This window comes from Xenopus laevis, chromosome 7S (genome assembly GCF_017654675.1).
Source record: "Xenopus laevis strain J_2021 chromosome 7S, Xenopus_laevis_v10.1, whole genome shotgun sequence".
In the NCBI taxonomy this organism is placed as follows: domain Eukaryota; kingdom Metazoa; phylum Chordata; class Amphibia; order Anura; family Pipidae; genus Xenopus; species Xenopus laevis.
In genome coordinates, this window is record NC_054384.1 from 104599435 (window position 1) to 104665195 (window position 65761).

The following is a 65761-nucleotide window of genomic DNA, read 5'->3' on the forward strand; positions in this document are numbered from 1 at the left end:
TCCACTGTTACTATAGGCACCATCTCTCCCTACTATACCTGCTATCCCACAGTCACACTCCCTTCCCAGAGACTATTATCCCACTGTTACTATAGGCACCATCTCTCCCTACTATACCTGCTATCCCACAGTCACACTCCCTTCCCAGAGACTATTATCCACTGTTACTATAGACACCATCTCTCCCTACTATACCTGCTATCCCACAGTCACACTCCCTTCCCAGAGACTATTATCCACTGTTACTATAGGCACCATCTCTCCCTACTATACCTGCTATCCCACAGTCACACTCCCTTCCCAGAGACTATTATCCCACTGTTACTATAGACACCATCTCTCCCTACTATACCTGCTATCCCACAGTCACACTCCCTTCCCAGAGACTATTATCCCACTGTTACTATAGGCATCATCTCTCCCTACTATACCTGCTATCCCACAGTCACACTCCCTTCCCAGAGACTATTATCCACTGTTACTATAGACACCATCTCTCCCTACTATACCTGCTATCCCACAGTCACACTCCCTTCCCAGAGACTATTATCCACTGTTACTATAGGCACCATCTCTCCCTACTATACCTGCTATCCCACAGTCACACTCCTTTCCCGGAGACTATTATCCACTGTTACTATAGGCACCATCTCTCCCTACTATACCTCCTATCCCACAGTCACACTCCTTTCCCGGAGACTATTATCCACTGTTACTATAGGCACCATCTCTCCCTACTATACCTGCTATCCCACAGTCACACTCCCTTCCCAGAGACTATTATCCACTGTTACTATAGGCACCATCTCTCCCTACTATACCTGCTATCCCACAGTCACACTGCAAAATCCAGCAAAAAAGCATGTTATCCTTCAAAAAACATTTGAAAGCAGGCATAATAATGTTTGAGGTAACAAAATTGCAGCTTTTGTTTGAACACCAACTTGCCCTTTTCTTTTTTTTTCAATATTCAGTTTAAATGAAACAATATGCTTAACATTGCCACGCATGAGACATTGTTAACAGTTCTCAAATAAATATCATTTATACATTTCCGATGCAACTTGCCCTTTTCTTACAACTCAGCACCCAAAGTAAATACAGAAAAAAACAATGTCCAATGTTCCCACTGTTTTGAGAGCAACGCTGAGAAATGCAAGAGTACGACAATGATGCAATGCACCGGCGATGAGAACAAATGCTTCACCTACTCCTACTCAATTAAAAACAGTAAGTACCTTAATGTGATTAAGTACCTTTAAAGCAGGTGTACAGTACAGGGCTCCTTTGCACCTCTGTGGATAGGATACATATACAGGTATGGCATCTGTTAAGATGAAACCCGTTACCTAGAAAGCTCTGAATTATGGAAAGGCCATCTCTAGACTCCATTTTATCCAAATAATCCAAATATTTTTTTAATAATGATTTCCATTTTTTATGTACTAATAAAACAGTACCTTGTAGTTGATTCCAACTAAGATATAATTAATCCTTATTGGAAGCAAAACCAGCCCATTGGGTTTATTTAATGTTTACAAGATTTTCTACTAGACTAAAGGTAGCCATACATGGGCCAATATAAGCTGCCCACAGATTAAGGGGTATATTTGTCAAAAAGTGAAGTTAGAGATCACCACAGTCCTCTAGAGTGAAATTCCGCCTCTCTCCATTCATTTCTATGGGATTTTTTAAAGGCGTATTTACCAAATGGTGAACTTTCACCCTTTGATATACAGTATACACCTTTAAAAATCCCATAGAAATTAATAGAGAGAGGGTTTTCTCTTTAGAGGACAGTGGTGATCTCTAACTTCACTCTTTGATAAATATACCCCTAAGTCGGAAGCTTATTGGGCAGTGTATGGGATCCTCCGATGGGCTTCCCTGATTGATATATGACCGAAAGTCGGCCAGATGTCAATCAGGTGGGTTTAAAAAAAAACATCAGATCAGGGACCACGTCTGTTCATTGATGCACTCCTCGATCCGGCCGCCCGTATACTTCTCGTTGTGATCCGATTGTTGGGCCATAGGGCCCACTATCTGGTCAACATATCGCCCATCTCAAGGTGGTAGGGATGCCACCTTTTAAAAAAATATTCACCGGCAGGTGGAGGGGGCGGGGTTAAAAGGGCGGGTTGTGCCACTAAAGGGGTAGCCATGATGCGCTATTGGCTGGGTGGGATATGACGTCAAAGGGGGCAGAGCCAATTGCGTTGGCAAGAAGTCCAGGAAAAAAGGTTAGTTTTGAGGAGGCTGGGGGCAGGCCACAGGCTTTTTTTCATTTGTATTACAAATTTACCGGCAGCTACATTGCCGGTAAATTTGTACTACCGGCCACAGCTCTGGCTGGTGTTTTACCGGCTAGGCCGGTAAAATACCGGCCGGGTGGCAACACTAGAAGATGGTCATACACTGAGAGATCCACTCGTTTGGTGACATGTCACCAAAACGAGCAGATCTCTCAGTGTATGGCCACCTTTACGTTGCGAAAACCAATTACAGAAAGATCCATTAACAGGTCCCCATACAATACATTGTATATAGTAATTGATGGTGAAGCATTTTATTGCCATATCATTTCTTTGTATTGTTTGTCTTTTCTAACAGTCGCCTACGCAGCTCAAGGCTGTATGCAGACCAGTATGTGTGACAGCAGCAATGATGTTATAATTCCTGGAATCCCTAATTACACCAAGAAATCACTTGAATGCAGCCGCGCACCCTCTGTCCTCCCACATGTGCTTGGCCCAGTAACCTACGGCTTGCTGTTGCTCAAACTCATCTCCTAAACTGAGTGCGAGGAAGCAGTGTGGAGATTTCAGACGAGCCGGACTCTGGCAGAGGGGCCCCGCGGTGCATTGCAGAGCAAGGTGTACCAACACACAGTATACAAGCAGAGCAATGCATGCCTATACACTGTGTATATTTGCAGAGGCATGTATAGCTATATATCTGGGCAGACGTATTTATATTCATGTTATGTATGTGCACAGCATACCTATATACAGAAACTCAAGCAGAGCAACATATGTTACATACAGAGACGCAGGGAACTCATTTCAGTTATATGATCTGTGTGCAGAGCATTGCATGGCTTTGTTATTGACAAACAGCTACTTCCTGTTCCTGGCATCCCACAAGGCTTTGCAAACAGGGCATGGCAGTCAGAGCAGGAAATGAAGGGGCACTGGGTGGAGCTAAAGGAGAATCACTGTGAATTCCCCCAATCAGGTGACCCCCGCTTTTAAGAACGCAAATGTTTAAGGACAATGCGTTGTCTGTAACTCCAACAAGAAAGATAAAGCATGGATTTACTAAAATAGGGCTTAGCGCTATTTATTGAACATTGCCCTTTGCTCCGTGTTTCGTGTTCCCTCTATTTTGTGGCCGTTACTGCATTCAGCTGGTTTTTCTCTCCACTGTAAAAAATCGAGGTCAATAAAAACATTTTTTGTAATAAAAAAAAACCATGATTTAAGGGTCCTTGTGTTTAGTGATGATGATGATTGGTTAAGAAATGGAAGCAACTTTTGAATTGGTCTTCATTATTTATTCTTTTTTAATTACAGTCATATGAAAAAGTTTGGGAACCCCTCTGAATCCTTTGGAGTTTTGTTTATCACAGGCTGAGCTTTCAAAGTAGCAACTTTTAATATATAACATGCCATATGGAAACAGTAGTATTTCAGCAGTGACATAAAGTTTATTTGATTAACAGAAAATATACAATATGCATCATAACAAAATTAGACAGGTGCATAAATTTGGGCACCCCAACAGAGATATTACATCAATACTTAGTTGAGCTCCTTTTGCAAATGTAACAGCCTCTAGACCTCTAGACCCTCCTATAGCCTTAGATGAGGGTCTGGATTCTGAATGGAGGTATTTTTGACCATTCGTCCATACAAAATCTCTCCGGTTCAGTTCAATTTGATGGCTGCCGAGCATGGACAGTCTGCTTCAAATCATCTCATAGATTTTCCATGATATTCAAGTCGGGGGACTGTGACGGCAATTCCAGAATATTGTACTTGTCCCTCTGCATAAATGTCTTTGTAGATTTCCAAGTGAGTTTAGGGTCATTGTCTTGTTGGAATATCCAACCCCTGCAGCGTAACTTCAACTTTGTGACTGATGCTTGAACATTATCCTGAAGAATTTGTTGATACTGGGTTGAATTCATCCGACCCTCGATTTTAACAAGGGCCCCAGTCCCTGAACTAACCACACAGCCCCACCAAATATGACAGTAGGTAACAGGTGTTCTTCTTGGAATGCGGTGTTCCGCCATGCAAAGCGCTTTTTGTTATGACCAAATAACTAAATTTTTGTCTCATCAGTCCAAAGCAATATGTTCCAAAATGACTGTGTCTTGTCTAAATGAGCTTTTGCATACAACAAGCGACTGTTTGTGTTTGTGTGAGTGCAGAAAGGGCTTCTTTTTCATCCCCCTGCCATACAGATGTTTTTTGCGCAAATTGCGCTGAATTGTAGAACAATATACAGATACACCATCTGCAGCAAAATGTTGTTGCAGGTCTTTGAAGGTGATCTTTGGGTTGTCTTTAACCATTCTCACAATGGGCAGGCAGGTACAAGTATATAAATAAGTACCAGACGCCGGAACCGGAGGAGACAAAGCGGCTAGGATGGTGCCATAGAGTAGGGTTGCCACCTTTCAGTGGCCCACGATCCAAGAAGGGGGTGGAGTCATAATATGCAAGGGGCGGACCAATGAATTGTAGAACAATATACAGATACACCATCTGCAGCAAAATGTTGTTGCAGGTCTTTGAAGGTGATCTTTGGGTTGTCTTTAACCATTCTCACAATGGGCAGGCAGGTACAAGTATATAAATAAGTACCAGACGCCGGAACCGGAGGAGACAAAGCGGCTAGGATGGTGCCATAGAGTAGGGTTGCCACCTTTCAGTGGCCCACGATCCAAGAAGGGGGTGGAGTCATAATATGCAAGGGGCGGACCAATGAAATTCTGAAAACCGGCCTGTCTGGGTCAAACATTGAAAGGTGGAAACTCTACTATAGAGACAATGAGGATTCCGGTTCCTAAGCTGCCCTGAAGTGGGTCCTGTGATGCCCCCCCCCTTCTTCCCATCTTCCATCAGAGTGGTTTCAGGTGGAGGGGGGGCAAGCATCACTAGTGCAGAGAGTGCAATTGAGCTCTTAGCCACTAGAAGAGCTGATTTTCTGGTTTAATGGAGACATATAGGATAAATGAAAAAACCCTAATTTTGTAGGCAATTATGAGTAATATATGGTGTTGCTTTCACATGGTGCTAAGAATTAATATTATGTTTTAAAATAGCCCCTTTATTAGAGCTCCCTATAGGTGTTCACTGGTCCCTGTTTCAAATTAGAGGTGGGTATGTCAAAAGCACAGTAGGAGGGGGACAGCCAATCACAACCTTGCAGTCACACAAGCACAGACAGGCTTCAGTTCCCCATCAGGTCCTGCTAGCTGTTGATTGGTTCCTGTACTACAGTGCAGTGAGCTGAGTGCTGCCGGCTCCCCTGCACAGCCTGAGAATTCAGGGAGCAGGAAGTGGAAGAAAAGGGACTGATTATTTTTGCAGAAATATTCAATAAATCAGCCTGAAACACTACTTTTTTTAAGCACAATTCTTCTATATCTAAATGAGTATAACGCACTTAACGTTCTTATTTTTTACACAAAATGTCTCTTTTAAAACCCGAAAATTATGCACTTAAAGTTACCAGGAGCGTAATGTGAGTAAAAATGCCGCCTAAGACAAGGCGAACATGGCTGGTGCCCCCTACAAAGAAATAATTTAGCCTGTCACCTGCAAGGAAAGCCCTGCGTCAACCCAAACCCTCCTGGCCTGTGGCTATTGAGCCGACCCATGTAACACTATTGCCTAGCAACCGTAAGTGAATGTAAAATTGATGAGGGGTTATTTTAAGCACTTTTGCCATTTACATACATTTTTTATTCATCAGTCTGACCACCAAGTAGTCAAGGAAGTTGTCAGGAGAAAGAAAGAGGCTGCTCTGATGTTCTTCTGCTTAGGAAAGATGTGAGAAAGGTTTATAATTTTTTCCTAACCAGAAGAACATCAGAGCAGCCTCTTTCTTTCTCCTGACAACTTCCTTGACTACTTGGTGGTCAGACTGGTGGGAAACTGACCAGCAGGTGGCGCTGTTGGAATAAAATTCATTCCTATTAACAGTACTTGTATCCCTTAATATCTTGGAATAAAAAAAGAATAAACAATTAATGTAAATTACAAAAGTGCTTAGAATAACACTCTCATCAATATTACATTCACTTATTTAAAAGGTTTACTTATCCTTTAACATTTATGGCTCAGCGGTTTGATAGCGCACATCTGATTGGTTGCCACCTTTTCTGTAAAAAATAAAATACTCAATTTCATATATTTCATATATTTTTAGCATTCCTCCCCTTCAATAAAATTGGGTTCAAGCATAAGTTAGGTCCTTCAATACCAGTTAAAGGGGTGGTTCATCTTTGAGTTAACTTTTAGTATGTTATAGAATTCTAAGCAACTTTTCAATTGGTCTTCTATATTTATTTTTTATTGTTTTTGAATTATTTGCCTTCTTCTTCTGAAGTTTTCCAGCTTTCAAATGGGGGTCACTGACCCCATCTAAAAACAAATGCTCCGTAAGGCTAAAAATGCTCTGTTCAGGCCTCTCCTATTCATATTCCAGTCTCTTATTCAAATCAGTGCATGGTTGCTAGGGGAATTTGGACCCTAGCAACCATATTGCTGAAACTGCAAACTGGAGAGCTGCTGAATAAAAAGCTTCATAACTCAACTCAAAAACCAATTGCAAATTGTCTCAGAATATCACTATCTACATCATACTAACAGGTAATTTAAAGGCGAACAACCCTTTAATTGTAAACACTAAAAAAAAAAGGGATTGAGAGAGTTTGTCCCTCAGAGCCAACCCTGACTGACACACAAACTGGCCAAACGTGGCCACTGGCAGTTTCCCCCAGCAACCAATCACCAATCAGAACTGCAGAACAAAAGCAGAATTTAATCGGTAGGTTGCTATGGGTTACATCACTCGCTGAGATTGGTTCCGTATCTGTAAAGATAGCCCAAACTCTGCAAACAATGCAATTGCTTTCAACTGCAGAAACTGAAGGTAGCGCGCAATTTAAAGGCAGGTCCATATTTACTCCACCGCTGTATCAGTGCATCCCTCATTGATTAGCAGCGGGCTTCCGGGTGTAGAAAGATGGCCACCGACCGGAAGTTGTCGCAGTTGAAACAGCTTCCGGCGTGGGAGAAGAGTGCGCGGCTTGTTTTGCGGTCCATTTATTTGTGTTATACAACTGGAACTGGTACGTTGGGGGAAATGTTTAGTTGTAATTGTATGCATGGATTCCGGCTGGCAGGGAGCGTGTTGGGCTAAGGGTGTGGCCTGCAGTCAGCGTGCTGAGGATGTTGTGTGTCTACTGTGTGTGTCTCTATGTGACATGGGCTCTGTGACTATATAGACTCTGTGTGTGTGTCTCTGTGTCTCTGTCTCTCTGTCTCTCTGTGTGTCTCTCTGTGTGTGTCTCTGTGTGACTCTATAGACTTATGTAGGAGCCATGGATGGCCTGTAAATCCCATAAACAAGTGCTCAGTGGTGTCATTTCACACGACTGACTGAAACTTGTGTCTTATTATTAATAAATACCCCCAGTTGTAAAATATAAGACTATCAGGAGTCGCCTGGGTGTTTCATGCCTTGTATTTCATGTGGTGAAGGAGCTTAGTGTGACCTCCTACTGGTAACTGGTTTAATACACGACAGGGCCGACAATCCAATTTTATTTACTATGTAATTGTCAGTCAATATGTAAAGCCGACTTGTTGTCCCCCTTACTTAGCGCTAATCTAACCAGTTTTGCCCCCTATTCCCCAAGCCTCCCCAATACCTCCTTTAACTCCCTCTCAACCAATTCTGCCCCCATTGTGTCATTGCCCAGTCTCTTCTCTGTCCTGGTCTCGCTCCCACCACTTGTTCACCTTCCAACACTTCAGGTCAGTTGGCTTCAGACAGATCACCAGAATTAAATACTTTTTCCAATGACTTTCTATTTTCTATATGTCACTGTTTTTCTAATATCGAAGTGTAAAATGTAATTTTTCACATTCTAAAGCAGTACTGGGAGGGGGTCGCTGACCCTGTAACCTGCTCTAAATGGATACATTACTTGATACATTTCTTATCTTTGTCCCTGCTGAGCAGAATCTCATTACAGGCAGCTGTTAGAATTGATACAATAGTTGCTTATATTCCAGAGATGCTGCTGAGAAATGGATCAACTAAATGTTGCAAAATTGTAACAGTTCAGAGTCTGCACCTGAATTACTGATCTGTGAGACTCAAACACCAGAGAAACGAACATTCAACTTTAAACTTATTAGGGATGCCCTGAATCCACTATTTTGGACTCAGCAGAACCCCCGAATCCTTTGCGAAAGATTCGGCCGAATACCGAATCAAATCCTAATTTGCATATGCAAATTAGGGGTGGGAAAACATTTTTTACTTGTTTTGTGGCAAAAAGTCGTGTGATTTCCCTCGCCGCCCCTAATTTGCATATGCAAATTAGGATTCGGATTCAGTTAGCCAGGCAAAAGAATTTGGCCGAATCCTGTCCAAGTCCCAAACCGAATCCTGGATTCGGTGCATCCCTAAAACTTACATTTTGCAAAAATGGTAAAAAAAATTTTTAAATGGAATTTAATTGGAAAAATTATTTATTTTGGGGTGAACTATCTAAAAGCAACTGAACTGAGAAAAGTGTTGGAAGATGATACACGGGCGATTAAAAGTTTATTGGCCCATGTGTGGGGCTCTCAGCCGGCTTCCCTGATCGATATCTGGCCGAAAGATGTCAATCGGGCAGGGTAAAAAATCCCGTTGGATCGCGGGCGCATCCCTGTTCGTTGATGCGGTCCCGTGATCCGACCGCCTGTATTGGGAGCATTATGATCCAATCATTGGGCCCATAATCGGATAAGCCAGATATCGTCCACCTCAATGTGGGCATATCATGTGGGCGTATCATGTGGGCGTGTATGGCCATCTTAAGACGTGAGCCAGTAATGGGCCAACCAAAAGGTGGCAACCCTAATGGAAACACTTCAGTGTCTTAATATCCTTATACAGGTATGGGATCCGTTGCCTAGAAATCCATTGTCCAGAAAGTTCCAAATGACTCCTATAGTCTCCATTTCATCCAGATTTTTAAAAATTATTTATTTTTTTCTGTGTAATAATAAAACAGTAGATTGTACTTGATCCCAACTGAGATATAATTAATCCTTATTGGAAGCAAAACCAGCCTATTGGGATTATTTCATGTTTACATGATTTTCTAGTAGACTTAAGGTGGTAGAAACATCTGATTCTATGGGAAAACCCCAGGTCCCGAACATTTTGGATAACTGGTCCCCACACCTGTACTTTACAATAAGGGGGTGCTTTATATTCCTATTCTATATTCCTATCCACCCTATCTCCTTTTATGCTCCACAGTCTGTATATGTGGTGCCCTCACACTCTTCATGCTCTGTCCTGTGTTACTTGCATATGGCGCATGTATATGAGTTTGTATAAAGCAGCCCTTGCCTGTGCAATACAGAGCTGTGAGCAAAGTTTGGACCAATATTTCCATAAGATTCGAATAATGAGACCTTCCTATGAAGTGCAGACTAGACCCAAGCTTGTAATTCCAATGCTCCTTCATGATTCATTATTTTCTTTATCTTTATTATAATGTGTATCACACGCAGCCGCTATCATGTGTCAGTCCATGGAGATGGTCTAAAGCAGAACTCGGCAGTAGTGTTGCTGGTCCCGGGGTCAGACAAAAGGTTTCATTTTCTTCTGTCTGAGCCAATATCGGAGGATAATGCCTGTGATCAAACTGAAGCACGTGGTTTCCTGTAGCAGCGCCGATACAGTAAGAGTCCTTTTATATACAATATATCTCTATTCGGCTCTGTGACTTGTGTGAAGTTTCAATGCATTACACCATGCTCCTCAGGATTGTGGGAAGGTATTCTATGTTCACAACATAATCCTCGTAGGGATGAAGTGCAAGCAGTCTGATGTTAAATAACATACATAATTCATTGTTTAAAAAGCCAGTGTAAACACTGAGCTCCCAGTGCTCTGTTTGACAAACACACAAGGGAATGGTTTGGCAGGTAGAGACACCTTTAACTCTCAACAAACTCCTGTGCTCCTCAGACACACACAGCAGAGAACCTTCTGAAAGCTGACACATACCGCAAATGGAAAGCTGCCCGTCCTGGGGAGAAGCAGATCTCCGTCATTTTGCAGGTATGGACTGTAGAGTTAAAGCATGCTCTCTAAATTAGGGACTATAGAATGAGAGCATGCTCCCTAAATTAGGGACTATAGAGTGAGAGCGTGCTCTCTAAATTAGGGACTGTAGAGTGAGAGCGTGCTCTCTAAATTAGGGACTGTCGAGTGAGAGCGTAACCTCTAAATTAGGGACTGTATAGTGAGAGCCTGCTCTCTAAATTAAGGACTGTAGAGTGAGAGCCTGCTCTTTAAATTAGGGACTGTAGAGTGAGAATGTGCTCTCTAAATTAGGGACTGTAGAGTGAGAGCCTGCTCTTTAAATTAGGGCCTGTAGAGTGAGAGCCTGCTCTTTAAATTAGGGACTGTAGAGTGAGAGCGTGCTCTCTAAATCGGGGCCTGTAGAGTGAGAGTGTGCTCTCTAAATTAGGGCCTGTAGAGTGAGAGCGTGCTCTCTAAATTAGGGCCTGTAGATTGAGAGCGTGCTCTCTAAATTAGGGACAGTAGAGTGAGAGCCTGCTCTTTAAATTAGGGACAGTAGAGTGAGAGCCTGCTCTTTAAATTAGGGACAGTAGAGTGAGAGCTTGCTCTCTAAATCGGGGCCTGTAGAGTGAGAGTGTGCTCTCTAAATTAGGGCCTGTAGATTGAGAGCGTGCTCTCTAAATTAGGGACAGTAGAGTGAGAGCCTGCTCGTTAAATTAGGGACTGTAGAGTGAGAGCGTGCTCTCTAAATTTGGGACTGTAGAGTGAGAGCGTGCTCTCTAAATTGGGGCCTGTAGAGTGAGAGCGTGCTCTCTAAATTAGGGCCTGTAGATTGAGAGCGTGCTCTCTAAATTAGGGCCTGTAGATTGAGAGAGCGCTCTCTAAATTAGGGACTGTAGAGTGAGAGCGTGCTCTCTAAATTGGGGACTGTAGAGTTAGAGCGTGCTCTCTAAATTACTAACACAACGTGATAGTGTTGGTAATGCAGTGAGTATGGGTACTAATTAACCTTAGCTAAATTTGGTTTCCTGCAGTTTGAAAAGGAGGAGCAGATCCACAGCATTGATATCGGCAATGAAGGTTCTGCTTTTGTGGAAGTTCTGGTTGGACGCTCAACTTCAATCAGCGAGCAGGAATATGAGGTAAAGCAGGAGATTACTGTGCCAACTGCATTGCTTGGGACTATTGGTATTAAAGTATTAGACTGTTGCCAATAAAAGTGAGGCAGCAAAAAAAAAAAAAAAAAAAAAACATGCTATACTAGAGACAATTCTATGAATGTGGTTTCCCTATACATTTAGCAAACAGAAGTGACATTTAACTTGGCAATGCTCACAGAGGGAGGATGCTACAATTCTTGGGTACACCCATATCCATGCTCTGGACCAAGATAAATGCATATGTTAGTTTTGTACTTAAAGGATAAGTTCAGTATAAAAATAAAAACTGGGTAAATAGGCTGTGCAAAATAAAAAATGGTTCTAATATAGTTATTTAGGCTGGAGTGACTGGATGTGTAACATAATAGCCAGAACACTACTTCCTGCTTTGCAGCTCTCTTGGTTTCCACTGATTGGTTACCAGGCAGTAACCAATAAGTGACTTGGGCGGGGCACATGGGTCATAACTGTTGCTTTTGAATCTGAGCTGAATGCTGAGGATCAATTACAAACTCACTGAACAGTTATGTCCCATGTGGTCCCCCTTCAAGTCACTGACTAACTCAGAGAGAGCTGAAAAGCAGGAAGTAGTGTTCTGTTCTATGTTAGACCTCCAGTCACTCCAGCCTTTATACATTACATTTTTGGCTAACTAACTGTATTAGAAACATTTTTTTACCCAGTTTTTATATTTTTCACTGAACTGTTCCTTTTAAAGAAGCAGGTTAGTACATTTGTGAGGAATAGGAACATTATGACCACATTCGTATTGTTTTTGTCTCTGAGTAGGTCCTCCTGGGAATGTCATCGTTCATGTCTCCGAGCGAGAGCAAGAATGAAAGCAACCTCAATCGAACGCGAATGTTCGGACCAGACAAGCTTGTGAAAGGAGCAGCTGAAAAGAAATGGGATCGGGTGAAGATCATGTGCACCCAGCCCTACACTAAGGTGCCCAGTCTTAGTTACAGACTCACTGAGTTACTAAACACAAAATACAACTTATGTCTAAGTCTCCATACTTACAATTGCCTATTTTACATCACTCAGTGTCAGCATTATCTGTCCCCTGCCTTATGAAGAGTGGGTTAACAAAGCATCTCTTCATTTCATGTTTTTATGTGAAGCTTGGATTAAATGCTGAAAGTAGAGTCCTGCGCGGGTCAATTTTTTGGAACCCGTGCCCGACCCGTACCCGCAACCTGCGGGTACCTGTCCAGCTGCAGGACTCTAGCTGAAAGCACCAACAGAAGGCTGATGAATGGACCAAGCGTTCATTATGTTTCCTTCTCTTGTATTCACCCAGTGATATACAAGCCACAAGTTTGTACTGTTAATAAGACAGGTCTGGTGACAACAAGTGCTTGATTCTATTGTTTTGGAAGGGTTAAAAAAAAATCATTAGTTTAAATAGCTTGGATTTGTATAAACTATTGCATGTTTTTTCTTTCATTAGAACCTAGCATATGGGATTTCATTCATACGTCTGAACTCTCCCCCAGAGGATGGCTCTCCCACCGCTCCCTCACCGGTATGCTTTCCACCTTTTGTGCATGTAGTTGTGTTACTAAAAAAGCCAAAGGATATTATATTGTGAATAAAGTACCCCCTATTGTAAAATATTAGGGTATTATAAGTCACCGAGGAGTTCCATGACCATTTAATTCGGCCGAGTGCTTTTATACAGGTCATGGAACTCGAAGGTTACTTCTAATATCCTCATATTTTCCAACAAGGGGCACTTTATTTATTATAATACACACATTTAAGTGAGTCATGTGACAGTCATGTGAATCACTACTCACCGTTTATAACTGATGACATCAGAACTCACCGTTTATAAGGATATCATTTACAAGATATTCATGGCTTTTGTGTATTTTATCCATATAATACACAAAAGCCATGAATATCTCGTAAATTATATCCTTATAAACGGTGAGTTCTGATGTCATCAGTTATAAACGGTGAGTTCTGATGTCATTTCTGTCACATGACTCACTAAAACGTGTGTATTATAATAGATAAAGTACCCCCAGTTGCAAAATATGAGGATATAAAAGTTACTTATAATATCCTTATATTTTACAAGAGGGGGTACTTGATTCACTATATAAATATGCAAAGATTGATTATCTATAAAATAAGAAGACAAAGATTTTTTTTCACTGGGACATTCTTGTGCATTTGCTCACAGAACCTTTTACCTAAAAACAAAGGTAACTTTTTATCATTCACCTGCTATAGTTCCAGTAATATCTAGAACTGCAAATATATACTCACCCCAGATCTTGCCTTATTTAGCCTTCAGACAAGCCCTTCAATCTAGTGCTTTAAGAATGTCTGTCTGGAGGGGTCAGACCCACAGTTTAGAAACCTTTGTTCAGCTTTCATTCCATATTTCTCATTGTATGAATTATTATTATTAATCAAACTCGATTTTTGAGATTTATCATACTCTGGCCCATTAAGAACTTGAATTTGACTATTCCCCTACTAAAACCTGCCAAATTGCTTTTTAAAGGATAAGTAAACCTTTAAAACAAATGAATGTAAAATTGATTAGAGTGCTAATCTAAGCGCACTTGCAATTTACATTCATTATTTATTATTTTTTCATTCCAAGATATGAAGGGATACATGTACTGTTAATTTAAATGAATTTTGTTACAACAGCGCCACCTGCTGGTCAGTTTCCCACCAGTCTGACCATCAAATAGTCAAGGAAGTTGTCAGGAGAAAGAAAGAGGCTGCTCTGATGTTCTTCTGCTTAGGAAAAGAATTAGAAACATTTCTCAAATCTTTTCTAAGCAGAAGAACATCAGAGCAGCCTCTTTCTTTCTCCTGACAACTTCCTTGACTATTTGATGGTCAGACTGGTGGGAAACTGACCAGCAGGTGGCGCTGTTGTAACAAAATTCATTTATATTAACTGTACATGTTTCCCTTAATATCTTGGAATGAAAAAAGAATAAATAATGAATGTAAATTACAAAAGTGCTTAGAATAGCACTCTCATCAATTTTAAAATCTCTTATTTTAAAGGTTTACTTATCCTTTAAAGGATAAGTAAACCTTTAAAATAAGTGTAAAATTGATGAAGATGCTATTCTAAGCACTTTTGTCATTTACATTCATTATTCATTATTTGCAAGATATTAAGCGATACAAGTACTGTTAATTTTAATGAATTTTGTTATAACCGCGTCACCTGCTGGTCAGTTTCCCACCAGTCTGACCACCAAGAAGTCAAGGAAATTGTGATGAGAAAGAAAGAGGCTGCTCTGAAGTTCTTCTGCTTAGGAACGATGTTAGAAAGGTTTCTATTTTTTTTCCTAAGCAGAAGAACATCAGAGCAGCCTCTTTCTCCTCACAATTTCCTTGACTACTTGGTGGTCAGACTGGTGGGAAAATGGCCAGCAGGTGGCGCTGTTGAAGCAAAAGTCATTCATATTAATAGTACATGTATCCCTTTAATATCTTGGAAATATTAGAAAACAAATAATGAATGTAAATGACAAATGTGCTTAGAATAGCACCCTCATCAATTTAACATTCACTTATTTTAAAGGTTTACTTATCCTTTAAGTCAATGGGAGAGGTCCAGGGATCAATTCAGAGATGTTTGCAGCCTTTGAGTTTTTAAAATTCCAATCGGATTCGATTCGAGTTTTCTGGTCTATCCTATTTGCCAGAGTTTACATTTTTTTAAATAAATTTCGATTGGTTGAATTTCAAGTTCATGGTTTTTAAAAACTCACATGAATTCGAAATTAGACCCTTGATAAATCTGCCCAAAACTATTACACAGCAAGTCACAGCTCCTGTAACAGTATAACCACACACATTGACTTCTAGTTACTGCTTCTATGTGTAGTTTTAGGCAGGTTTATCATATGTTTTTATTATAAATCTTTACTGTCCTCTTCCACAGAAAGTGACCAAACTTGGCCAGTTTATGGTAAAGGAAGAAGAGAACTCCTCTCCTTCAATGCGTCCCGGGAGTCTGTTTTTCAACCGCACCAGCAAGCCACAGGTTACTCCACCAAAAAGTAAGGATTTCCAACATATCCTGTGCAATTTCCTCTTGGTGCTGTTTTCTGATAATGGGTGAACACCCCTGAAACTTTTATAGAAACTCTGTGCATTACATTAGTCTTACACTATTGGGTAAATTGTGTAGGTAACATGACTCTTAAGCAGGGTTTTGTTTTCTTTATAGGGTTACTTTACTTTATGTTCTGAAAACATTAGAAACCTCGAATAACTTTTTATCACATCTTCCTAAACAGAAGAACATCAGAGCAGCCTCTTTCTTTCTCCTGACAACTTCCTTGACTACTTGGTGGTCAGACTGGTGGGAAACTGACCAGCAGGTGGTGCTGTTGTAACAAAATTCATTTATATTAACAGTAAATGTATCCCTTAATATATTGGAATGAAAACAAAATAAATAATGAATGTACATTGTAAGAGTGCTTAGAATAGTGCTCTCATCAGTTTTACATTCACTTATTTTAACAGTTTACTTATTAGTGATTGGCGAACATGTCCCGGCAAAAAATTTACGAAATACATTGAAAGTCAATTAGCGGTCGAATAATTTTGACGCGTGGCAATTTTTGTCGATGCGCCAATTTTGACACTCAATAGAGTCCTGCGTGGAACCAATTTCCAAGACCCGACCCGCATATTTACCCACTTTGATCCGCTACCCAGACCCACAACCCGCCGACCACCATCAAACAGGAAGTGATGGTGCTGCAAACCGGAAGTGGTGTTATCAAAAGTGGGCAGGGCAGAAACAAGTTTTGTATAACTTTAAAAGGAGTATAATATTGACAATATTACATAAGAAAAGAAATTTAGATGAGACCCGACCTGCAGATCCGCGGGTATACCCGCATCTGAAAAGCCTCCCCTCATCCCGCAGGGTGCCCACTTTTTGTGCGGGTACCCGACCCGCAGCAGGACTCTTAACGCGTGACACATTTTTTTCCATAGCAAATTTTTGCAGCGGGCCGCGAAACGTGAAAATTCGCTGCAAATAAATTTGCCTATCGCTAGTAGTTATGTATGTACAGTATGTGTATTTTTCTCTTGCCTAATTGGGGGACACAGGCACCATGGGATGAAGATCCTGCAGCTGGAGATGGACACTATGTTGCAAAATAAGACTCCTCCTCCTGCTCTGGGCTTCATCCCCTGCCTCCTCCTACAATCCTCAGTTTCTTTTAGTGTCCTCAGAAGGAGAAGACACCGTTTTTTCTGCTAAGTGGCTGGAGCACTGATCAGGGCCCCAGGTCTAAGATCATGCCACACTCAGGGGCCACTGATTTAATCAAGAGCCTCTCCAGCTGCAACATACCTGCCCTTTAGCCTTCCCGCTCTCCGGAGGTCTGCAGGCTTGCTCCTCACCCCCTGCGCTGTTTTCCCGCTCTACGGAGGTCTGCATCAGCGGTATACACCCACCTGGGTGTATAATAGCACTCATATACATATATATTTCACTGCTGTGCATATATATATTTATATGTGTGTCTGTTGTTTACAGGGGTCATTTTCCACAGGGCACGGATCAGCTGGCGTTTGTCCCTAGGTGAGTACCTCATGGTATTTTATTCCCTTGGTCACCCTCTCACATTACGCGCACCCCTCAGCACACACGCATTCTTTTCTCTCTAGGCGCCATTTACTCTGCGCCATTTTCCCTGGTGAAACGCTTATGCGTTCCACACGCCCTTCGCTTCTACTTACGCCTATCCTTCCCTGCACGGCGCCATGGGCACGCGACTTCTCTGGTGACACGCACATGCGTTCCACCTCTCATCCTCCCGCCCTTCGCATCCCCGCCAGACGCAACACTACGCGCAGGCTCTATATTCGGCTCCGTCTTCCAAGACGGCTTCTGAGCAGGTTTGCTACACATCGGATGTTTTTTCTTTCCTTTCGGCTCTTTCAGAACTCTCATAGGAACGACCTGCCCTTACACTACCTACCCTCATGCCTGGGTACTTTTAAAGCTTACAGAAGGGAGAACCCACCCTCCCAGGCTGTTCTATAGCGCCATCAGGCAAGTTATCATACATCTATACACACATAATAAAGATTAGATATATTATGCCTCAGATATCTGGCTAGTTTGGTACCAGAACATCTTGTTCAATGACTGTACATACTGCATGTTATGTGTACTGCATTTTAGGGTACATGGACCCACAGGGCTGCCATCATACCTATGCTTGTTATCTCCGCAGGCTCACCTTCGCCAAGGAGATTTCCTCACGGCTATAACATTGCTTAGGCTTACAGCAGGCCGACTCCCCTGCCTCATAAAAAAAAAAAAAAAAAAAAAAAAAAAAAAAAGGGTTTTTCTGTCTAACCTTCCTACCATTTTCTCTGATAAGGAGCACAATGGCTAACAAGGCAGAAGGGCCCAGGACCAACAAGTCCTCAGCTCAAACTCACACACAGGTTTCCTTCTAGCCTGTTCAAATTATAAACCCAAATTTACTTCAGCCTCGGCTGATTCATTCTGTGGGGCCTGCAGAAAATCCGATTTACTGCCACTACCTACAGCTACTACTTCGGATCCTGAACTCCTTAGGCCCATATCCCTCTCACTTGCAGGCTCCAACATTTGGCCCGCATCCCAGAGACCTTTGACAAGGTTCTTGAGCATTTATCTCAACCTTCACAGTCTCATCACCGCACAGGGTCGTCAAAACGTCTCGCACCCTCTCCTCCGGACTCCCCTGGGGAAATCCTCTCTCCCTCCTATGAGGAAGGTCAAGTCCTATCAGCTGACGACTCCGATCAGGACCACCCTGATCCTGACATAGACACTCCCAGAACTCAAGGGGAAGTAGAGGGCCTTATTCAAGCTGTACTCAGCGCATTGAACATAGAGTACTCTTCTCCCTCGGGCGAACCAGCTAAGAACGTCTTCAAGAGACACAAGAAGAGCTCTTGCTTTTTCCCAGCTTACGAACAGCTCGACGAAAATATCAAGTCGCAATGGAAAAACCCTGCTCACAGGGTACAGCTTAACAAAAGATTCACCCGGACTTATCCCTTTCCTAAAGAATGCATTGAACTCTGGTCTTCACTTCCAGCAGTCGATCCTCCGGTTTCCAGATTATCCAGGAATACCACCATTCCGGTTGCCGACGCGGCTGCATTCAAAGACCCCATAGACAATCGTCTAGAAGGTTTCTGCAAATCCTCCTTCACCGCGTCTGTGTCAGCCTTCTGACCCATCTTTGCTATCGCCTGGGTGTCAAAGGCTATGGAGGTCTGGGTGGAACAGGTGGCACAACTCATCGGATCTGAAGACCCAACTACTGACGATATGCTCTCCCAAATAGCAGTCGCCACTACATACATTGGTGACGCAGCACTAGACGCAGCTCTGATGGTTGCTCAAGCTTCAGCTCAATCTGTAGCCGCTCACCGATTTTTATGGTTAAAGTCATGGTCCGCCGACCTAACATCCAAACGTTCCCCAGTCAGCATACCCTTCCAAGGTTAACTACTTTTTGGGGCTGAACTGGATAAGATCATCTCTCAGGCTACTGGGGGCAAGAGCACCCTTCTCCCACAAACACGACCCAAGCGACCTCCCTTCAGAAGGAGACCCTTTTTTCGACCTTTCAGGCAAGGACGAAGGTCAAAGACGCAATCCGACAAGTCCACCTCTAACTTCGCTCCCGCTTTCAGGGCAAACAAAGACAGCCCTGGTCTTCCTCCAAGTCTTCCTCCCAGTCTTCCTCCAAGCCCTCACAAGACAAACCCCACACAGCATGAAGGTGTGCCCCCTCCCGAAGGGATACCCTTAGGAGGCCGACTCAAATCCTTTCGAGAGGTTTGACACAACAAAATTCGGGATCAGTGGGTCCTTCGGGTGGTCTCCCAAGGACTTTTGATAGACTTTTCTCACACGCCCCCTCACAGATTTTTCGTATCCAGACTGCCGGCCAAGGCTCCCGACAGAACCAAATTCCTTTCCATTATACAAGACCTGGCCGCGGAGGGCACCATTCAACCTGTCCCACCACACTCCGGAGGAAGGGGTTACTATTCCAACCTCTTCATGGTTCCCAAAAAAGACGGCTCTCTCAGACCTGTCCTAGACCTGAAGGATCTCAACCCGTTCGTCTAACGGTGCCATTTCAAAATGGAGTCAATACCATCAGTACTTGCCTCCATGGAAGAGAACGATTTCATGACAGTCATAGACATCAAGGACGCATATCTTCATATACCTATGCACCCAGCTCATCACAGCTTCCTCAGATTCTTTGTGGACGGCAATCATTGGCAGTTCGTGGCTCTGCCATTCGGCCTCTCGTCAGCTCCACGCACCTTCTCCGAAGTCATGGCGGCAGCATTGGAGGAACTCAGACTCAAAGGCATCACCGTTATTCCCTATTTAGACGATCTACTCGTCAAGGGTCAGTCCGCCTCTCTGGCTCGTCTGCACACAGCTCAAGTTCTCCAGACCCTGACATCTCTGGGCTGGACGATCAACTTCAACAAGTCGAACCTCCACCCGACTCAATCAATACAGTACCTCGGCCTGATACTGGACTCCAGATAGGGGAGAGCATTTCTACCGCAGGACAAGGTCCGGACCCTCCAGACTCGGATCAGATCTCTCATGGGATCCAACAAGGTTACCCTTCGATCAGCGATGCAGACTTTGGGCACGATGGTGGCATCCTTCCCGGCCATCCCGTATGCTCAATCCCACACCAGACCACTTCAACACACCATCCTTCTGCACCAGCGCAGGGACCGAGGCAACCTTGATCGCAAGATCTCCATTCCAAGTCGAGTACTTCTCTCTCTCCATGGTGGCTTCAACCACTTCGGACGATGGGGGGAAAACCCTTTCCCCCCCATCACTGGAAGGTTCTCACCACAGATGCCAGTCTTCGCGGGTGGGGAGGCGTCATAGACCAAACCACTGTACAAGGTCTATGGACTCTGGAGGAACAGAGGCTACCCATCAACCTTCTGGAGCTCAGAGCGATACGCTACTCCATGGAACACACGGCGACAGTACTCCAGGGTCACCCCGTGAGAATCCAGTCCGACAACGTGACGGCCGTAGCCTCCATAAACCATCAAGGCGGCACCAGAAGTCTCGCGGCCCTCAGGGAAGCTCAGGAGATTCTAACTTGGGCAGAGAACAAAGTCCCCGCCATCTCAGCGGTCCACGTACCCGGGGTGGACAATTGGTTGGCAGACTACCTGAGCAGAGAAACGATCGATCACGGGGAATGGAGCCTCCACCACGACGTGTTCCGACTCATTGTGGCAAGGTGGGGCCTGCCAGACATCGACCTCATGGCCGTCCAGGACCAACCGGCAGGTTCCGTCCTTCGTCTCCGGGTGCCTCGACCCCCTGGCTCACGCGGTAGACGCCCTAGTGATTCCGTGGAGCTTCTCCAGAGTTTACATCTTCCCCCCTCTGGCACTCCTCCCAAAGGTGATCAAAAAGATAAAAAGTGAGGGAACCCAGACCATCTTGGTGGCACCCTTCTGGCCCCGCAGGGCCTGGTTTGCAGATCTCATCGCCATGGCCGCGGACGGACCCTTCCATCTTCCTCAACGGACAGACCTCCTCACTCAGGGTCCGGTTGTCCACCCGAGTTCTCATCTCTGGGCTTTAACGGTGTGGCTCTTGAGGCCTTGATTCTACGGGATTCGGGAGCACCCCCAGAGGCGATTCCCACCATGCTGCGAGCACGACAGCCTGTCTCAGCTAAAATCTACCACCGGGTATGGTGAACCTTCATATCTTGATGTGAGCACGGAGCTGTTAATCCTCAAAAGGCGAGCGTCAAGGAGGTCCTCTCCTTCTTGCAGGAAGGTCTTTCGAAAGGCTTAGCCCTCAGCTCCCTCAAGGTGCTGGTTTCGGCCTTGTCTATTCTCCTGCAATGCAAGCTGGCCCTTAACCCAAAAATCCAAACTTTTCTACAAGGGGCGACTCGTATCATCCCTCCGTATCGTTGCCCGGTGCCCCCGTGGGACCTCAATTTGGTGCTCTCAGCCTTGCAAGAGGAACCCTTCGAACCACTTGCACAGCTCCCTCTATCCACACTCACCGAGACGGTGTTGTTTCTGCTGGCAATCACGTCCGCTAGGAGAGTTTCTGAGCTTGCGGCTCTCTCCTGCAAATCGCCCTTCACCGTTGTTCACATGGACAAGGTAGTGCTTCGACCTACTCCAGACTTTTACCTAAGGTGGTATCTGCATTCCACTTGAACCAGGACATTGTTGTCCCTTCATTGTGTCCGAATCCCAAAGGCCCGATTGAGCACAAGCTCCACACTCTGGACGTTGTTCGAGCTGTTTCATTCTATCTGACAGCCACAGAGCATGTTCGACGGACAGATGCGCTCTTCATTCTCCCTGATGGCCCCAAAAGGGGCACCAAGGCCGCCAAGACGACCTTAGCCAAGTGGATCCGGTCTGTCATTTCCAGAGCCTACGCTGTCAAGGGGAAGGATCCTCCGATCAAGGTTAGGGCTCACTCCACTCGCTCCCTCAGCACTTCGTGGGCTTTCCGTCACCAAGCTTCAGAGGAGCAGATCTGTAAAGCGGCCACATGGGCATCCCTTCATACCTTCACTCGCTTCTACAGGCTCCACACACGTGCTTCAGCCGCCGCTGCCTTTGGGAGGAAGGTGCTCAGTGCTGTGGTTAGCTAGACACCTACCATACAGTGTCCCACCCTTTTGGGAGCTTTGGGACGTCCCCATGGTGCCTGTGTCCCCCAATTAGGCAAGAGAAAGAGAGATTTTTGTACTTACCGTTAAATCTTTTTCTCTTGTCCTATATTGGGGGACACAGGCTTTCCCTCCCTATTCTGACACTGTTTTTCACGGTTACCGTGATGTTTTTTTCCATTCTTGTTGGTTCTTCATTTTTCTAATGTTTAGTTCCGAGGGTGTTATTTTTGATTTCTCTTCTGTTTTGGGCTGCTTTGCTCCTTCTTCGGTTGAAACTGAGGATTGTAGGAGGAGGCAGGGGATGAAGCCCAGAGCAGGAGGAGGAGTCTTATTTTGCAACATAGTGTCCATCTCCAGCTGCAGGATCTTCATCCCATGGTGCCTGTGTCCCCCAATATAGGACAAGAGAAAAAGATTTAACGGTAAGTACAAAAATCTCTCTTTATTTGTTTAGTGCTCCTTGAGGACAAAGCACTGTACAGCAAGACAATAAGTTAGTAGAAACAAGTAACAATTAGTAGTAACTGCAATAATTAACAATAAGCGCATTATTAGAAATACAATCACATAAATATAATGACAATACAGATTAAGCTCGGTGTCAAGGAGACGGATGGAGGAACCTAACCCACAGGGCTTACAGTCGGAATGGGAGGGTAATTTACAGACAAAATTCGGAGGGGTATTAAGTGCTGTAGGTTACAGTGTGTGACATTGTGTTATTTGTGTTCTTTCACAGCTCCTCCTGCCACACAAAGCTATGCAGCTGCAGCATTACAGGGCACAGCAGAGACCAGCTCAAGCACTGAAAAACAAATTAAAACCCCACCGAGCAATAACATCACAAAGGTGAGTAAGTAGGAGGTGGACATGGATACACTGACGGCCTCTGCCCCCTATTTCAGCAAGTGTAACCCGGGGCTTGTCTAAGTCCTGTTACATTTCTAAATGCACTACAAATACTGTTCCAAGTGTGGCTGCCTATAAATCGTTATTGACTGCTGTATCACAGTGTTGTCAACCTTTGCCACGTTGTGCACTGCCACATAAACTCTTCTGGCTACTTATAGGGAGACTGGCACGACAGTAGGATTTTAAGAGTTAGAACGGAAGGCTGTGGTCTGCAAATAAAATATATTTTTACAGTTGATTCAACAAGATGAGATGGTAACAACTCGGAATGCACCGAATCCAGGATTCGGTTTGGGATTCAGCCAGGATTCGGCTTTTTTCAGCAGGATTTCGGCTGAATCCTTCTGCCCGACTGAACCGAGTTCGAATCCTAATTTGCATATGCAAATTAGGACAGGAAGGGAAATCGCGTGACTTTTTGTTACAAAAACAAGGAAGTAAAAAATGTTTTCCCCCTCCCATAAGCATAAGCAAATTAGGGTTTGGTATTTGGCTGAATCTATCGCGAAGAATTCGGGGGTCGGCCGAATCCAAAAAAGTGGATTCGGTGCATCCCTAGGACCAACATCATAGGAGCAAAGAATAATAAGTGACTGTAAATATGCTTTTGCCTCTTCGTGTTTTTGTTAAACCAATACACAGGAAAGATAAAAAGAAATTGCTACAGGTATGGAACCTGTTATCCAGAATGTTTGGGACCAGGGGCTTTCCGGATACCAGATCTTTCCATAATTTGGATCTGCATACCTTAAGTCTGCTAGAAAATAATATAAACATGAAATAAACCCAATAGTCTGGTTTTGCTTCCAATAAGGATTAATTGTCTTAGTTGGGATCAAGTACAAGGTACTGTTTTATTATTACACAGAAAAAGGAAATCATTTTAAAAAATCTGGATTATTTTGGACGGTTTTTCATAATTACAGATTTCCAGACAACGGATGTCATACATATATATTGGTTAGGGATGCACTGAATCCACTATTTGGGATTCAGCCGAATCCTTTGTGAAAGATTTATCCGAATACCGATCTGAATCCGAATCCTAATTTGAATATGCAAATTAGGGGCAGAAAGGGGGAAAAGTGGAAAATATTTTTTTACTTCCTTGTTTTGTGATGAAAAGTCACGTGATTTCTTTCCTCACCCCTAATTTACATATGCAAATTAGGATTTGGTTCGCCAGACAAGGATTCTGCTGAATCCGAATCCTGCTGAAAAAGGCCGAATACTGGATTCGGTGCATCCCGAATATTGGTCCTTTAATATCCAAAGATATAACTGATGTCAGTGATGTTATAGTTGCTCTGAGCAGTTCTGTTCTCTTTAGGAACCGTCGTCTAGTAAACGCAAGTTTGAGTTCAATAAAGAACCCTCGAGCCATTCAGCAGTCAAGAAACCTGACGTCAAGGAGTCGCCATCTTCCACCAAAGCGAAAACATCATCACAGCCAGCCCCCAAAAAGCCAAAAGGTAAAAAGTGGTGAGATTATTTTATCCTTTACCTGGATGAACTGTAAGGTTTGGTCACAGATGTGACACGGGCCTCACATACTCCTTTCTTGTGTTTGCTGGAAGATTTTATTTTTGATACAAAAATTGTGTGCAGCCTGGGTAAATCGTAATGCAATATTGGGCGGGCCTTCAAAATGCTTTCATAACTTTTTCCGATCACAATTTTGAATTAAAGGTTATTATGTAGTAGCTCTTTAGGGGTCATGGGGGACTTTCTCTATGAGATAACTATGTAATAAGTTATATTGTCTCTTCTTCAGTTGAGACTCCTCCCACAAAGAAGCCTTCGCCATCGGAGAAGCCCAACCAGAAGAAGTCGCCTCCATCTTCTCAGCCTATGGACCTGGGCCGCATTCTGCAGGGCACAGTGTTTGTGCTAAGTGGCTTTCAGAATCCGTTCCGATCCGACCTCCGTGATAAAGCCTTAGAGATGGGAGCCAAGTACAGGCCAGACTGGACCCCAGACAGTACTCATCTCATGTACATACTTTGTCTTTAGGAATTATGAAATGCATATTATACAATGAATAAAGTACCCCCTATAGTAAAATACAAGTATATTACAAGTCACCGAGGATTTCCATGAATATATAGGCCAGGTCACGGAACACTGAGGTGACCTCTAATATCCTCATATTTTCCAACAAGGCGTTCTTTATTATAATACACATGTTTTAGTGAGTCGTGACAAAAATGACATCACTACTCACCGTTTATAACTGATGACATTACTAGTCACCGTTTATAGGGATATCATTTACAAGATATTCATGCCTTTTGTGTATTATAGAGATTATACACCACTGAACAACAAGTCTATGACTGATCAAGCTTAAACCTGGTATCCCTACAAATCTCATAAAATCGCATGATATGTGATCCAGATAAACATGCAGCCTATAGTAGGCAACTCAAGTAGTAGGAAGCAGCATGGAATATATATAGACTTGAAATAGAACATGCAAAGTACATGGGAATCATGCATGTCACACTTAGAAGAGGGCACATAAAGTATCTGAGAAATGATCACCCCCAATCTGTTAACTGGATAGTGTAGTCCAGCTGCTCGAGGCACCCAGACAGGAATTTTACTTACTTGAGTGTTTCTGTTCCCAGATGTGCCTTCGCAAATACCCCAAAATTCAGTCAGGTGAAAGCAGCAGGCGGTATCATTGTGCGGAAGGAGTGGGTCCTGGATTGCTACAAGAAGAGACAACGTTTGCCACAGAAGCAGTGAGTGCTTAGCTTTTCATTGGCTCAAAATGGTATTGTTTGCCTATTGTAATATATATAGTGAATTGTAAAATATAAGGATATTATAAGTCGCCGAGGAGTTCCGTGACCTTATAAAAGTACAAGGCCAAGTGTTTATATACAGGTCATGGAACTCCGAGGTGACTTCTTAATATCCTCATATTCTCCAACCAGGGGTACTTTATTTATTATAATACACAAGTTTTAGGAGAGTCATGTGACAGAAATGACATCACTAGTCACCGTTTATAACTGATGACATCAGTACTCACCGTTTATATCATTTACAAGATATTCATGGCTTTTGTGTATCATATATATATATCTATATAACTCATTCATATTACCGTTCATGCCTTTTTGTCTAATTGTTTAGGTACCTGTTAGGTACAGCTGAATCCAGTAGCGACGAAGAAGATGATAGTGAGGAAGATGAACCCCCCAAAGCTCCACAACATAAGCCGGTAATTCCAATTGGTTGTAAATTTGGGGGTGGAGAAGTCCTGGGATGTTCTCACTTGTTGCCCTGGGTAACTGGACATAATACTTGTTGAGCATTGTTGGTGCTGTCATTTTAGACAATATTTTTAGTGAGTTCAGTTTTGCTATAGCAGAAGTAGCCGTCGGGGGTTATTGTTTACTAGATGGCTAGCTTTTAATGCTAAAGTGTACTTTGTTTAGCTTTTAATGCTAAAGTGAAGTTAAAGTATTTATTTGTGTTTTTAGCACCCTGATCCAAGCCGCACAAACCACAAAAAGCCTTCGCCAAGCCCAGCCAAGGTCAAAGAGAAAAGAGCTCCAATAAAAAGCGAAGATGAAGATACAGAGGATGAAAATACCAGAATAGTGCCCTCAAAAGCAAACCACAAACCTAAACAAGAGGATGAATATGATGCAAGCACTGATGAGGAAGCCACAGGTATGGGCATATTAGGATAGGGAAATGGAGCGTTAGGAAAATGCAGGGACAGGAGGCAGCGGGGTATAGAGATAATGGAGTGGGAAATGTACTGAATGTGCTTGAGTGTACTCTATACCTGCTGCTGTTCTGTGCAACAGCGGAGAAGAAAAAAAGAAAGGTGTCATTACTTTTAAAGGAGAAGTAAAGCTTAACTAAAGAAGTAGCTAGAAATGCTGTACATTATGTTTTGTGCTTCTTTACCAGCCCAAGGCAACCATAGCCCTTTAGCAGTAAAGATCTGTGTCTCCAAAGATGCCCCAGTAGCTCCCCATCTTCTTTTCTGCTGATTCACTGATTCACATGCTCTGTGCTGCTGTCACTTACTGAGCTTAGGGACCCACTCACAATAGACAGTACACATAGAATAGAAATGTCACAATATAAGGCTGATTAGTAATTAATATAGATAATTACTACATGGCAGCACAGAAACCAGTGCAATTAGCATCAGAATTTAATAATCAGCAAACCTGTAGCATCAGCTTATATTACAGGGGAAGCTCATCTTGTGCTGGATAATTAGTGACGAGCCCTAAGCTTAGCTTCTCAACAGCCAATCAGAGCCCACTGAGCATGTGAGTGTCACAGACACTTTCCAAGATGGTGACCCCCTGTGACAAGTTTGAAGTCCTGGATCATTGCTGCTATTGACAAGCTGAAACTTTAGCCTCGTGCAATAAGTTCACTATATAAAATATGGCATTTTTAACCGTATTCATTTTTAGGGTTTAGTTCTCCATTAAAGGGCACCTATCACAGCCAAAATCAAACACATATTAACAATCTGACCAGTGCAAGCCAAACACATTTAATCAAACTACATATATAGTTTTTTGAAAAAACTGCAGGTTTTAAAAAAAATCCCTTACTTTGGGGAGGCCATACTGTGACTATAACAAAGACTCTAATATGCAAATTTCAGGAGCATGCTCAGATTGTAACACTGCTTTGAGTATTCTACCCAGAATGCCTTGTTAAAGTAAACTCCTCCACTAGAGGTATCAAGAGATTTCCCTATCTTGTCCCCTGCTGGTGATGTCATTATGCAAATGAAGGGCACACAGTAACTTCCAGCAGGTGGCAGCACTACTGAACAGCAGCTAACACACAGGTTTGGCTGATTTGAAAATAGCTTAGAAGGGTTGATAAGCAACAAGGAATTTCAACTGAGCATGTGCGAGATTTCAGAGCTACAGTTGGCTGGGAAGATTCGGTAGGAGGAGCCAGTGAAATCCAAGATGGCTGCCTCAGCTAGAACTGCAGGGGAGATGGGGGAGATCTTGCAGAAGGAATAGTGAGCTGATCATTTACATTATACAAACAATTCTAACTGTTTTAAAAATCGGTTTTCTTGAACTTTCACTCACTTAGTAAATGATTTTGGTCATGATTGGTGCCCTGTAAGCTCTTGTGAGCAGGGCTGTCTGATCCTATATTTATTATGTAGAAATTCAGGTAATTTGGGATGATCATAAAAGGGAATAACCTGGCCATTGATGTTTTTAAAGGTGAGAGGCAACAGCATGAGGATGATTCTGGGGAAGATACGGAAGATGAGCTCAGAAGGTCGGTGCATTGTCTCGTGCTATGGCTTTTGTTTTCTGGCATTTAGCTAAACTCTTCTACCAATGCCTCCCTGCTCTTTTTATAAATAGAAAATCTGCCCCATCTCTCAGGTTCCAGGAGGAGAAACAAGGCAAGAAAGCAGCCGTTAAGGTTGAACGAGTGGATCCTTACGCCGGATCTACTGATGAGAACACTGATGAGGAGGAGAAACCAGAGCTGGACCTTCCCATCCCTGCACTGCCTGGTGTGTAACAATTACAACCCAGAAACCCTGCAGCAATTGTATTTAAATGCATCTTGCCCTTATATGCCCCACTTATTAGTCATGCCAACCCTTTATTTTTAACCCTTTCCTTTCCTCATTACCTTACTTTTGCCTTTAAAGGAGACATATAGGATAAATTAAAAAACCCTAATTTTGTAGGCAATTATAAGTAATATATGGTGTTGCTGATTGGTTCCTGTCCTACAGTGCAGTGAGCTGATAGCCGCCCGCTCCCCTGCACAGCCTGGGAAAGGAGGCAGCAGGCATTGCAACAGATGGGAGGGACTAGTAGGGTTTTTGCAGAAATATTCAATAAATCAGTCTGAAACACAAAGGGATACTGTCATGGGAAAACATGTTTTTTTTTTTTTTCAAAACGCATCAGTTAATAGTGCAACTCCAGCAGAATTCTGCACTGAAATCCAATTCTCAAAAGAGCAAACAGATTTTTTTCATATTCAATTTTGAAATCTGACATGGGGCTAGACATTTTGTCAGTTTCTAATCTGCTCCCAGTCATGTGACTTGTGCCTGCACTTTAGGATGGAATTACTTTCTGGCAGGCTGTTATGTCTCCAACTTAATCGGTCTCAGTGGGACTTGGATTTTACTATTGAATGTTGTTCTTAGATCTTCCAGGGAGCTGTTATCTTGTGTTGGGGAACTGCTATCTGGTTTCCTTCCCATTGTTCTGTTGTTAGGCTGCTGGGGGGGGAGGGGTAATATCACTCCAACTTGCAGTACAGCAGTAAAGAGTGACTGAAGTTTATCAGAGCACAAGTCACATGACTGGGGGCAGCTGGGAAACTGACAATATGTGTAGCAGCCCCATGTCAGATTTCAAAATTAAATATAAAAAAAATCTGTTTGCTCTTTTGAAAAATTGATTTCAATGCAGAATTCTGCTGGAGCAGCACTATTAACTGATGTGTTTTGAAAAAAAACATGTCTTCCCATGACAGTATCTTTTAAGCACATTCCTTCTATATTTAAATTATTAAAACTGGTACGTTCTTATTTTTTTACACAAAATGTCTCCTTTAAACTTTCCCACCCTCTCCAGTTCATTTAAAATCCATTCCTTTCTTCCTTCTCATTCCTGGTATCTGGATTCTGATCCCCCTTCCCAGTCTCCCCGTTACTTTCTATTGGTCGTCCTGTAAGATCTCCCTGGCATTTGCTCTGCCCCTGTGTGTGTGTGAGAATATCTCTCTATTCTGAGCTTGACACCAGCTTTTCCCACACAAAGACTATAGAGCCCATCTGCTTCCAGATATACTTTATGTGACTGTGAAAGTTATTTCTCATGCAGATCTGTTCCTGGGGAAGAAGTTCTTTCTGTACGGCGAGTTCCCTGCTGCTGAGCGACGGGTGCTGAGCAGATACATCATTGCTTTCAATGGGTAAGTGATTATTGCTATTTAATGAGGTGCTGCTACTTCAGCCCCTGCTAGAACGCCTGCTCTGCTGAGTGGGATTAAGTTATGTGAGCAGCACCACCTCATAAAGAGCTTTTTAGAGCCACAAACAAGGGTAGAAGCTTAATGGAAAAGCTATTTGGAAGCCATTAAATCAGAGTTAAAATGGATTATACACATGTTCCTTATTTATTTAAATGCTAATTACCAATATGTTTATTCTGTGACTGAAAATGAACCCTAGTACACTTTTTTGACAACACACTGAGCCTTTGTAGAAATTCTGCAACCACATATTTTCACCGCCCACGTTTCTCAAATGACTGGGGGTTCCTTCTTGCACATTGCTGTATTTTGTATACTAAACATAAACATCAACTTACAGCACCAGAAGCCTAATCAAACAAACGATTTATGCTTTCAAAGTTGGTCACCATCTTGTAACTTTGTTAAACATCTTTGCATGACCAAGACTGTGCACATGCTCAGTGCAGTCTGGGCTGATGCTTAGGGATCGTCCTAAATGATCAAAACAGCAAGATATAAGTCAAATAATATCTGCTATAGAAGCTGATACAGCAAGACTGATTAATAAACAGAATAGGCAGACTGCACTGGGTCTGCGGATACAAATCTCTTCACGGTCGCCGGCTGCTCTACAGGGAAACAAACAAAGCTGCTCCAGTTCTGGGAAATAAGGTGGTTTGAAAGTGTGATCATTTCCCTGCAAAGCAGTTAAGGACCATCTGAAGTTTCCTATCCTCAGCAGTCAGAGCAAGTAAATGAAGGGGGAATTTTACTGCATACCGTCAAGTTTCTTATAAAAACGGTAGACGTTTTTAATTGAAGTATATTGGAGATAGGTTTCTTTTTCATGAAAAAAGTTCCTTTATCCAAAGATAACTGTCCCAAGGCTTTTTCAGTAAAAAAAATGTCATTTTATTTAAATAAATGTTTGTATCTGAGTTTTATTGCTAATTTAAATAAAATGACATTTTTTTACTGAAAAAAGCCTTGGGACAGTTATCTTTGGATAAAGGAACTTTTTGTATGTTATTGCCTGAGAACTGGGGTGAGTCCCTTGGGCTTAATTAGATGGAAATCAGATGTGGACTCCCAATTGATGTATAATATATTCTTTTTCATGAACACATTAAATAAATCCAATAGGATTGTTTTTCCTCCAATGAGAATTAATTACAGTTTGGGTCAAAGACACATTTTCCTTGATTTACCCCCTCTGCTTCCCAATGTAAAATTTTATCTAAATGACACCATTAAGAAATGCACATTCCAGTTTCCGTTGTACAAATTACAACACTTTTTATATATAGTTCCCCCCTCATTTCAGGGCACCATAATGTTTGGGCCAATTGGCTTTGCATTGTGTTTACTAATGTTGCTTCGTTAGTGCAGGGATAAGAAACCTAAGTTTATTTCTATAATTCAGAGTCTGTGCTGTTTCCATTGTTCAACATGAGGCGAAAGCTGTGCCAATGGAAGTCAAGGAAGCTACTGTATTATGAGGCTGAAAAATAAGAATAAAACCATTAGAGACAGTGGTTAAACCTTAGGATTACCAAAATCAACTGGAATATCATTAAGTAGAAGGAAAGCCAGGCACCCCCAAGTGATTGTATTTACTTACCTGAAACCCCGGGCCAGTGCTCCTATCAGCAGAAAACTGCACCGGCTCGGGGTTCTTTTATTGAGCACCACGGAGCGATCCTCTTCCGGCTTCTTCTTTCTTATCGCGGCTGCGCATGCGCAGTAAAGCGAAAAGCTGAACTTTAAAGAAAAAAAACGTTATTTCATTCTACTGCACATGCGTCTGCCCGGGGAAATTTGAAAAGAGAAGAACCCCGGGTCGGTGAATTTTTCTGGGTGTCATGTAACTTTTGGCACCCCCAAGTATAAATTACTTTCCTTATCCTTTAAGGAGAGAGACTGCACTGGTGAACTCTGTAATTACAAAGGGACTGGTAGGCCAAGGAAGATCTCCTGTGCTGATGAATCCTCACTATGGAAAGAAAAAACTTCAAATGCCTGTCCAACAGATAAGAAACACAGTACACCCAGATTACGGTTTGAGAAAAAATGTACTTAAAGGGGTATAATCGTGACAATGAAAATTTAATATAAGCTTCCTCATAGTGAAGTAAGAAACTTTCTAAATACAATCAATTAAAATTCTGCATTGTTTCTGAAATAATCAAGTTTATCTTCACTATTCCTCTCTCAGCATCTGTTTCTCTTCATTCTCTCTTCATTCAGCAGTTTGGGTGTCAGATATTCACTGACAGTTAGATCCAATATATCTTATAGGGGGGCTCCTTTTGCCTAGAAGATGTATTAGAGCTCACTCTATTATAATCACCAGACATCATGTCTCTCTACATGCAGGATTTGTGCAAAAGGCAGTTATTTTGTTTGTACTGGAATCAGTTATTTGAGTGAGCTCTAATACATCTGCTAGGAAAGGAGCCCCCCCTATAAGATATATTGGATCTAACTGTCAATGAATATCTGACACCCAACTGCTGCATGAAGACAGAATGAAGAGAAACAGATGCTGAGAGAGGAATAGTGAATATAAACTTGATTATTTCAGAAACGATGCAGAATATTTAATTGTATTTACAAAGTTTCTTATTTCAGTATGAGGAAGCTTATATTCATTTTTATTCTTGCAATATCATTGATGATGTAACTGTCCGTGGCAGTTACACAATTAATTCTGAGGTGCATAGAAATATCTTACTTACTCAAGTTACATTAAATACTTCCAAATTCATTGTACAGCACTTCACCCTGCACATACTGCTAAGCCAACAAAGGAGTTTCTTAAAGCTTAAAAAATTAAAATTCTTGAATGTTGGAGCCAGTCACCTGATTTGAATCCAGTCGAGTGGGTCTTCCATATGCTGAAGAGGAAGCATAAAGGGACAGGCCCCTGGAACAAGCAGGAGTTAAAGCTGCAGTTAATGCTTCGTTGTGTATCACTCAGCACCTGGTGATGTGTATGAATGGCAGACTTCAAGCAGTCATTGTATGCAAGGGATGTGCTAAGTAACTGCCATTATATATTATATACCTTCCATTACTTTGTCCCAAACATTATGGTGCCCTGAAATGAGGGTGACTAAAAAGTCTTATTTCTACACGGTGAAACTAAAATGTATCATGTGCACTTTAATCACTTTTACGCTGAGCAGCAGAGGGGTAAATCAAAGAAAATGTCCAAAACATTATGGAGGGCACTATAAATCTTAGTTTGGATCAAGCACAAAGTTCGGTTTTATTATTACAGGGACAAAGGAAATCCCTTCAACTTCCCTGTGCTGTTTGTGCAACAAAATACTCATTCTCAGCGCAGGGCACTCAAAGCAAAGTTGCTCTTTGGGGCACAGATATTTGTCCTTCTCAAAATATTGAACTGTATTAACCTTAAATATTGCACTTGATCTTGTCTATGGTGTGTAAAGTAACAACCTGCTTGTTTGTTTGTCTAATAAGAAAATACACGTATGGAAAGCACATCCTGTTCCCGTGCCCAGCAAAAGTTTGTGTTACTCTGCTCAAGGACAAAAAAATGTTGTGTGTTTGTATGTAACACAGGCTCAAGGAGAAAGCAACAACTTAAAACATATTGAGGATGTGAACCCTCACCCATGATTTCTTTAAGATAGAGTCCTGCGTTGGGTCAGGTACCCGCGGAATACCCGCAAAGTGGTTGGGTTTCGGGCAAAAAGTCCCAGATTCCTTGGCCGTTTGGGCAGTCCATGGGTGACCTGGTTGGGTACCCAACAAAGGTGCAGGATTAATCCCTCCCTTGTGCTTCTTCCAGTTAAATTGTTTTGTAAAGATTCGGCACCGTAGTGCCGTCACTTCCGGTCAAATGTGGTGTCCCTTTTGGTTAGGGATGCACCAAATAACACTTTTTGGGATTTGGCCGAATCCTTCGTGAAAGATTCGGCCCAAAACCGAACCGAATCCTAATTTGCATATGGAGCGGGAAAGGAAAAGGTGGGAAAAATGTTTACTTCCTTGTTTTGTGACAAAAAGTCACGTGATTTCCCTTCCCACTACTAATTTACATATGCAAATTAGGATTTGGATTTGGTTCGGCCATGCATGAGGACTCGCTGAATCTGAATCCTGCTGAAAAAGACTGAATCCTGGATTTTGGTGCATCCCTACTTCCGGTCAAATGTGAAGTCACTTCCGGTTTTGCGAGTCCCCCAGGTCTGAAGGTTATTTGGCCTATTGCAGTTTGGGTCGGGTAGCTGGAACATGTGGATCAAATTGGGGGTTGCAGGTTTGGGTTGTGGGTACACATCGGGTACGGGTTTCCAAAAATGAAGCCGCGCAGGACTCTACTCTAAAAGACAAAAAATTAAAACCCCATCCCGTGATTACATCAAACATTTTTCATTGCCTCACTGTTTGTGTTGACAGAGAGTTGGAGGAGTACATGAACGAAAAAGTCCAGTATGTGATCACTGCCCAGGAATGGGATGACAGTTTTGAAGATGTGAGTATTTCACCATAATGCTAATGTATTCTGCACTATCCAGCCACTGTTGCTAACTGCCCATTTCCCACTGCCAGGCTCTCAATGAAAACACAAACGTGTCTTTTGTCCGGCCTCGTTGGATCTACAACTGCAACGAGCGACAGAAGTGTATCCCTCACCAGCCATACGTTGTGGTACCGAAGGTGTAATATCCGATGACAAGAATAAGAGACGACCCATCAGATGGGACAATAGGGGCATTTTTAAGATTTCCAAAGAATGGGCTCGCACCTCGCCGTAATCCGGGACTGGCTGTTGCAGTGTGAGGTGGCCCTGTCTGGTGTGTGTGTATATCGCTATACAGAGTGTTGTATATTTTGTAAACAGACAAGTTTCTTAGATATTTGTGGACTTACTTTGATCGAACAATTTTTACAAAATCTTTTTGTCTGCTCTGTGTAGCCCCCATGCCGCGTAAAATAGAAAATGGCTTCAATAGCAGAAAAGACACCCAGTGATGTCTGTGCGATTGTCACACAAATGCGGGAATAACCAGTTGGCTTCTTACGCAATGGGAGTTATTCGCTGTTTTAGGTGACAAAGTAGCCTGAAAAAGAGCGTTTTGAGTTAGGTCATTTTTTTTTTTATAAAAGCTGAGCATGTTTTTGTTTTTTGTTTTTTTTTAGGGTAAAAAAATTTTCTCCAGAGACTTGCCCCTGTGATCACCATAACAAAAAACACTACTTGCTGTTTCCCTAATGATTATTCACATTTGTTTTACTAGGACAGTAGAGCTAAAGCTGGATATGTAGTGACGTGACAGTTGTGCATCTCTTGTCAAACTTATATGACTGTTTCCCAAAACCACTGGACAGATGCAGGTAAAGGGGTTCCATACCTTCGCCGCAATAGGAAGCAGCCTGGGACTATTTCACCTGCTTTGTTTTCTTCTTGGGGGCAATAAAGCGCAAAGCAATCACCTTTACCATTAAAGGAGAACCAAAGCCTAAATAAAGAAGTAGCTAGAAATGTTTTACATTATGTTTTGGGCTTATGCACCAGCCCAAGACAACCACAGCCCTTTAGCAGTAAAGATCTGTGTCTCCAAAGATGCCCCAGTAGCTCCCCATCTTCTTTTCTGCTGATTCACTGCACATGCTCTGTGCTGCTGTCACTTACTGAGCTTAGGGACCCACTCACAATATACAGTACACATAGAATAGAAATGTCACAATATAAGGCTGATTAGTAATTAATACACATAATTACTACATGGCAGCACAGAAACCAGTGCAATTAGCATCAGAATTGAATAATCAGCAAACCTGTAGCATCAGCTTATATTACAGCCAGGGAAGCTCATTTTCTGCTGGATAATTAGTGACAGGCCCTAAGCTTAGCTTCTCAACAGCCAATCAGAGCCCACTGAGCATGTGAGTGTCACAGACACTTTCCAAGATGGTGACCCCCTGTGACAAGTTTGAAGTCCTGGATCATTGCTGCTATTGACAAGCGGGAACTTTAGCCTCGTGCAATAAGTTCACTATATAAAGTCATTTTTAGCCATATTCATTTTTAGGGTTTAGTTCTCCTTTAACCAGCCTGTGTCAAGATAATCAGTCGGGTAGTTTGGATACCCAACATTGGATTTCAAATGTCAAAAATATAAAACCAACCTTTTTGTAGGGAACAGAAATAAATATATGTTCTGTTTTCAACAACAAATACGTATTTTTTTTCATGGTCCCCCCTTTCTAACTGAGTTTGGATGAAGAGTTATTGTGACATTCCTGCTTGGCTGTATTTCGTCAGCTCCAAATAAGTTTAATGTGAGTTTATTACGTTGTGTTTGAGTGTGAATTGTCAGCGCTGCTCCAGAAAGGTGTGACATTTAGTTGTGAATGTTACGTATTCGCTGTCCTATCACCTCATTCTCTTCTGTTATGAATATTCTATTCTCATGTCTTTGAGAACTGTTTGTGCAGAGCTTGGTTCCAGGGATGTTCTGCAGAGATGATCCTGGCCCCTCTCCTCTTTCCCCCCTTCCTTTGGAGCTGGAAGGGTCCATGATTCTAACACAGAGAAATGCCAAATATCCGGGTTTGAAAACCAGAAGTTCGGCTCTTAATGTTACGAGGAGCAGCAGTGGGCAAACCATTTTATTTTGATCTCTTAAAGTAGGTGAACCTTCTGACAAGTGTCCAAATATGGACAGCCCTGTCACTAAAAACATTCAATAGACTGAATAGCTGTCAGTGAAGCAGTGCATTGCCGATCCAGAAGGTTTCTCCCTCCCCCGCTTTTCTGTTGCTTGTGAGCTTGCCAACTGGACGCCATAAATGCAGCTCTTCATCCTTTCCATTGAGCATCGTCACATCACCTGCTGCACTGTTCAACCAAACGTTCCTCAATTGTTGCTGGATTACTGATCCCAGAATGCAACATATGCAGGGAGCTGTTGTCCAGCAACACCAGGGTTATATTCTTAAAGGACCAGTAACATAAAAAATTTTTTTTAAAAATTCGTTAGTACACATCAAAACAAAAACACCAACACAAATTATACTTTAAAATCACAAAGCTTTTATTAAGAAATAAATTACAGAAAAGGCGACCATCCATCCTGCTGGGCTCAATTTCTCCTCCTGGCTACTCTGCTGACAGCGTGTGAAGGAGCAACTATTCACTGACAAGCATCGCCTCTCCTTCACTTTGCATGGCTTCCCTCCTCCTCGCTGCTCCCCCCAGCCAGATCCCCTGAACAGAATGATGAATGATTGGCCCGCTTGTCACTTCACAGCCGCACAGTACCTTTATTGCCGCGTATTAACGGTGCAGGATATCGTTTCTGTAAGTTATTTCTTAATAAAAGCTTTGTGATTTTAAAGTATAATTTGTGTTGGTGTTTTTGTTTTGATGTGTACTAACGAATTCTTTTAAAAAAAATTTATGTTACTGGTCCTTTAAGGTAATATTGCACTATAAAACTTTCCCCCAAATCTGCACAGCCAGCGGCAGCATCAAAATCCTCTGTTGAGAAACCCAGCTGATCTGTATCAATCTGGCTCCCTGCTCTTTGGCAATGTCACCAAACGAGCGGATCTCTCCCCGAAATGCCCACGTTGAAGTGGGCGATATCGGGCTGATCCGATCGTGAACCCTAGGAGCCAACGATCAGATCAGAATGGAGGCGATAGGTTTGTGGGACTGCAACAACGAACAGATACGGCCGCAATAAAACAGGATTATATTACCCTGCCCAATCAACATCTGCCCAACTTTCGGCTAGATATCAATAGGGCATGCCCGTCAGATGGCCCCACACACGGGTCAATAAGCGATCACGATGTCGCCAAACGAGCAGATCTCTCCCCATATGCCCACATTGAGGTGGGCAATATTGGGCTGATCCAATCTAGGGCCCAACGATCGGATAAGAATGGAGGCGATACTGGCAGTCAGATCGCGGAACCGCAGCAACGAACATTTGCAGCCACGATCTTTTTGCTAGATCTGCCAAGAATTCCATCTGTTTTGGATGAATGAATTTGCAGGAGCATTCAGGATAACTACTGAGTAATATTCCCTTCTTGCTATAGCAAAAGTTCAAAGCTGTCAGGCAGAACATTTCAATACTGTAGCTGAAGTATGAATGTACCGGCTAGTGAGGGCTCTTAATTTAAAGAAAACTTTCGCAGGCAAAGTATATTTAGAAATGTTGGTCACTAGAAATTTCCACTTACAACACACTGTAGACAATTCACTTCTGCAGGGTTTCAGTTCCTTTGTAAGAACCTTTATTTTAATGTGTTCAATAAGGAAAACTTCATTTGGACTTTGGATTAAGAAGAAAAGCTGCCCCCAGTCATGTGACTTGTGCTCTGATAAACTTCAATCACTCTTTACTGCTGTACTGCAAGTTGGAGAGATACCACCCCCCCCAGCAGCCAAACAAAAGAACAATGGGAAGGTAACCAGATAACAGCTCCCTAACACAAGATAGTAAAACAATAGTAAAAACCCATGTCTCACTGAGACACATTCAGTTACATTGAGAAGGAAAAACAGCAGCCTGCCAGAAAGCATTTCTCTCCTAAAGTGCAGGCACAAGTCACATGACCAGGGGCAGCTGGGAAATTGATAAAATGTCTAGCCCCATGTCAGAGTTCAAAATTGAATATAAAAAAAATCTGTTTGCTCTTTTGAGAAATGGATTTCAGTGCAGAATTCTGCTTGAGCAGCACTATTAACTGATTCATTTTGAAAAAATGTTTTTTTCCCGTGACAGTATCCCTTTAAGACATCAATATCTACAATACTTTAAAGTATAAGTAAACCTTTAAAATAAATGAATGTAAAATTAATGAGAGTTCTAGTCTAAGCACTTTTGTCATTTACATTCATTATTTATTCTTTTTTCATTCCAAGATATTAAGGGAAACATGTACTGTTAATATAAATGAATTTTGTTACAACAGCACCACCTGCTGGTCAGTTTCCCACCAGTCTGACCAGCAAGTAGTCAAGGAAGTTGTCAGGAGAAAGAAAGAGGCTGCTCTGATGTTCTTCTGCTTAGGAAAAAAATTAGAAACATTTCTCAAATCTTTTCTAAGCAGTAAAACATCAGAACAGCCTCTTTCTTTCTCCTGACAACTTCCTTGACTACTTGGTGGTCAGACTGGTGGGAAACTGACCAGCAGGTGGCACTGTTGTAACAAAATTCATTTATATTAACAGTACATGTATCCCTTAATATCTTGGAATGAAAAAAGAATAAATAATGAATGTAAATGACAAAAGTGCTTAGACTAGCACTCTCATCAATTTTACATTCATTTATTTTAAAACTTTACTTATCCTTTAAGGAGAAGCCCTTGGTAATGAAAATGCCAATTAAGTGCAATTTACACAATTCCAGTGTTCCATCCTGCGATTAGAGGTGCACCCAGGTATTCAGCTGGATCCTCTTGTTCGGATTCAACCAAATACCAAACCTGAATCATCGGCACACACAGAAATCGCCAATGCACAATCTTTTTTAGGGTTCGGATTTAGTTTGTCTCAAGCTCTTGGATGAGGCTGAATCTGAATTCTGCTAAAAGGCTTAGCTTCGCCCGAATCCCAATCTGAATACTGGATTCAGTGCACCTTTAACAAATTCCAAGGTTATTGATAATGCATTTAATTCTTAAACATTTAAATGTTAATTGAGATTTGGATTCTAAAGCTGTCAATCCAATCGCCCTCTACTTACCCCGCTTCTGCCGTCCCATTTTGCCGGCCGCTGTAGAGTCAGACTGACACCAATGCAAAACAGAGAAGATACGTTTAAACATCAGCTTTTCTAAAACCGTTTATTTTCATCTGCTAATGCATTGTTAATAATATCACATGAAGAATTAACCTAACAAGAGCATCCTATGGAAGATATAACAAATGAGCCTAATAAAGGAGAACAGTGTACATTTTGAAAGGTTGACTGGATAATCACTTTTGGGGACAACGGTTTTCATCCATGGCCATCAAGGTGCCCCTCCATTTCTCGTAGACATTACAAAATTGTTATAAATGCCAGTTTTGGTTAGTTCCATTCACAAACAGTTCAGTTTTTGTGGGTAAATGGAGCACACAACCTTGGATAATGCCTGCATTGGAAGGCCTACCCAGTTTCTCTAGATTGAGTCTGTATCCAGTAGGCAGCAACAATGCTGCACAGGGAAGAACAGTCTCATTCCTGGCATTGGAGTCTCACAGGGTGTCCCATAGTTATACAAACCGTATTGCAAATATATATTCAGAATCCTTAAGACAGTTTATGTGGTGGCTCTTACGGGTCACACAACTTAGAAAATCCTCATCTGGAAAGCCATTGTGGTGGTGGGGCTTTAGGTTCATGGTAGCTCTGTACATTAGGAGAGGGGTGTACAACCTTTGAAGTTACCAGTGTTACAGAACTGCAAGTGTTCCAAATGTGCCGTTCCAAAACGATCAGGGTGCCGAAGGCTGCCATACGCCCATGGATACAGGCCTTGAAGGTGTACAGCCCTTTTGCACCCCTAGAAATAAAGACCCAGTAGTGTTAAATACAGTATAAGAGGTGAGGGCTCACATAGGAGGAAGCACAGTCAATATAAAGTGAGGTCTTGTATTAATAGAAAGGTGTTGCTAATTCAACAAACTCAGTCACTTTCAGTGGAAGACAAAAAAAAAAATTTAAATAAACAATTGCACCCGACAAATGGTTAATATGGTTAAAATTCACATTTAAATAAAATGTATACATAGCTTTTATTACAAAACAAAAATCTGACTTTCTTTAGACTCCTGCGCCGCTATCCTTGGTTTTTAATGAAACAATTTGTAGAAAATAGAGCCAGCGGCACTTCTCAGTGAGTGGCAGTTTCGGCTTCCCTAATCCATCGGGAGTCTATTTAGGGTAAGGACACACTGGACGATTTGTCGCCAACGTTTTAAAAAAGTAAATCGCTGCGACTAGACGATCGTCTTTTTTGAACAGACGATTCACAGCGACTATTGGCACAGAGCGATTTGTATCCCATTACTCTGTGCGGTACGTGCTCCACCCAAACCGGAAACGGTTTGTGCTTCCCGCTGTAACCTGGCGTTTTTACGTGCTTGCGTTCTTGCGTCATTGCGTTCGCATTGTAATTTGAATACAATTGCTGCTACTTATCTGTATGTGTGTGCGTGTCTAGGAGATTTCAGTGCTTTTCTAAGTAGATGCTATTTCTGATAAATCGCTCGGAAAAGGGTCTCAGTGCGTTTTGGAGCTACAGGCGATTCACAAACGCGCTGTGGGCACAGGAGCTGGCGTCTTTCATTTGGTTTTATTCAGAGACAAAACGAGCGATATGTCGCCGCGATTTGCTTTTTAAAAACGTTGGCGACAAATCGCCCAGTGTGTCCCTACCCTATACTCCACTTGTTGACTCAGCACCGCAGGTTGTAATTGCCATTTGATCACATGTTCTGCACTGATGATATGTTTGCGCCAGGGCAATAAGGCACTGGATTATCATCAGGAAAGCTTAAACTGCAGGTGCCTTTCTGCACAGTTAAAAGCCTCAAGCTGACGTAACATTTATAACAGCCTTCCTTTTTTTTTTTTTTTTGCCCAAACACATTCTCAGCATGTAGGGGTGAGGTGTTAAAGGCAAGATCTAATGTAACTCCCGCACAGAAACAGTACAGTGTACATTTCGCAGGGAGTCAGGCTATAAAAACTAGGCAGGGTTGAAAGGAGTCAAAAAATGTTTATGATTCTAAACCACAGAAGAGGAATATTTTTGTTTTTTGCAGGAAAACACAATTCCAGAGATTGAGGAGCACGACCTGCTATTGTTCATGGGTCTAGTGTCAAAAACCAGTAATAGGACTATGGGGAGGTGTGAAATGCCACATGGTGACAAAAGACTTGGGAATTTTCCACCAGGAGATCCTCTTCCACCAAGTTTAAAATTTGTGTTGATCTGGATCTTCTAGGGGCCACCAGAGAACCTTACATTCAGGGAAATTGGGAAAAGAGCCAACCGATATCTGCAGAAGACTTGGATATCGGTCGGCTGGTCTTCAGTTTCCCCAGAAAAATCCAACCTTAGACTGGTTAAAGGGACAGTAACACCAAAAAATGAAAGTCTTTTTAAATAATGATAATATAATGTAGTGTTGTGCTGCACTGGTAAAACCAATGTGTTTGCTTCAGAAACTCTACTATAGTTTATATAAACAAGCTGCTGTGTAGCCATGGGGGCAGCCATTCAAGCACAGGATACACAGTAGATAACAGATAAGTACTACTATAGTTTATATAAACAAGTTGCTGTGTAGCCATGGGGGCAGCCATTCAAGCACAGGATACACAGTAGATAACAGATAAGTACTACTATAGTTATATATAACAAGTTGCTGTGTAGCCATGGGGGCAGCCATTCAAGCACAGGATACACAGTAGATAACAGATAAGTACTACTATAGTTTATATAAACAAGCTGCTGTGTAGCCATGGGGGCAGCCATTCAAGCACAGGATACACAGTAGATAACAGACAAGTACTACTATAGTTTATATAAACAAGCTGTTGTGTAGCCATGGGGGCAGTCATTCAAGCACAGTAGATAACATAGGTACTACTATAGTTTTATCTACCGTGTATCCTGTGCTTGAATGGCTGCCCCATGGCTACACAGCAGCTTGTTTATATAAACTATAGTAGTACTTATCTGTTATCTACTGTGTATCCTGTGCTTGAATGGCTGCCCCCATGGCTACATAGCAGCTTTTTTATATAAACTATAGTAGTACTTATCTGTTATCTACTGTGTATCCTGTGCTTGAATGGCTGCCCCCGTGGCCACACAGCAGCTTTTTTACATAAACTATAGTTGTGTTTTTGGAGGAAACACACCAATCGTCCCAGTGCAGGACAGCAGTAAATTACATTGTTATTCCTTTAAAACACTCACATAGTTTGGTGTTACTGTTCTTTTAAAGATAAAGTTTAAAAAGTTTTTTTTTTTTCTTTACAGAATTTAAATGTACTAAGCACTAGCCTGGCTTAACTCTGACAAATTGACAACTCTTTGGTTTGAGTAAGGGAAAACAATTCATTTGGAGCCCCTACACTGGGAGTACGACTTTGGCTCAAATGAAGTCTGAGGATCTGGCATTATTTTAGCTACTCTGCTAAATGAGCATGCAGTAAGGTTTGCTACATATGTAACCGCACTTCCAACTCGTTGCTTGTCATTAGGTGTTTAGGTAAGAGGAAACATCTGTAGGGTATAGTTATGTTGAAAACAAAAGCTCTTCCAAACCTGGTATTGTCTATTCTCAAAAAGACTTGCCGCTGCCACTCCCATTTAGAAATGCATTTTGTACTTTTATACAAAGTCTTCCATTTTATACAAGCGGTTTCCTACAGGAAGCATATTTTAAAGGCTATATACAGATTTATCTAAAAGAAAAAAAAAACAGCAGTACGGTACCTTTATATGAAAGGTGCAATTTTTGTTGCTGCAGTTAAAACTCATTACTCATTGACAACCAATAAATAGTTAGGGTACATATGTTCAATAGCAACATATTAGTTAACCAAACATATTGGTTAGACAAAGCGAAGCTGCTACAATTTCATATGATAAGGTGGCCATAGATGCACCGATAATATCTTATAAAACAAATTTTCGTTCAATATTTGGTGCATGTATGGTGGGAGATATCGGCAGAAGACTTGGATGTTGACTTGTCTATAGGCCAGGCGGAAAATTTTGATCGGGTGCTTTTGAAGGCATCTGAATATCGGCCATTGTTAGTGCTGAATCGTCAGATACAGGTAGAATTCTATTGTTTCTATATGTATATCTGACGATTCAGCTCTACACGTGTGTATTGAAATGAAGAAACTTTCTTGGAAAGATCTTTTCCAGGAAAGATCGTAATTGTAACGTTTATGGCCACCTTTACTCTCCAGGAACTGTCATCTCATCCACATCAACTTTGCTTTACTACCCATTGGGCCATTACATGAATGCCATCAAACTCCCTCATTATACATAACATTTACCCACTGGAATATCCTTCAACAGTATTAAAAAATAAATACCAACCACTTGAATGTAATTCTGTTCCAGCAACCTTATTATTATTACATTTTCCACCAGGACCCTGGAGGTCTCCAGCCTAGGCTAAACTTTTTTTTTTCAAAGCTTTCTTTTTTTATTCCACCACATGCTGGAATTAATATTTTGTCCAATTAAAACAGAAGTTTCAGTTTTTGTTTTTCATGGGCACCATCTGGAGTTGCTTTTAATATATACGTTGAATAAAAAGTGCTTCCCGTGTTACCGTAATTATATAAAAACAACAGGGGAATTTGAAGCTTTAGGATTATCTAAGAAAGAAGCACTGCTTTACATGACTTGTTCTCTGAGCCAAGTGTTACAAACTACCTATCGCATCATTCACTGGTATGAAGGTGTTTGTTCACTAGCCAAGTGGCTATAGTAACTTAACCCATATATGGGTTATAGTTTATTAACCCACCTTTCACAAAGTTCAGACAGAGGAGTTCAAACGTTGTCCCCTCGGTTGTTACTCAACTACAATTTGCATCACTGCTGCCATGTATGGAGGATAAGCTTTGCTGTATTTCAGCAACACGCAAAAGACACACATCGGACAACACAATTCTACATGTAAAAAGGAATGGCACAGGTCAACAGCAAATTTTAGACAGCATCGCACAAGATCAGAATAGTCATTGCCTGAAATTTGTGGCTTTCAAGAGGAGTTCAGCTGAAGAGTTGAGGCAACTCTTATTCTGCATTTTTAAGGAACCAAGATGGTAAAGAACCCATGTTTGCAGCTCACTCCCCCAAAAACCTGGTCTACTTAAAAAAAAAAATATTGCTCTTGCATCTTAACAGGTCAGGTCTCCCTTTGTATGTGTACCAAAGATTCGGAAAATAGCAATTAGGTTACTTTTCATGTTGTGTATAAAGAACTCCCCTCTCTTCCTCTACGCTTGGGTTTCTGATCAACTCTTGGTTCTGTTTCCAACAAAACTGGCCAGCATGGTCCGGAAGGTCTCGCTCGGTGTGGCGTTTCTTGTGCACGGTGAGGTAACTTTGCTGAAGGAAACCTTCCCCACAATCTGAACACGTATGCAGTGCTTGCCGATCATGGGATCTCTGATGAGCAACTAAGTTGGACATTAAGTTATAGCGCCGTGGGCACTCCACGCACTTAAAGGTACGTTTGCCCCTCGGCATAATATTTTTTGCTCGCCTCTCATCGTTGGAATCACATTTGCGTGGTCGACCTCTTGTCTTTGGAACTACATACTCTGCACTTGCAATAACATCCAGGCCAGACATCTGGTTGGCATGGCTCTTTAAGTGATACAACAGATTCGACTGCTGGCGGAATCTCTTGCCACAACACTGACAAGCATAGGGCATCTCTCCGGTGTGAGTGCGCAAATGTATCATCAGGCTAGTGCGCTGGCTGAACTGGCGGTTGCACTCATGGCATCGGTATGCCCGTTCTCCAGAATGGATTCGTTGGTGGACTAGCAGGTTTGACTGATGAATAAATACTTTGTCGCAGTCAGGGCAGGAAAACTCCTCCTTTACTGCCTCCTGGGTCAAGGCTGGTGCAGTTTCAGCCTTAGAACTTGGTTCTAGATGCATCCAAGCCTGTGCTTGTCCAGGAACCGAGTCCACCTCAGAACAAATTCTATTCTCCTCCCCAGAATCAATTCTAGAAACTGAGTTAATAAAGTTCTCTGCTGTACATTTAAGCTGCCCGTGGACTGTGTTGGTCTTTATGTGGTAAAGTAAATTAGACTGCTGACGAAAACGCCTCCTGCATTGCTGGCAGGAGTAGGGCATCTCCCCTGTATGTGTCCTGAGATGCACCATTAAACTAGTACGTTGACTAAATTGTTTCCCACATTCCTGACAACGATAGGCCTTGTCTCCTGAGTGGATACGCTCATGGACCAACAGGTTGGATTTGTGGTTAAATGTCTTAAAGCAACTGCCACACTTATAGGACCCCTCAGCTGGGAGATGAATGGATTCATTCCCTATGGTCTCGTTGCTGCAGTCACTGTGAGATGCAGCATCCTCTAACCGTGAGACTGGGGACACCTCCAGCAACTGTCGGTTTTGATTCACAACGTTCCCATCAGCTAAAGGAAAAAAACTCCAGTGAGTTTGGGGTGCACCAGATGAAGAAAGCATTTCTGTATTGTGAAAATTCTTCCCACTTTGCCTTGGTCTATTCATTTCCTTCTTTGGTCTTGCAACATCATCTTCATCACGGAACTCCTCATGGTTTCGAAGATGCTGGATCAGGTTCGATTGTTGTCGAAACCTTTTGTCACACTTCCAGCACTGATAAGGCTTTTCCCCTGTGTGGATTCGTAAATGGACAATTAAATTTGATCTATTATTGAAACGTCGAGGGCACTTCCAACATTTATGAATAGATTTCACTGTTCCGAGACCTCCCATGGCTGTTTGTCCTGACCCTAACCAGATATTCTTCCTAGGTCTTCCTCTACCCCTTATTTGGAAAGATCCCTTAATAGGCCCCACGTCTGCTGCACTTCCAGGTTTACGATACCCAGAGAAGGATCCTGGCTGTGGGCTGACTTTTGGTGCAGAGCTATTAAGCGTTCCTGGAACATTGTTTCCTCCATCCATTCGAGAGAAAAGTCTGAATTGTTGCTGTTGACTCCTTTCTTGTTCTTGTTGGGAAATAAGCACGTTCCCTGTGAAAGTATGTGGTTGGCTTATACCTATGGGGTATTGAACCTGAACTTCTCTGCTCTGCATAATGTTACTTGGCTGTTCCATATGAAACTTTTGATGAAGCAAGAGACTGGAAGTGCTAGGGAACCATCTTGAACACTGGTTGCATTGATAAACCCTCATTTGGTTCTCAGGAACTTTAGCAACTCCATTACTGCCAAGGTTTTCTGGACGTGGATTTTCTCTCTCCACATACTGACCTGATGGCCCAATCAGCTGCCCTGAAAGTTTCACTATATTTTTGCTTGTATTGCCTGTAGCTGCATCATTTTGTCCAGCATGACTCTTCATGTGGTAGAGGAGATTGGATTGCTGCCGAAAACTTTTACCACATTGCTGACAGGAGTACGGCATCTCACCAGTGTGCCCTCTCAAGTGAACCATCAAGCTAGTCCGCCTTGTAAAATGTTTACCACATTCTTGGCAACGATAAGAACGATCCCCTGTATGAATGCGCTGATGAACCATAAGATTGGACTGGTGTGTGAAGCGCTTAAAACAGTGTCCACAGACAAAGGGTCTTTTGCAAGAAGCAAACTCTTCTTCTTTATCCCCTTTGATAATAGGTGCCTTGGAGCCCCATACTTCATTGCTGAATTCATCCCCTTCCGAAACAAGATACATCAGTGGAAATCCTGGGGCTCTGTTTTCTTCACTCCAGTCACATCCATCAAGTTCATCAGCTCTTTGGTGGCTCTTCATGTGATGTGTAAGGTTGGATTGCTGTCTGAAACTCTTATTGCACGTGGGGCAACGAAATGGAGCCTCACCAGTATGTGTTCTAAGGTGAACAGTTAGGCTTGTGCGTTGATTAAACTTCCTTCTACATACATGACAAGAATATGGTTTTTCACCTGTGTGTATACGAAGGTGAGTGACTAGCGAGGACTGTTTGCAGAAAGTCTTATCACACACAATGCAACGGTACTGCCTCCACTCACAATGAGCACTCTCCGTTTGATCCAGCTGCACAAGTTCTTGGCCAATGCCCTGAAACTTGTCCTGATTGTGAGTTTCCTGGTGCTGCACAAGGTCAGAAAGGTCTTGAAAAACAAAATTGCAGAAAGAGCATTGAAACAAGCCCCAGTATCTCTGATTTGACTCCTCTGGAGATCCAATTTCTTTTCTTGTGGGCACATCATTATTCTTAGCCTGCTGGGCCACATTATATGCCTGTGGCCTGCAGATCAACATGTCTTTGTCGATTTTACCAAAACTCATTGGCATTGGACTGGACCCCTGTAATGTTGTCTGAGCTCTTGTGTCTTCTGTATTCTCCTCTCTAGACATCTGTTTTCCTACATGAGATACAGGTATACTTTGTCCAGGAAGGAAGTTGAAATCTGAAGCAGCTGCTCCTGACTGACATGCAACTTCTTCTTGTGGATGGTGATCTGCCTTGCCTCGCCACTGGTTTTGCCGTCTATCAGTATTACTGTGATCTAGGGAGTTCTGAGCAGCTTTGTCTTCAGCCATTTTTACAGCGACAGGACCAAACGACCCAATTTTTTTTTCCGGCCTTTCACTGACCCAACATTCTGAAACTAAGCAAACAAATAAGATAGAATTAGATATTAGAAATTATTTTTGACATATGTCTTTAAAGGAAAAAGCACCTGTGTTGAAACAATCCATGTACTTGTTTAGCAAAAATAAGGAACCGGTACAGGTATGGGACCTGTTATCCAGAATTTTCGGGTTCTGGGGTTTTTCCGGATAAAATCAAGTAAACACTAAATAAACCCAATAGGCTGGTTTTGCTCCCAATAAGGATTAATCTTCGATGGTGCCTATAGTAACAGTGGATAATAGTCTCTGGGAAGGGAGTGTGACTGTGGGATAGCAGGTATAGTAGGGAGAGATGGTGTCTATAGTAACAGTGGATAATAGTCTCTGGGAAGGGAGTGTGACTGTGGGATAGCAGGTATAGTAGGGAGAGATGGTGCCTATAGTAACAGTGGATAATAGTCTCTGGGAAGGGAGTATGACTGTGGAATAGCAGGTATAGTAGGGAGAGATGGTGTCTATAGTAACAGTGGATAATAGTCTCTGGGAAGGGAGTGTGACTGTGGGATAGCAGGTTAGTAACATGGATATAGTCCTGGAAGGGAGGTGATGTGGATAGCAGGTATAGTAGGGAGGATGGTGCTATAGTACAGTGGATAATAGTCTCTGGGAAGGGAGTATGACTGTGGATAGCAGGTATAGTAGGGAGAGATGGTGTCTATAGTAACAGTGGATAATAGTCTCTGGGAAGGGAGTGTGACTGTGGGATAGCAGGTATAGTAGGGAGAGATGGTGTCTATAGTAACAGTGGATAATAGTCTCTGGGAAGGGAGTGTAACTGTGGGATAGCAGGTATAGTAGGGAGAGATGGTGACTATAGTAACAGTGGATAATAGTCTCTGGGAAGGGAATGTGACTGTGGGATAGCAGGTGTAGTAGGGAGAGATGGTGCCTATAGTAACAGTGGATAATAGTCTCTGGGAAGGGAGTGTGACTGTGGGATAGCAGGTATAGTAGGGAGAGATGGTGTCTATAGTAACAGTGGATAATAGTCTCTGGGAAGGGAGTGTGACTGTGGGATAGCAGGTATAGTAGGGAGAGATATTGCCTATAGTAACAGTGGATAATAGTCTCTGGGAAGGAGTGTGACTGTGGGATAGCAGGTATAGTAGGGAGAGATGGTGTCTATAGTAACAGTGGGATAATAGTCTCTGGGAAGGGAGTGTACTGTGGGATAGCAGGTATAGTAGGGAGAGATGGTGCCTATAGTAACAGTGGATAATAGTCTCTGGGAAGGGAGTGTGACTGTGGGATAGCAGGTATAGTAGGGAGAGATGGTGTCTATAGTAACAGTGGATAATAGTCTCTGGGAAGGGAGTGTGACTGTGGGATAGCAGGTATAGTAGGGAGAGATATTGCCTATAGTAACAGTGGGATAATAGTCTCTGGGAAGGGAGTGTGACTGTGGGATAGCAGGTATAGTAGGGAGAGATGGTGCCTATAGTAACAGTGGATAATAGTCTCTGGGAAGGGAGTATGACTGTGGGATAGCAGGTATAGTAGGGAGAGATGGTGCCTATAGTAACCAGACTGTTGCTGTAGCTCAAATAGTACTGCCTTTTGCTGAAGTAGAACTTGCTAATGTTACCCGAAGGGTTAGGGCAACAACTGGGGCAACAAATAACATGTAGAACAAAAGCTGGTGGAAGTACTTTTCTCTAAAATGTTTTCTTTTAATATCTTATTTATTATTACTTCTATGCTTTTTATATTAAACAGAGAATACACAAAAAGGGGCACTGGTTTATTTTCAGAGTTAATGCTTTGCCTGGAGCTATATTATTATTATTATATGTCCAAGAGGTCAAAATAAATGTATGCAGAGCCGTTTTAGTCTGCGGTGAGCATGGTTGCCTTGGAAATGGCAGACACATGAGATTATCAAAACAATGGCTTAATACTTAGGAAAGGGAACATTCTACAATACAGCTGGAGATGCTATAAAGCTAAATTATGAACAATATTAAATTTAAACCCACAGAGGGCAGAGAGTCGCTGCTTGGAGTTCACAGGCAGGAGAACTAGTCATAAAGAATATCCCTAAGGAAAACCCATGTCAGTAATGTGCAATTTTAGTTTCATCCCGCGTGGAAAAATTTATTAAAATTAGTCCCCAGAATGCAATGAGCAGATAGAAGGAACATTCAGTGATCGATTAGGTACAGGTATGGGATCAGGTATCCGCAAATCAGTTATCCAGAAAGCTCCGAATTACAGAAAGGCCGTCTCCCATACACTCCAATTTATCGAAATAATCCAAATTTTTAAAAATGATTTCCCTTTTTCTGTGTAATAATAAAACAGTAGCTTGTACTGGATCCCAACTAAGATATAATTAATCCTTTTTGGAAGCAAAACCAGTCTGTTGTGCTTATTTAAAATTTACATGATTTTCTAGTAGACTTAAGGTATGAAGATCCAAATTACCGAAAGATCTGTTATCCGGAAAACCCCAGGTCACAAGCATTCTGGATAACAGGTCCCATGCTTGTAAAACATAGATTCCGATTATTCAGCACAAATAATCGGAATCTATGGGCGCCTATGTAAAAATGCCTGTGCTAACCACACGAGGCGATGCGCTTTTCAACAGTCGCCTGAAAATGCCTCGCCAGGCTTTTTCAGGCGACTGTTGAAAAGCGCATCGCCTCGTGTGGTTAGCACAGGCGTTTTACATAGGCGCCCATACAAAACTGTCGCCTGCGCCGGTCGCGGCGCTTTGTCGCCGCGACCGCAAACGCGTCGCTATCTCCCCGTGTGGACTAGCCCTAAGTGTTGCCAATGAACAGAACATATATTTAACAGCAAACATTCCCTCATTAGTTTCTTCCCCAATATAAGGGCTGCAATAGTTTTAAAAAAAAAAAAGTAAACATGTATGTAAAATCATACTGAGTTTGCAGTCTGAAAATCACTCTGAATAGGGCACACACATGCGCAATAGTTAGCAGCAGTGCCCTGCGCATGAGCACTAGAATATGATGTGGTCCCTGGTAGAGATAACATTGCGGTCATGCGATGGAGCCGTATGTCATCACTGACCTCTCTGTCCCGCCTCATTCGTTCTATCGCCAATCGGGATCCTGCTTTCTAGGACACTCAGTGAATCTTTGAAGCTTCTGCGCTCGCTCTGGTTTTAATTTACAGCTTGTCAGCAAGCGAGCGCAGGAGCTGAGGAGCTAAGCTGTCATTTAAAGATAAAAAGCAATCCAGCGAACGGGTATGTCTGACTGAGGTCTGCAGTAATTAATTATAAAAAAAATGAAAAGACGCATAAGTTTATTGTTAACTGTAATGCTCTGGGCGAATGCGCAGGGCGTAAGTGATGCGCCATTTTGAAAATGGTGGCGCCAAACTTTACACAACAGCAAAACTTCGGGACACTGGTGCCCAAAAACCATTATAAAATTACAGTTTTCAATGCGGTGTTTCAGGAGGGGGCCTGATGACGCACAAAATGGAGTAGGTTATATATATTTTTTTTCCTTCTCCTTTAAAGGAACAGTTCAGTGTAAAAATAAAAACTAGGTAAATAGACAGGCTGTGCAATATAAACAATGTTTCTAATATAGTTAGTTAGGCAAAAATGTAATGTATAAAGGCTGGAGTGACTGGATGTGTAACAGAACAGAACACTACTTCCTGCTTTTCAGCTCTCTAACTCTGAGTTAGTCAGTGACTATAAGGGGGGCCACATGGGACATAACTGTTCAGTGAGTTTGTAATTGATCCTCAGCATTCAGCTCAGATTCAAAAGCAACAGTTATGTCCCATGTGCCCCCCCCCAAGTCTTTGATTGGTTATTGCCTGGTAACCAATCAGTGGAAACCAAGAGAGCGGTTTTCCCCTTCCCACCCCAAATTAGGATTCGGATTGGTATTCGGCCGAATCTTTTGCTAAGGATTTGGGGGTTTGGTCGAATCGGATTTGGTGCATCCCTAGTTTTCAGATACAGAGGAAACAAATATGGTCAGGAAATACCCTTCTTCGTTCCAGAAACTTTACTATAACTTTTTCCAACACTATTTCCTGCAACCATTCTATATTATTCAGCATTCCACTCTGTCGACTGCGAGTGATAACATGTTAATGGAAACATCCCTTTAGGGACACATCATGCAAGGGAGAAAACTATATCTATTTCCTTATATTTCCATAGTAATCCTCAAAAAAGCTCAACACAGCAATACAGAACAAACAAGTGACTGCATCTGTGTGATTAAAGTTCTGAAAGGAACAGTTCAGTATAAAAATAAAAACTGGGTAAATAAATAGGCTGTGCAAAATAAAAAATGTATCTAATAAAGTTAGTTAGCCAAAAATGTAATGTATAAAGGCTGGAGTGACTGGATGTGTAACATAATAGCCAGAACATTACTATAATTGCTAGGGATGCACCGAATCCAGATTCGGTTCGGGATTCGGCCTTTTTCTACAGGATTCGGACGAATCCTTCTGCCCGGCCGAACCCGAATCCTAAATTGCATATGCAAATTAGCGACAAATAATTCAAGATGTGAATTATTTGATTATAATGGAGTCTGTGGGAGACAACCTTTCCATACGCCAGAGCTTTCCGGATAACGGAGCCTAGTAAGAGGCCCATTAATGAAAGATGAAATTTAGCAGTTTTTGAAACCACCATTAAACTCAATTACTCTAAAATCACGAATGCCATGAAAGTTATTAAAAGATCCAAATATAAAAAGTACGGAAGAAAAAAAAAAAAAAACGGTGAACAACGTGCTAAGAGGATTCAGACAATTACTAGAGGGGAAAAACCCCCAGAAAACCTCTAACTCCAAAATGATTAAAAATGACCAGCGCAGTTCCCAATGACTTCTATAGACCCTCAACAGCTTTTACCTGCCAGTTTTTTGTAGTAGGTTTTTTTGTAGTTTTTACCCTATTTGTGGTTTTTACCCTCAATATACAGTACACATAGAATAGAAACGTCACAATATAAGGCTGATTAGTAATTAATACACTAATTACTACATGGCAGCACAGAAACCAGGGGCAATTAGCATCAGAATTTAATAATCAGCAAACCTGTAGCATCAGCTTATATTACAGCCAGGGAAGCTCATTTTCTGCTGGATAATTAGTGACGAGCCCTAAGCTTAGCTTCTCAACAGCCAATCAGAGCCACTGAGCATGTGAGTGTCACAGACACTTTCCAAGATGGTGACCCCTGTGACAAGTTTGAAGTCCTGGATCATTGCTGCTATTGACAAGCTGAAACTTTAGCCTCGTGCAATAAGTTCACTATATAAAATATGGCATTTTTAGCCACATTCATTTTTAGGGATTAGTTCTCCTTTTAAGCATATGCAAAAAAAAGCACAACAGATCTCTTACCATAGTTCTGCATATGAAGGAAACAATAAAATCGACAAGAGCGCTGTGATCAGAGGCAAACTGCACTAAAGAATGTCAAAAAGAAAGCTTGCAAAATAGCTATTCAGTGCAACATTTCCATAGGATCCAGAATCCCATTATCCACAAAGTTCAGAATTACAGAAAGACAGTCTCCCATAGAATCCAGTATAAGCAAATAATTCTAAATTTTTAAAACAATTACCTTTTTCTCTGTGATAATAAACCAGTAGCTTGTACTTGATCCCAACAAAGATATAATAAATCCTTATTGGAAACAACACCAGCTTATTGGGTTTATTTAAAGGGATACTGTCATGGGAAAAAATTTCAAAATTGAATATAAAAAAATCTGTTTGCTCTTTTGAGAAATGGATTTCAGTGCAGAAGTCTGCTGGAGTAGCACTATTAACTGATGCATTTTGAAAAAAACATGTTTTCTGATGACAGGATCCCTTTAAAGGAACAGTAACAACAAAAAAATGAAAGCATTTTAAAGTAATGAGAATATCATGTAGTGTTGCCCTGCACTGGTAAAACTGATCTGTTTGCTTCAGAAACACTACTATAGTTCATATAAACAAGCTGCTGAGTAGCAATGGCGGAAATTGAAAAAAGGCTATATGGCACAGGATAATTAGTGGATAACAGATAACATTATGTTCTACAGAGCTTATCTGCTATCTGCTGTGTAACTTGAGACTTTTCTCCTTTGAATAGCTGCCCCCATGGCTACACAGCAACTCATTTATATAAACAATAGTAGTGTTTCTGAAGCAAACACAGCAGTTTTACTAGTGCAGGGCAACACTGCATTATATTTTTATTACTTTAAAGCATTTTCTTTAATGTTTATATGATTTTCTAGTAGACTTCAGGTATAAAGATCCAAATTACAGAAAGATCTGTTATCCGGAAAACCCCAGGTCCCAAACATTCGGCAAATATAAGAGTAGCTGTGTGTGCAGTGATGGTAAATCCTTTTATGAAACTTCATAGCATTTGTGCAAAGTACAGTAACTTTGTGATATATAAACATGCAATAAATGCAACACCTGCAATAACATAAGGAAATCAATGAAAACATTCCTGTGCATCAGTCTGGCAGCAACACAGTACAGGTATGGGATCTCTTATCCGGAATGCTTGGAATCTGGCGGTATCTGGATAAGGGATCACAATACCTTAAAGCAGTGATCCCCAACCAGTAGCTCGTGAGCGACATGTTGCTCTCCAACCCCTTGGCTGTTGCTCCCAGTGGCCTCAAAGCAGGTGATTATTTTTGAATTCCAGGCTTGGAGGCAAGTTTTGGTTGTATAAAAACCAGATGTACTGCCAAACAGAGCCTCAGTGTAGGTTGGCAATCCACATGGAGCTTCCAAATGGCCAATCACAGCACTTATTTGGCACCCCAAGAACATTTTTCATGCTAGTGTTGATCCCCAACTCCTTTTACTTCTGAATATTGCTCACGGCTTCAAAAGGTTGGGGATCCCTGCCTTAAAGGATGGTTCACCTTTAATTAAAGGGGAACTATTGCAAAAATGAAAATGTAATATAAGCTTCATCATACTGAAATAAGAAACTTTATTAATGCAATTAAATATTCTGCATTGTTTCTGAAATAATCAAGTTTATCTTCACTATCTCAACATCTGTTTCTCTTCATTCTCTCTTCATGCAGCAGTTGGGTGTCAGATATTCATTGACAGTTAGATCCAATTTATCTTATAGGGGGGGGGCTCCTTTTGCCTAGAAGATGTATTAGAGCTCACTCTATTAAACTCACCAGACATCATGTCTCTCTACATGCAGAATTTGTGCAAAAGGCAGTTATTTTGTTAGATTTTGTTTGTGCAGGTATGGGATTGATTATCCTGAAACCCATTATCCAGAAAGCTCTGAATTACAGAAAGGTCATTTCCCATAGACTCCATTTTATCCAAATAATCCAAATTTTTAAAATTGATTTCCTTTTTCTGTGTAATAATAAAACAGTCGCTTGTACTTGATCCCAACCAAGACATTAGAGAAAGATACGTTATTCGGAAAACCCCAGGTCCTGAGCATTCTGGATAACAGGTCCCATACCTGTACTGGAATCAGTTATTTGAGTGAGCTCTAATACATCTTCTAGGCAAAAGGAGCCCCCCTATAAGATATATTGGATCTAACTGTCAGTGAATATCTGACACCCAACTGCTGCATGAAGAGAGAATGAAGAGAAACAGATGCTGAGAGAGGAATAGTGAAGATAAACTTGATTATTTCAGAAAGGATGCAGAATATTTCATTGATTATATTTAGAAAGTTTCTTATTTCAGTATGATGAAGCTTATATTACATTTTCGCAATAGTTCCCCTTCAACTTTTAGTATGTTATAGAAAGGCCAGTTCTTGGCAACTTCTCAATCGGTCTTCATTATTTTTATATTATAGTTTTTTGGGTTTTTTTTGCCTCCTTCTTCTGACTCTTCCCAGCTTTCAAATGGAGGTCACTGACCCCATCTAAAAAACAAATGCTCTGTAAGACTACACATGTATAGTTATCATACCTCCCAACTGTCCCGTTTTCAGAGGGATAGTCCCTCTTTTGACAGCTCAACCCGTAGTTCCTCGTTTGTACTGGAAAGTTCCATTTTCTCTGCACTGAACAGGCAGAAAAAGAAACAAAGTTTCTAACTTAATTGGCTTTTGGCAGAGAGCACAGAACAGCCACAGCTGCAGATACTTTTGTAACAATTTTGAGATAAGCAAATAAGTCATTGTAACAATATAAGATAACACTTCCCTTGGGAGAAGTTAGACTCACAGCTTAAAGGTCTGGCCACACGGGCAGATTCGGGGAGATTAGTCGCCAGGCGACAAATGTTCTTTTCTTCGCAGCGATTAAACTCCCAGATCTGCCTTCCGCTGGCTAAAATGTAAATCGACTAGGGGCCAGCACACTGAGTGCATTGTTTTCCGAAGTAGCCCGTAATTGCCTCAAGAGGAAACTTCGGGCGACTTCGGAAGATGAAGCACTCCGTGTGCGATTAACATTTGAGCTGGCGGAAGGCAGATCTGGGAGATTATTCGCCGCAAAGAAGAGATTTGTCGCCTGGCGACTAATCGACCCTAAAGGGCAATTCACCTTCATTAACAAAACTGTAATAACTGGGAAGAAACAGAAATATGTTCATACTTTCATAACCTGCCAAATTGTGTAAAATGAATATGGTAATTAGGGGGTGTGGCTACATAAATGGGCGTGGTCAAAAAGCCCCACAACATTTTTTTGTTTCCAAAATGTCGGGAGGTAAGTTATTACTACTTTTTATTACTTTTCTTTCTATTCAGGCCTCTCCTATTCATATTCCAGTCTATTATTCAGATCAGTGCATGGTTGCTAGGGGAATTCAGACCCTAGCAACCAGACTGCTGACACTGCAAACTGGAGAGCCGCTGAATAAAAAGCGAAATAACTCAAAACCCACAAATAATAAAAAATGAAAACCAATTGCAAATTGTCTCAGGAGATCCCTCTCTACATCAGACTAAAAGTGAACTGAAAAAGGCTGCTAAAAAAAACCCCAACCTATTAAAGGTGAAATAAACTGAATAGAATTGGGGCCCGTGGGTTGTGGATCTGAAGGGAGGGACGTATTTGGATTAGCAGGCCCCCCGCAGTCAGTGAGGTGAGATTTATGAAGGGAGAGAAGTTATTAGAATTCCCGCATTTCCCTCTCCTCAACATTTCTCTGTACTTGTAGTTTCCTCACAGTTTTTGTCCCGGTAGCGCCGTATGGGCGATTAGACAGGCTGAGGGGGGAACGAGTCCAAACTTCACCCTCTAATCCAATCAAAACGCACAGAGCCCAACAGTCCCCCCCTTTCCAAACTCATTCCGCAGTCCCGGATCGGTACTTACACCTTCGGCAAAACTGTTAGCCACAAGACGCCTGCTCCTCCCCCTGTCTTTCAGAAAATCCCCACACCAAAAGCCTCATCGCGCGAGACTTGGCGTCACGACCAAACGTAAACGCAGTGACGCATCACGTTGCTGCCTTGTGGGCGTGCCGAGCGGAGAGGGCGTAACGCTGTGTTAGAAGCGACTAATAAGGGGCGGTCCTGTGTGTATCCCGTTTTTTGTCTCTGCTCGCAGCTCCTCCCTTTGTTAGTGAATTGAAACGAAAGACTTTATTTTTTCATATTAGTTGCCCGCCATGCTTTGCTAGAACTCAGCTCCCAGTGTTTCTTTTGAAGTCCTTTAACATTTCTGCTCTTGTTGTGACTTGTACTGGGAACTGATAAAATACTTATCCTCCGGCACCATCAGAGCCTTTTGGTCAAACATGTTTAAAAAGGAAGAGATTTTGGGCAACAGGGTCAGAAGAAATAAAGTCATCTTTGAGGGCCGCAGTATTTTTGTGTAATTTATGAGGAAACAATGGGTGAAATTGACCAAAAGTTGTTTTATACTAAAGTGAGATGTGGTTTGGGTTTTTCTTGAACTGCACCCCGCACAGTGTCGGACTGGGATGCCAGGGGCCCACCAGAAAACCTAAAATCGTGAGTCCACCAGTAAACCTTAGACAGTGGACCTTTCCAAACTATTATTCTTCCTCTACTCACTCAACCTCTTTATTCTCCTAGTCTTTTTTATATATATTTACAATATTCTCCCATTATTAAGCATTTTCCCCATAAAGAAATAGGGAATGACCACAAAATAGGCCAAATGTTGAAACAAGAGGCCCACTAACACCTGGGCCCACCGGGAGTTTTCCTGTTATCCCGGTTGGCCAGTCCGACACTGACCCCGCAGATAGGGTTGCCATCTTTTCTGGAAAAAAGTACTGGCCTTCCTATATATTTATAATTTTTTGCTATTGATAACATTGGGATCAACCATAATTTTTAACGGCCAGGCCAGTAAAATACCAGCCAGGTGGCAACCCTACTTGCAGAGCGCTACTTTCCTTTATAGGCTTGCCCTGCCTATTTTGTGACGTCATCAGCGGGGCAGGAGGGTCTATAAAGGGAGGTCGGGATTGGCGGGTGCAGGTCTGGAAAAACCCCAATCCGCATATCACAGCAGACGCGTGGCTATAAAGTCGGAAGCCGGCAGTTGAAGGTGAATCATTTATCTGTTTTAGATGTGTCAGTTCAGTTTCAAACACTACAGAACCCAAATGAACCCTTCTCAATACAGCCGCTGTGATCTTACCCAACTAGTATTTATAGTTTAGAACTTCTTGACAAGTTGACAACTGATAAGACAACTGTATTTTCTATTCCTTATAGATGTTTCCAGTGTTCAGACAGTTTGTGAAACGGAGACCAGCGCTTTGTTCCCTGCAAAATCTCTCCCGGATCCTCTTCTTTATTTCAGTAACTTCTCTACAGAAAATAATCTGGAAATTTTCATGAGCCCCGTGTAAGGGTGTGTATCATCACTATCACTGCCCTAAACACCCACAAGATGGTGCTACTTACCATACCATTGTCATCGGGTTTACTTGCTGTGCACCTGAGATCATGTTAGATGTATAGCTGCTATCTCTAGTTGACTAGTATGCTTATTCACAAGCCATAATTCACATCTTTATCCTAATACTCCACAATGAATATATACTGCATACTTAATATTTTTTGTGCCAAATATTTGCTTGTTAGCGTAGAGCAGGGATGGAATCTGATTCCACTTGTTTGTATTATAAATGGGCTGAAACAATACTCAGTGCTGCATACATATTATATATAAATATACACACTAACAGGCAGTACTTAAAATGGTTTAAATGTAACCAGATAAGATGGGCCATTTGCAAAAGCCCTAAAGACACAAGTGCCAGAGTATTCATAGGCATAAACTGCACCCAATAGTGCTCATTCAGTAAGAATCTGAATCCAGGCCTTGGTGTGCACTAGTCAAAAAGATGACCCACACCAGACCCTAACCAGCCTGCTCCCAACCCATACCCAATACAACCAACAACCCCACCCCCACAACATCTCTGTGCACTTTGTAAGTGACCCCTAAACTGCTGAGCAACCTTTTCTTTATAAACTGGATAGAATTACAAAAGTGATATTCTAGCACAAAATTAATATCCAGTGATAATACAATGTCTGTTTTATACAGTCTATGGGAATCAAGGGCCGAGTCTTCTTTTAAACTAATCCACAATGTACTGAGATCCCCTTGGGCAATGCACTGATGCACAGCATATAATAAGACTTTTTTAATATCCTTGCAGACTCCTAGAAGTATACCACCCTCCTTGGGGCAAAGGATCTAAAATCAGCCATTAGAGAAAGTTTTCCTATATCAGCCATGGTAGACTCCAGGGCAGTGCTAAGCAGGCCCGGACTGGCAATCTCTAGGTTCTGGCAAATGCCAGAGGGGCTGCTATAAGGTGCCATAGACACTCACTATTTAGTGGGCTGGTGGATGCCAGAGGGGCTGCTATAAGGTGCCATAGACACTCACTATTTAGTGGGCTGGTGGGGGCTGGTTGGGCCTCTGTGTAGGCTGATTGGGCCTCTGTGTACCTGAAATGCCAGGGCCTCTTTGAATTCTCAGTCCGGACCTGGTTTTAAGAAGGGGGTCCCTGTCACAGCCAGGGTGCACCCCCAAAGTCTCAGGAGATAATGCTCCTAGCTAACACATGCAGGAACAACAACCCCCATCCCCAGAACAGCAGCATTTTTGTTTTAGTAGAGGGGGAGATTTTGGCAGACCCCCGGCAGTCCACTGTGTAGCGCTAATATAGTTACAGGCAGGGTAATGTTCTTCAATGTCTTTTTTATGCAGAAAATGGGGAACTATGGGAAAAAAGATGCAAGCACATTCCAATGGACAAACTACATGGCCTTCTTCATTGTCACAGTAATGATAGTGTATCTTGTCTGTGCCACTGTATTCTATTTTTCTGTAATGCTTTAGTTCTGTATTGTGAATAAGCCAAACAAGGGAAAGGGGTCATATAGGGCAAACGTGATGTGCTCTTCTATAATTTCTCTATTTACAGGGATTTTTGCACAGGTAAGAGGACTGACTGGTACTGACTGTGGTTTAATTGTGCTTTAGTGTGAGAGTACAGGGTTCTGAATAGGGACCTCTGTGCTAAGACCCATCTGCAGGCCCGGAATGGCAATCTGTGGATTGTGGCAAATAACAGAGGGGAAGAGCTAGGTAAGGTACCTTAGACAGCCGTGGACCGGTGGGGGGCTGTTTGGGCATCTGTGTAATTGAAATGCCAGGACCTATTTTGAATCCCAATCTGGGCCAGCCCCTTTAATTCTGTCAGCAATTCTATTTGCTGTCTTTGCTCAATACATTGAGTCTGGCACAGGTTCCGTTTTCCGGTTCCCTTAGTATGATGTAGATAGTGATATTTTGAGACAATTTGCAATTGGTTTTGATTTTTTATTATTTGTGGTTTTTGATTTATTTAGCTTTTTATTCAGCAGCTCTCCAGCTGCAATAACAATACATGTGTAGCCTAAACTAAAAGTTAACCTAAAGGTGAACCACCCCTTTAATTCTGTGTCCTTGTCCCCTTGTGGTTAAGAAAGGGGGTAATGGCAGGTCAGCCGGCGGTGGGATGGATACCAAAAGGCACATTTATCAAGGGTCGAATTTCAAATTCATGTGAATGAATTTATTTATTGAAAAACGTATTGATAAAATCGAATTTTAACGACCTGAAAACTTGAATCTAATTCAATTCCACAGGAAGGCTGCAAATATTTCCAAATCGATCCCTTGACCTCTCTCGTTGACTTAAACAGTAATTCGGCAGGTTTTAGGTGGCAAATAGTTTAATTCAAATTCTTAAAGGGCATCAGAGTATGATAAATCTCAAAATTAGAATTTTTTAAAAACTCGAATTGAGTTTTGGATAATTCCCTAGCCGAATTTCATAGTTTTGACCCAAAAAAATTTCAAAAATTCAAATTTGAATTTTCAATTCGGCCTCCACATGTTCGGCAGATCCATTGTATCTTCCCAGTGGGTGATGAGAGCCGCTCACTGTTTTGTGCTGTGAGTACCCTGTTTGTAGAAAGTAGAAGACATAGAGAGTAGTGTTTGAAAAATCTTGCACATTGCACAGGTTAGTAAAAAGGCATTTGGTGTGGGAGCAAACCAGTTGCAGTGGGGTCTAGTAATTTCAGTGCCTTAAAGGACTATTGATAGAAGAATCTGACCCGGTTCGCTTCGCCAAAAATTTGCAAAACAGCGAAAATTCACCAAAATTCATTTAAGTTGATGGGCGTCAATTTTTTTGTTGTTTAACATTTTTTTCAAAAATTCGGCGAATAATTTCGCTCATCACTAGTGAGGGCCCCTTTATTTAATCTGATTGGTTATGACTCTAATTGATTATGTATTTTCAGTAAAGGCTTCCTGCCTGTTAGTAGATGGAAGATTCATCTCTCTAAGCACTGGCATTGCGCATTCTGTCCGTAATATTTACTAAAATGGGCTGTACAGCTCGGAAACAAATGATTACCATGTGGCCCTTCTCAAAACCAGCATGCCCATGAGCTTCTCGGATAAGGCCTGTGGGTCTGTGCATGGGTCAGAGAAAAGAAACATTAGTGTCCCTTGGTCTTGACTGGGTATCTATCAGCCTGAATGTTTCACACAAAGCAGATATTTTAGGGAAGGGGGTATAGCAGAGTGAAATGCTGACTGTCGGCCTTTATATAAGAATTTCCCAACTTGTGACTCTACAGCTGCTGTTTGAGATATATCTGCCTACAAACAGCCAAATACCTCACCCCATTGCGTCAGCCTTTCCTGACTTCTATCTCCCAGACTTTCCCCTTACAGAGACCATGACAACTGTGTGCCTGCCCAGAGCCTACCAGCAGTTCCAAGCCATGGGCAACTGTTGGATAATTGGCTGGGGGTCACTTGACTGAAGGGGAAAAAAAGGGGCGGATTGTGATGTCAAAGGGGGTGGAGCCACAACACGATGGGCTGAAGGCAGCGAAAAGAGTAAGTTTTAATCAGAGGACAGACCGAGGGTCTTTTTTAGGGGTATTACAAATTTACCGGCAGCTACATTGGCGGTAAATTGGTAATACCGGCCCTGGCCTTGGCAGGTGTTTTACCGGCTAGGATGGGAAAATACCTGCCGGATGGCAACCGTACTAATAGCCTAAAGAAACAATAACATCAAAAAACAAGTGTTTTAAAGTAATGAAAATATAATGCAGTGTTGCCCTGCACTGGTAAAACTGATGTGTTTGCTTCAGAAACACTACTATAGTTCATATAAACAAGCTGCTGTGTAGCCATGGGGGCAGCCATTCAAGCACAGGATACACAGTAGATAACAGATAAGTACTACTATAGTTTATATAAACAAGCTGCTGTGTAGCCATGGGGGCAGCCATTCAAGCACAGGATACACAGTAGATAACAGATAAGTACTACTATAGTTTATATAAACAAGCTGCTGTGTAGCAATGGAGGCAGCCATTCAAAGGAGAAAAGGCTCAGGTTACACAGCAGATAACAGATAAACTCTGTGGAACATAATGGTGTTATCTGTTATCTACTATTTATCCAGTGCTATATAGCCATTTTTCATTTTCCGCCATTGCTACACAGCAGCTTGTTTATATGAACTATAGTAGTGTTTCTGAAGCAAACACATCGGTTTTACCAGTGCAGGGCAACAGTAAATTTTATTTTCATTACTTAATTTTTTGGTGTTTCTGTTCCTTTAATGACAATGCCTTGGCTACTGCGAGATCTCACTCAATAGAGATTTAGATAGAGGGGATGACCAGTGCACCCAGTGCAATAGGCACTTCTATTCTATATACACTATTAAGTCAGGAAAAGAGCAGTCGTAGATAAAATCTGTATTCTCTTTAGCTGTAGCACAATCAGGACCTAAACTGAGTTCACTGGAAATTTTTGTGCAGACAGAAAACTAAACTTTAATCTTTATAATTTCTTATTCCGTCAGAGTTAAATAAAGTACCAGTGAAGTCTCTGTCCTATCTAGTAATCAATAGAGTGCATTCGATTCCCAAGTTACTGTGTCACTGACAGCGCCACACAATTATATATTATATATTTTTGGCCCAATGTGTCCCTCCTCATTTTGAGGAGGGACACATTCAATAAATTAGTTTCTAATTATTGACCCAGAGATTAGAGCCTGTAGCACAGATCAGCAGTTGCTTATTCACCCAGTGGATTGGTTGAGGCCCTGATTCATCTGTCTTCTCTCCATATATGGTGATCAATTAATGGGTAGGCTGACCTTCGGAACTGATATATGAAAGGGGTGGTATCATGTTCTGAAAATGATCTGTTTTAAGGACAACTAAAGCCTAACTAAAGACGTAGACTAGAAATGTTGTATATTATGTTTTGTGCTTCTGTACCAGCCAAGGCAACCCCAGTCCTTTAGCAGTAAAGATCTGTGTTTCCAAAGATGCCCCAGTAGCTCCCCATCTTCTTTTCTGCTGATTCACTGCACATGCTCTGTGCTGCTGTCACTTACTGAGCTTAGGGACCCACTCACAATATACAGTACACTTAGGGGATTATTTATTAATGTCCAGATTTATCTTAATATTTTCTGCTACAAACTCCGATCAAATCATCTCTGTTTTTTTACGCTTATTTATTATGACACTTTCCTGAAAATTTGCTTTGCGGGAAAAAATTCAATTTTCATAAATTTTTTGGACTTTTTCATCCGATTTTCATGATTTGTTCACAATTTTCACCCGAAACCTCTGAAAACTTTGGGGTATTGCCAGAAACCCATCAAAAAATCATTGGGACATCTCCCATTGACTTATATGCAACCTCAACAGGTCTGAGATGCTGGATTTTGAGATTCTGACTTTTCCATTCTTGGAGTTATTAAATTACGAAAAATTTGCGATTTTTTAAAAGTCAGATTTTATTTAAAAAAATCACAAATTTCTCCTGATTTTTGCATTTGGAGTTTAGTAAATAACCCCCATAGAATAGCAATGTCACAATATAAGGCTGATCTGTAATTAATACAAATAATTACTACATGGCAGCACAGAAACCAGTGCAATAAGCATCAGAATTTAATAATCAGCCCTTTTGTATCCACTTATATTACAGGACAACCTAATTTTCTGCTAATTAGTGACGGCCCCTAAGTTTAGCTTCTCAACAGCTGCTCAGAGCCACAGGGGGTCGCCATCTTGGAAAGTGTCTGTGACACTCACGTGCTCAGTGAGTGTCATAGACACTTTCCAAGATGGCGACCCCCTGTGACAAGTTTGAAGTCCTGGATCATTGCTGCTATTGAGATGCTGAAACTAAATATGACATATTTAGCCATATTCATTTTTAGGGTTTAGTTCTCCTTTAAGAGGTCCAGTTCAACACTCTGGGGTCAAATTTATCAAGGGTCGAATTTCGAGTTCATGGGAGTTATTTTAAACTGCCATGAACTCGACATTCAACCAATTGCAATTTATTATAAAAATCAAATTTTTCAACTCGGGTGAATAGGATCGACCCGCAAATTCGAATTGAATTCAATTCCAAGTTTTTAAAATTTGATTCGAGTTTTTTTCTCTGAAAAAAACTCAAATGTCAGGAAGGCTGCAAACAACTTCAACGTCTTCCATAGGGTAAAACGGTTTAAGGTAGCGAATAGTCAAATTCAAATTCTGAAAGGGCTCGTGTATGATAAATTTCGAAAATCCAATTAAAAAAAAACTCTAATGGAATTTTACCTACCTGTTGGCAGCTTTTATCGGCCCACGTATGGGAACCTTAATAGTTATTTCATTACAAATGTTACATAAGTATGCAGAGAGTAAAAGTGCCACATC

General features: G+C 41.9%; 3 protein-coding genes across 4 annotated transcripts in view; 2 read left to right on the forward strand and 1 right to left on the reverse strand.

The window, feature by feature from the left end:
- The window catches only part of LOC108704964 (phospholipase A2 inhibitor and Ly6/PLAUR domain-containing protein), a 12334-nt gene extending 8861 nt beyond the window's left edge, over nucleotides 1-3473 (forward strand). The window contains exons 4-5 of the mRNA XM_018241716.2: nucleotides 1087-1230; nucleotides 2614-3473. Coding sequence (XP_018097205.1) covers nucleotides 1087-1230; nucleotides 2614-2795 — 326 coding nt within the window. The 3' untranslated portion in view covers nucleotides 2796-3473. The remainder of the gene's footprint in view (nucleotides 1-1086; nucleotides 1231-2613) is intronic.
- A 3745-nt stretch (nucleotides 3474-7218) lies between these two features.
- On the forward strand, nucleotides 7219-35616 carry xrcc1.S (X-ray repair complementing defective repair in Chinese hamster cells 1 S homeolog). Its single transcript, XM_041571667.1, has 18 exons — nucleotides 7219-7369; nucleotides 9819-9988; nucleotides 10279-10371; nucleotides 11370-11477; nucleotides 12285-12443; nucleotides 12949-13023; nucleotides 15427-15544; nucleotides 22971-23080; nucleotides 24474-24615; nucleotides 24918-25137; nucleotides 25774-25890; nucleotides 26288-26375; nucleotides 26638-26830; nucleotides 28381-28438; nucleotides 28549-28682; nucleotides 30016-30106; nucleotides 34580-34655; nucleotides 34733-35616. Exons 2-18 carry the CDS (start codon nucleotides 9938-9940, stop codon nucleotides 34844-34846), a joined length of 1947 nt encoding a protein of 648 aa, XP_041427601.1. The 5' UTR covers nucleotides 7219-7369; nucleotides 9819-9937; the 3' UTR covers nucleotides 34847-35616.
- Nucleotides 35617-44347: 8731 nt separating this feature from the next.
- Nucleotides 44348-57991, reverse strand: LOC121396579 (zinc finger protein Xfin-like). 2 transcript variants are annotated; one of them, XM_041571668.1, is made up of 2 exons: nucleotides 57831-57991; nucleotides 44348-48519 (listed from the first exon to the last, which is right to left on the reverse strand). In XM_041571668.1, exon 2 carries the CDS (start codon nucleotides 48449-48451, stop codon nucleotides 45134-45136), a length of 3318 nt encoding a protein of 1105 aa, XP_041427602.1. In that variant the 5' UTR covers nucleotides 48452-48519; nucleotides 57831-57991; the 3' UTR covers nucleotides 44348-45133. The 2 variants fall into 2 exon arrangements, with proteins under 2 accessions (XP_041427602.1, XP_041427603.1); XM_041571669.1 differs by lacking the exon at nucleotides 57831-57991 and adding an exon at nucleotides 57682-57816.
- Between the last annotated feature and the right edge of the window lie 7770 nt (nucleotides 57992-65761).

Coding starts and splice junctions, on each gene's coding strand:
- xrcc1.S (XM_041571667.1), top strand. CDS start 9,938: ATGCCTGTGATCAAACTGAAGCACGTGGTTTCCTGTAGCAGCGCCGAT. Junction 24,616..24,917: donor AGCCCCCAAAAAGCCAAAAG/GTAAAAAGTGGT, acceptor TCTCTTCTTCAG/TTGAGACTCCTCCCACAAAG. Junction 26,376..26,637: donor AAGCTCCACAACATAAGCCG/GTAATTCCAATT, acceptor TTGTGTTTTTAG/CACCCTGATCCAAGCCGCAC.
- LOC121396579 (XM_041571668.1), bottom strand. CDS start 48,451: ATGGCTGAAGACAAAGCTGCTCAGAACTCCCTAGATCACAGTAATACT.